We start from the raw sequence: 72,089 nt of genomic DNA on the forward strand, positions 1-72,089 counted from the left end.
ATCTGCACTAAAGCCTACGAGTTTAGATTCCATTTTAGTAATCAGTGCCTGAAATAAAAGCTGCATAAGGGAATGTTTCTGAAAGTGAAAGACCAATCTTTCTATATCAAGATGGCTACTAAATGCTATTCTGAAGAGATGTAACAAGATTTCCCCCACCCCTCAGCAAAATTAATGACTTGATAGCTTAAATTGTGATCAACTATAATAAATTTTATCTAGGCTTTCTATAGTACTTTTTCAGCCAAAGATCTCTAGCAGCTTTACAAAGGTGGGCAAGTACCATTGTTATGAGTCTCTGAACAATGTTGATAAAGTTGTTTCCTCTTTAAGTTCAGTGACCAAATTAAAAATCCTGGTTCAGAACATGCCTTCTCTTCAAACTAAGCAATCCTAACCTTTTCAGTATCTCCTCCTATGAAAATCTTTCTGGGCTTCTAATAATTTCGTCATCTCTCTCTGGAGCCATTTACTTTTGCTATTCCTTTTGTGAGATAGGGTGACCAGAACCGAACTCAGTATTTCAGGTGAAGCATGCCATTGACTTTTATAAAAACATATTTTCAGTATTGTTTTTACCCTGTTTTTTAAACATTGCAACATGTTTGCTTGACCCCTGATACCCATTGAACAGATGTTCTGGATGAGCAATCTACAATGATGCCCAGTTCTTTGCCAACTAATTAGTTAATTTAGAACCCCATAATGTAGAAGTAGTTCAGCTTACTCTTCCTAGAGTCTTATAAATTGAGCTGCCATTGCGCTGTGCTACTCACTGCCTAATTGCTAAGGTTTCTCTGAAATTCCTTATTGTCTTCTCTAGCCAGTTCAGGGCAATCTATGGTAAAGTCCCTTGCCTTAAGTGTTTTTCCTAACCTAAATTTAGATTCCAGGACTTCCATGTTACACTTGTGTGTCATTGGTACCACTGTCTACTCATGCATGTTAGTTAACCCAAGGTTAGTTTTTTTGTTCTTTAAATCAGAAAAATGCAACACTTAGATGTCTTCTGAAACCTACCATCTTAATGCAGGTAGGCAAATCAAAAGGTTCTTAGTTATCTGTGAATATAGAGACTATCTTGAATCTTAACTAATAGTTTATACATCAGGGATTCTCAAACAGGGGTCGCCGCTTGTGTGGGGAAAGCCCCTGGCGGGCCGGGCCAGTGTATTTACCTGCCCCGTCTGCAGGTCCGGCCGATCACGGCTCCCACTAGCCACAAATTGCTGCTCCGGGCCAATGGGAGCTGCTGGAAGCGGTGCAGGCTGCGGGACTTACTGGCCGCCACTTCCAGCAGCTCCCATTGGCCCAGAGCAGCGATCCGCAGCCAGTGGGAGCCGTGATTGGCCGGACCTGAGGGCAGGGCAGGTAAACACACCGGCCTGGCCCACCAAGGGCTTTCCCTACACAAGTGGCAACCCCTATTTGAGAAACCCTGTTATACATGGATATGACAGTGAAAGGAATGTATGATTTTATGAATGTTGCTGAAGGATAAGCTCAAAATATCCTGACTTCTACATTTATAACAGATCCATATTTCATTTTTTCAGTTTAAAATAATTAGTCTTATTATAGTTGTGTTTGGTTATGTCATCCTACTGCTCACTGTAAAAAAACTGCAATGTAGCACTTCTTGTGGATGTGATTAGGAACACATGACACTCAATAATAAATGATTTGATCATTTAGGGTTTAATCAGCAAGTGGCTGAATGTTGTCAGCCTTATCCAACAAAGTATATGCATGATATTAAACATATTAGTCCCATTGCTCACATGCTTAAAGTTCCACACATGCTTAAGTACTTTGCGGAATCATTTAAACAAATGCAGAAAAAATAAAAAGGAACAGCAGTCGCCACTACCACAGAAAATACAATAGAAAAAAGCTGTTATTAATTGAGATTAATCTTCAGGAATTTCAAGAGTTAATCTCTACTAATTCATTTGTAAGATAACTTCTTCACCTCCACATATATTTATATACTTTCCTGTTTTTCCATAAATCAACGATCTAAACTGATTTGATTTTTCTTGTCAATCTAAAGTGTCAAAATGCATTTTTAGATTATGTAGTCCTCCAGTGCAAGGGTTTTTCATTTTTTAAAAAATAAATGTCCTGGATTGTTTTTAAAAGAAGTATCAACTTACTTTAAAGTATTTTTTCCCCAAAGGGCTGACTAATGAACTATGAGTGATTTAGAGTTTACTTGATAAGAATTCAACCTTAAAGAATAAGAATAAGTTGTGCCTAAATAAGAACTGTATCTAATTAAATATACATAATTTCATTCTTTTATTTTCTTTGGCAAAGCTTTGCAAGCCTTAATATTACTTTAATCAGTATATTCAAAATGAAGCAATAAAAATTGAAATTAGCTTTGAAAAATGGAAATTAAGCAAACACTTGCAAAGAATTCTGTTCTTTTGTCAGGGTGCCAAAGTAGAATTAGAAGTCAACTTTATGAAATTTATTAGAGAATTAGTACAGTTACATGAAAGAGAAAATATGATTTTTTGCTGTTTTAATTATATGCCCAATTTGGTGCTATTACAGTAGTTTTTCTTGATTAAAATGTTTAATGGGTACATTACACAGAAATATCTGGCATATTGACAACTTGAAGAGTTGACTGAGCCAGCTACTGAGGCCACTAAAGAACACTGTCATGTTAATCCTGACTATTGGTTCTTCCTAGTTGTACTGAATGTGAGAGAGCTGGCCATATTTTTTTATATACATACACAAATCCCACTGAAGGCATGCGATCACAAATCATATAAGCACACAGTAAGAAGGATTTATTCTAGATAAGGACCTTCATGAAGACATTTTTTTGAAGAGTTATCTGTTGGCATGAACTATTTTTTAACTCATTTAGGCATATTAGATTTTAAAAACTGAGGTTTTGCATTGTTTTGACATAATGCCCTGATTTTTCAAAACAGTACATTGCAAAGAAAGACACAGTTGCCAAGATTGCATGTGAAATCATGATAAATTGACACATAAATTAGGCGGGCAATTGCAAGAACACTTTTGACCATGGGTTGTTCTGAAAAATGAAATGCCAAAGATTCCTTTTCAGCTTTTTGTACAAGTAGAACTTTGCCAGTGTGTTTTTGGCCAGAATTCACTCTCTCTCCCCAATTCCTCCCATCTTTCTAGCTATTGGGCAGAAGTCCATTTAGTTGTCACGCTCTGATCCAGAAGTAGATGGGTTTTACTGAAATATGTTCTGCTTCAGTGTCTGACTTACTTTTTAGGTCCTGCTGTTACCTACACAATATACCCATGTACATCAATGAAATACTGCATAATGTCAAAACATTACAGTTGGATATAGTACACTTCTTAGAATCATAGAATATTAGGGTTGAAGGAGACCTCAGGAGGTCATCTAGTCCAATTCCCAGCTCAAAGCAGGACCAACACCAACTAAATCATGCCAGCCAAGGCTTTGTTAAGCCAGGCCTTAAAAACCTCTAAGGATGGAGATTCCACCACCTCCCTAGGTAACCCATTCCAGTGCTTCACCACCCTCCTAGTGAAAAAATGTTTCCTAGTATCCAACATAGACCTCCTCCACTGCACCTTGAGACCATTGCTTCTTGTTCTGTCATCTGCCACCTCTGAGAACAGCCTAGCTCCATCCTCTTTAGAAACTGCCTACAGGTAGTTGAAGGCTGCTATCAAATCCCTCCCTCACTCTTATCTATAGCCCGGTTCCCTCAGCCTCCCCTCATAAGTCAAGTGCCCCAGCCCCCAATCATTTTCATTGCCCTCTGCTGGACTCTCTCCAATTTGTCCACATCCCTTCTGTAGCAGGTGATCAAAACTGGACATAATACTCTAGGTGTGGCCTCATCAGTGTCGATTAGAGGGGAATAATCACTTCCCTCGATCTACTGGCAATGCTCCTACTAATACAGATCAATATGCCGTTGGAACTTCTTGACAATAAGGGCACACTGCTGACTCTCATCCAGCTTCTCGTCCATCGTAATCCCCAGAGCTGCTGCTTAGCCAGTTGATCTCCAGCTGGTAGCAGTGCATGGGATTCTTCCTTCCTAAGTGCAGGACTCTCTACTTGTCCTTGTTGAACCTCATCAGATTTCTTTTGGCCCAATCCTCCAATTTTTCTCACTCTGGACCCTATCCCTACCCTCCAGCATATCTACCTCTCCCCACTTTTTAGTGTAATCTGTGAACTTGCTGAGGGTGCAATTAATCCCATCATCCAGATTAATAAAGATGTTGAACAAAACTGGCCCCAGGACTGACCCCTGGAGCCGGTCAGGTTGGTTAGGCATGACTTGCCCTTGGTGAATCCATGTTGACTGTTCCTGATCACCTTCCTCTCCTCCAAGTGCTTCAAAATGGATTATTTGAGTACCTGCTCTATGATTTTGCCTGGGATTGAAGTGAGGCTGACTGGTCTGTAGTTCCCCGGGTTCTCTTTCTTCCCTTTTTTAAATATGGACACTATATTTGCCTTTTTCCAATCATCCAGGACGTCCCCCAAACACCACGAGTTTTCAAAGATAATGGCCAGTGGCTCTGCAATCACATCAGCCAACTTCCTCAGCACCCTTGGATGCATTAGATCTGGACCCATGGACTTGTGCACATCCAGCTTTTCTAAATAGTCATTAACCTGTTCTTTCACTACTGAGGGCTGCTCACCTCCTCCCCATACTGTGTTGCCCAGTGCAGCAGTCTGGGATCTGACCTTGTCTGTGAAGACCGAGGCAAAAAAAGCATTGAGTACTTCAGCTTTTTCCACATCATCTGTCACTATGTTTCCTGCCCCATTCAGTAAAGGTCTCACACTTTCCCTGATCTTTTTCTTGTTGCTAACATACCTGTAGAAACCCTTCTTGTTACCCTTCACATCCCTTGCTAGCTGCAACTCCAATTGTGCCTTGGACTTCCTAATTACACCCCTAAATGCTCTAGCAATATTTTTATACTCCTCCCTAGACATCTGTCCAAATTTCCACTTCTTGTAAGCTTCCTTTTTGAGTTTAAGCTCACCGAAGGTTTCACTGTTAAGCCAAGCTGGTCGCCTGCCATATTTGCTATTCTTTCTGCACATTGGGATGGTTTGTTCCTGCACCCTCAATAAGGCTTCTTTAAAATGCAGCCAGCTCTCCTGGACTCCTTTCGCCCTCATATTAGCTTCCCAGGGGATCCTGCCCATCAGTTCCCCAAGGGAGTCAAAGTCTGCTTTTCTGAAGTCTAGGGTCCACATTTTGCTGCTCTCCTTTCTTCCTTTTGTCAGGATACTGAACTCAGCCATCTCATGGTCACTGCTGCTGAGGTTGCCACCCACTTCTACTTCCCCTTACACCATGATAAAAGATTATTAAAAATTGTTGTCAAGATAGTACAAGTTGTTTGTGTTTTAAAAAAGAGAGGGGATTTTATATAAACTGGAACAAACCAAACTGGATTCCACCTGCCTACAACAACATTAATTAGCTGAAGCATATAATTTTAAAAAATTACAATAGTTTGAATATACAAACACATTAGTTATTTCACTTAGATATATGTTTATTTAGAGGGTTATATTTAACATACCACTATCTCGCTATGCACAGGAAAAAAATCTTATAGGTTACTGGATTTTAACAGCGTCCCCCCTTTCCCCCCAGGTTCAAGGTTCCCCTTTCCCCAAATATTTCACTGGGTACTGTATAATGCCCAAATAAGATTTGAGACTCAAGCACTTCTCCAGTAATGTTTGCTCTAAGGGGAGCACATTAGACCATGCCCACAGGATTTGAAAGACCTTGGATAATCCTGTTCCGGATCTCCAGAACAACATGAATCAATGACAGGAGATGACTGCTCCGATGATAATGAACAAACAGGCACCAATGCTCAGAAACATGCCAAACATGGACTGCCTTGTCGAGCCAGCCTTAAACTACAGGGACCCTCTTTTGCATGTCTGTGTGTTCTGCTCAAGCTCAGTCTTGTCACTTAATCTTGGTTCCTCTCAGTCCCGGGTTTCCCTCTGGCTGCCCTCTCTTCATTTACTCACAGACTCTGTTTCTCTCCATTTCTCTCCGTCTCTGGCTTCACACACCTGTCTTTGTTCCTCAGCCTTCTGCCTCTTTTCCACCAATTGTCACTTCTCCTCCTTCTGAGGGGAGAAGCCACATCTTCTAATTTTCTCACAAGGAAGGACTACATTCTCTCCACACAAAAATGGCAGTGCTTTCATCCTGAAGACACCCTAAATCATATATCCATACAGGGTCAAATCCCTTTATCATATTTACATTTATACCACTATGACATGTTTCATAGTTAAGAAGTGGATAAGACAAGAAAAAGTATTGCCTAAGGCTGCTTTCAGCTGTTGGCAACCCCTTCTCCCCCATTTAGTTAAGCTGTATTATCACGAGTCCATCTCAGTTGCCCCATTGTCTGGCCAATCACTGTTTAGTCTAGCATTTGGTAGTTCTTGGCTATGACTCCAGCTGCATTCTCTCCCCTCTTAAGGAGGTAAAAAATGCTAGTGATGCCAGAGGCTAGCAAAAGATTGACATGCTGTAGCCTCTTGGGCTTCAGACTTCTTTGCTCTACAGGCTTCAGTAACCTCTCTGCTGGGGTTAGTAGGGGGAACTCAGGCCAACCTACTCTTCTAGGTTCTAATGCAGGCACCCTATATATAGTAGTTGGAACTAGTTTCTCCCCTCGCCCACTACTTTCCTGGACTGTTTCCTTTTGTAGGTCTAGCTACCAGAGCAGCTTCTCACCATACTGTTGCTGAATAACTCTATTAGTGGTTCCTCTGCCTTTCTGGCATCCACCCCTCCCTTCTCATCTAGCCTTTTTATCACCCCAGCTGAAGAGGCAGCTAGTCTCCCTGTTATAGCAACTGGGACAGCATGGGGTCTGTACACCCTGTGATATATAGAAACATCACCCATTCCAAAAGGCATCTAACATTATACAGTGAAGGGGTATTCAAAGTCCAATGTTGGGGCTTGTTGTGGGAGCATAGCTAGGGCCAGGTAGAGAAGGAAGGCCTCTCAAGGGAGGAACGGAGTGTTGGTGAGTCACATGTAGTCGAAAAAGCAGTGGAATGGCTTGCCAGGTTGGAATTTCTCAGCTATCTGGGGGACTGGTTCCCAAGCAGGGATCTTTTCCCTACCAGGGTCCCCTTCTGTGTCTTCTTGCTTGGGTTATGATAGAAAATACTAGTGTGCTAGTCCAGTGATGTTGATGCTAAAATTGTGTTTGTTACCCTCCCAAATGGAATCAGAGGAAATATGCCTAGGAAGTCTTGTTTCCCCTCTATCACTTTCTCATTCCATGATGAGCTAACTCAGCACATACAAAGTTTGTATTGTCATTTTTGCTTAGTGCTTTGCAAATGCCTTTCTAAATTGTTCTGTACTATCACCCCTGTGGCCATGGCTACAGATTTCTTCCAGAATAGCTATGTCAGGCAAGGGCATGAACAGGTGATCTCTGGTTGACATATCTGTGCCAGCAATGTTCCTTAGTCTAGACACAGTTAAACCTGCAAATCTGCTCTTTTACTGGTATGATTTGTTTCATTTGGGGGAGATGGTTTTATTATACCTATAGAAAGAGCAGCTTTGCAGTTGTTAGTATCTATTAGTAAACATTAACACTTATAGTCCTTTTCGTTCTGTATATTTGATTATTATAATCTATTATTTAGAATCTTTATTATATTAACGAGGAGTGTGTTGAATTCTAGGCCACTAAGTAACCCTAGTCAGGAATTCTAGGCATTAGACTTTTTAATAATCTTTGGAGTCTTCAGGTCTATAAAACTCCAGATATTCTTGGAAAACGTCCCCTTAATAAAATATATAAGCAAATATAAACCTGGGAAACTGATGAGGGATTACTGTTAGAGCAGTGTTTCCTGTAGAGAATCAGTGGGGGAAGAAAGACCCACTGAAAGATCTTATTTTGAAGAATTGTTAGTCTTTGCAGCTGTAAATAATTGTTTTCACACACAGATCAGGTAAACAGAATATATAAAAATAACATCAGAACATGTTTCTTTTGGCAAAGAGGTTTCCTTCTTTAAAAACCCTATATAATGATACAGGTGTTGGAACTTAGTTGGGGAATGAAAGTGCTGCATTCCACCCGATACAGTGAAGAAGAGGCACAAAGCCAGCTCTTTATCACATTAAGGGGGTAATGTATCTATTCCTTCTGTATAGTTCTGTACTAATCTCTGATAATCTTTGATTAAATAATTCCAATTGAGTCCGTTATATGACAATCTCAAATCATTAACTTCAGACATGCAACACACAATATAGTTGCCTCCATGCAACGAGTGTTTTGCCAGTATAGTAAGCATTTCTAGTGTAGCCATAGCCTTGGTTTGTCTTAGTGCTGCTCTTTTCCAGGTTTCTCTATTGATTAGCTTTGTTTCAATTATTTTCCCCATATGTACTGAATCTCATTTGGGTATTCCTTTCCTATATTTCTAATCTCTCTAGGTCCCTTTCTATTCATCTGTCTTCTCTGGTGTCCGTAACTTTCCTAGATGTTAACAAAGACTGGACTTTACCGCCCTGAACTAGATACCATGTATTACTATCACCATCCTTTGTGTGCTGTAGCCTTTAGCCAGTTTTCATTCCACATACGAGTTCTTACATCCAAGCTAATATTTGAATTATTTCTGCGAGTAAGAAACCATGTATCAAATAGCTTATAAAAATCCATATATATTACATCCACCACATTCCCTTCAGCAACTACTGTTATAATGCTAGTTGATAAAAAGGGATTTTTTCCCCCTATATATGTATTTATTCTACCACATTTGGATCTGAATGGATTTTTGCTGTGTTACGATCAGGAAAGTGACACAGGTGACTGACATCATAATGTGGAGCAGCAGTGAAGTAAAACTGAGCTGATGCAAAAGCCCCACCATTCAGATACTTTAGGCCTATTCCAGTGCTCTGACCCAAATAACCTGATCTGCAAATAGCAAATAACTTCTCCTGTGTTCTGAATCAAAAGGGGAAAATAAGCTATTTGGGTCAGAGCACACAAAAAGGCCTACCCAAGTGACTAGTCTCTTCCAGACACTAGGGTTTGCATATCTTGTGGCTCCATTTAATTTGCAATTTTCCCATGGCTCCAGCCCAATGTGGCAGATAGAGCTGAACATTAAAAACATTACCTGAAGATCCATTTTTAATATCCTCCATTAATTTAAAAATATAAAATATATAGTGTTCTGTAAATCTAGCACACTCTTCTTTTATGGGTTTAATGCATTGGGATAAAAGACAAAAATAAAATCAAGAGAGACAGCTTTCTGCTGCAATTTTCACCCCCTGGATTTCTTGAATGTGCATTTGATTTAGGTTAATGACATTGTCTGCTTTCCCTTCCAAAGTTATCAAAAACAAATGGACTTTTCACTAAGTCTACAAAGCTTCTATTTTCTCTGGTGTGTTATTCATCCCCCTAAATAGAGTATTTTTGAGGATATGCACAAGGGATGGTATTTAGAATAAAGATTGCATGGGCATACTGCTCCATTAGAATATACTCATTTATGAATTTCCTATTCATTAAGTTTCACACCCAGTGCCAAATATACAACTAGATTTGTGCTACAATGTACTATGCCACAGTGAGGGGAATCAAAGTCTGGCATTCAGAATGAATTAGGGGTGTATATTCTGGTTCCGCAGAAACTCATATACAACTGAATACAATAGTAAACTAAGTATATAAACAACCCTATTTGTATCAGTTTGTTTTAAATGGGAACTATTTACAGGACAAAAATGAGTGTCGATCTTCTCAAAGTATTTCAGTTCCTGAATGACAGAAATAAATTTGACCTTTATATAATATTTTAGTTCTATAAAGGACTGTTATTAGAAAAACAATGAAAAATAATTACTACTTCGATATGTAAGTACACGTCTAATCTGAACATGGCAAAGAGTGTGAATTTAAGCACCTTGTATAGCTTTTGGTTGTTTTTTTTTAAATTGCAATTCTGAGTTTGTAAAATTTATCCATGGTGCACCATGCAAGGACCTCCACAGTACTTTACTGCATTGGAGCTGCATGCAGGTTGTGTAGGACCCTCCTTGCACTCTTGAGGAAAGGTATTTAAATAACCTAACTTTGGTCTAGGTTAAGAGGAACAATCAGATTGGGCTTGGAGTGGGTCATTAGAAGAAGGGTCAAAGAATCTGTATATAAGCATATGTGGTGGAGGGGAGAAACAGCTTCAGGTTTGTGTAGGGGAGAAATGTGTTATTCCATGTTGATTTATGCACTAGAGCCATTCTTAATAAATCAGTTGCACCTCCTACATCCAACCACACTTTGCTGTCATTACTGTGGTCTTATGCAGATGAGGTGGTTTATATCCTATGAATGATTAGATCTTGATCCTCATCAACAAGAATGTCATTTTCAAGCACAGAATGTGAGCCCTTCAAAACACAGGAAACAATTTGTGCACCTATTGGTTCCAAATAATTCAATAGGGCAAGGGCAAACTAAGGCCCAAACCCTTCTCATTCAAAGGAGCTGTTGGTTCGAGAGGACTGGGCTTCACATGTATTACTGAGATAATATATGTGAGGACACAGTATTAAGGACCAACAGCTGTGACTGGATTTGAAGAATTTTGTTTGAGGCCAGATCTGTCTCCTTTACAACAAAAGGTCAGCAATTCAAGAACTCTTCCTGCAAGAAGATAACAGTAATCTCTTCCTACATTAAGCCGGTGTAGACTTTGGGCATCAGCTGAAAGGATCTGTATGGAATGCCTTTTTCCTAAATATTTCAAGCAGCTAACCTGTTGATCTGTGGCAGATGTTTTGTTAACACAAGATGTGCAATATTTGAATGGGATTTTTCCTCTGGATTTGCCATCTGTGGACCAAAAAACAAACAAACAAACAAAAACAGCCAAGAAGGGGGTCAGGAGGCAATTTTACCCCAGGTCAGATTGGGAAAAATGCTTGAGGCCACTTGCTGGTTTGAACTAGAGTATGGTGCATTCTCTGTAAATTTCAATTCACATACATGCTGATAATTTTGAACAGAAGGCAGTGAATGCTCAAAATTGCTTTGAAGCTATTTTATATTTAGTTTCTCCTGTGCATTTTTCCTATTGTTTAATCACTTACCCCACTTTCCTCCACACAGTTGCTTCCTTAGCTCTTCTTTCATATGTGAGAAAGAGGATCATAGTAATATAGGTTTAATGGTAACACCTTTGGGAATGTACAAGTGTTCTATCTATTAATTATTGTTTTAAAAATTCAGAGATTAAGGATTATTGTTTCTGCTTCTCTTAATTAGTGTATTTGTAAACAAGACTACTTGGCTTGTCCTCCTATTGTGTGTGTTATGTATGTATTTAATACTGTGATGTTCAGACAAATGTTAAGTGTTCTTTCTCCTCTATGTTAGGTATCTGTAATTCAGCAAATCAGTGTTCATACCCCTCCTCTCAAAAATATACACATTCCGCTAAATTTAAAATCAACAAAATATTTTCCCCTGGTTCATTCAATTTCAGAATTTTATCATCATTTGGTTTGAGACTTTTGCCTAAGTAAAAAGCAGCATAGGGACTTCAGGATTTGGCCTCACATCTGTTGCCATTTTTTCCAGTTTTTCTGTTCATGCAGAACATTTGCACAGATCTGATAATTATTGTCTTTCATGTAATGATTTGCTGAAATTACTTAATAGGCAAAATGGAAATGTACAAAAGTTAGATGAAGACTTAATTATCTAAGCAAATCTTCAAATTGTGGGAAGACATTAATTAGCATTCTGTTCCAATAACCATTTAAGAGCTAAAATATTTGTGAAGCGCTTGCTCACTCTTTGTAATTGCTACATATACAACTATTATTAATTAGTTCTCCTTGTAGAGCTAATGAAACCCCCAAATCAGTCACTTTTGTCTAGACTGAGACAGACTAACTAGAGAGAGAAGGAAATAATATCATCAGTTTTGTTGTAAAACTGCCAAACAACAAGAAATTAGTTCAAAGACAGACTTAGCATTTTTAGATGGGCCTGCAAAGTTTTTCTTCCTTCCCTGAAAGGAATTGATTTATCACGCTATGGTGACAGTCAATCTGAGGATATTGTGGAGGATTAGCTGATCAGATATTGTTTGGATTACAAAACAAGTTTACAAAAGAAGTTACAAGTTGGAAAAATTTTGACTAGCCCTAATATTTTTATGTATTTTCCAAATCTATTTTTCAATTAAAAAAATACTTTTTCAACTAAATTTCTGCAAAAAAGTGTCTGATTTCAATAGAAAAGTTCAATTTCCAAACTGAAAATCAAAATAATTCAGTTTTTGGCTGAAGTACTTTGATTCTAAAATTTCACCCTCACGGAAATTTAGTTCAGGCACCTCCTGTCCCCATTTCCTTCCATGGACCAGGCTCCCAAGTTGGATTATATCTCACTGTAGTATGGGTATTTGACTTCATGACTCTCCCTAAGATGAAAGACAGCAATGTATCGTGGGAGATATAGTCTAACAAAAATTTTAGATGGGAGGGTGAGTGACAACCCAGCAGCTCTACTGAATCTTCTGATTCACAGTTCAGATTAAATACTTATTGTGTGAATTTAGGTCTGCAATATGGCACAACATTTATAACCCTGACAAATGAAGTTCCCTGATCACAGAACAGATTCGGCACAGGCAGTGACAGATTGCCTGACTTCCCATCCATATATCTGCAGGGGCCATCACACAGTGAGGGGTAAGACTACATGTGCATACACTCTTGACCTTTCTGCCAAGACTGCTAACAAAGTTGTCAATTAGTAATTATTTTCAGATAAGCATTTGAGTTAGCAACACCCTTCACCGTTGCACCGAGGCATGTACTGTGGTGGTTTTTTGGGGGGATTTGGAAACCGGCCCATTGGAAGATTGATTGAGAATATCAAAGAGCTAGTTGATAGCAACAGCTCTATGAGGTTGAATTTAGCCCCTTTTGGAGTGACGAACAACAAGTGAACAAATCTGTTTATGTCTCATTAGAAATGTCTCCAGCTGTCCACTCCCCTAGATAATTAGACGTCTGACAAATGTATCAAATAAATGCAGTATATGAGACCAGCATTTTACAATATCTGAATTACTTTCTTCTGATGTTACAATTAAATGCTATTGGGCAATAAGATGAGGTCTATTTGAAGAGGTCTTCATTATATTAAAATATAAAGGCCTAATTCCACCCTCAGTAACACTAGTGTAAATCAGTTGTGACAGATTAAATTAATTTAGAACAGCACGAGAAAATTTAAGCACAAAATATTTATAAAGGGAGACCAATATACCAAGGCATGAATTATGCACAATATATCTAGATGTTTTATTTCAAGAAATAGCTCCTAAATCTTGACTGTTCTGCTTAGCCACTTCTGTAAATTATGTATTGCATATATTCCTTAAATGTTTATAATATATATGTTTCACTGCGGAGATTCATACTGCATGCTGTCTGATATTAAGGTGGTGCATTAGAGTCTATCAGAGGTGCAGAGATGCATTTGGGGATAAGTCAGAGATGCATATTACATTCCCTGTTGTTTTTCAAAAGATGCAAATATACAATTACTGGAGGCAAAAATCAAAATACATAATTAAAAAATATGGATTAACCACACTTCTATTAATTTAGTTGGTGCTTCTGAATATTATTCTTTAATGAATAAGCCTGAAATGAATGGAATTAAATGTGAACTATTGGGACATTAGGAAATTTACATACTGTTCAATGCACAACTGTATAGATTTCATTTTAAGCTAGAGAAGCTATTGTGTACTGCTGATTGGCCCACTGTGTCATTTATGAAGGTGATATTTTATTTTGATGTGTGGGAGTGTGTATATCCTACACAATTTGTCTTTGCATGGACATATTACTGGTTTACGAGATTGGCTATAGACATGTGAAAGAATGAAATTAGTGAATTAAACTAAAAGAAATCTTACAGCTGCAAAACACCACTCGGTGGGGGGGAGGGGGGGAGAGAGACTAGACTGGAAAATCATAGTTTTCCAGCATTTTTTCCAAAAAAAAATTCCACATTGTTTACAGCAGAAAGACAGACAGGCATAAATAGAAAAAGCATTGAAGGCAAGAACCATTCTGACATCAGAAGTGTGACACTCCCCTCCAATAACATGACCAGAGAGAAGCCCAATCAGATAGATCTGTGCCCTGGGACACTGGAAGGGATGGGAGGGAAGCATAGTGATCTTGAGACAACAAAAGCCTAGTCTTCCTGTTATTAGACCATGAAGGGACATATCTGGGACAGGAACTGGAAGAGCAACTGCACTCTGCCACCCATCCAGGCTCAATAGATACCCTAGCAGATATCCACTAGGAAGTTCAGATTGCTGCACACGGGCATAACTGCTAAAAGCCATTCAATGTGACTTTGGCTTCACAAATTCTCTATAGATCTAAAAAGATATCTAGAGACTTTTTTTTTTAAAATGTGAATGTCAATTCTTGTGGTGTCCTTTTTTCTGGGGATTTTGATCTTATGCTGTGCATTTATGTGTTTTATGAACACAGGACTCAGCTATGTCTTAAAAGAGGATGATATAAACATGCTAGTTTATCTGTCAGGCTAAGTTCACATAAAAGGTTCATTTAAAACTCAAATCATACTGCCTACTATCCAGAATAAAATGGAAATATCTACCGAGATCAGAAAAAGAAAATATTATTTGAATAATACAGTAGCATTAATTCAGATTTAAAAAATAACAATTTAGAAAGATCCTTCAAGTTCCTAGAGCGGCATAGTTTGTAATGAGTTTTGATGCTCTGTTTTCAATTAAAGAATCACAATCTGTTCATAGATTAGTTTAGCCTGGTTCTGTAGCTCATTTGCCACTTTTGTATTATTTCCCTCTGTTACAACTATTCTCAAGTTAAGCAAAAACTGTGTTAAAATAGTTCTTCATAAAAAGCTTTTATATATGAGAAACAAAGTTTATTAAACCAACTGCCTCATATCCCCCAAATGGTCATATTTTGAATTGTCCAGAAAGGCATTTGAAACTGTATATGTGCATATATATTTCAAAATTACCATTCAAAACATAATTTAGAAAAACTATTCCCACTAATTACAATATTGTTTGCAGTTTGTGATAGGTACTACATTAATTTTTATATAAATTGTTAACATTTCATATGTAGAATATAAAATGTAACTAATAGGCATTGAAGACAAGGAAGTGGGGTTGAGGGAGAGTAAAACTTAATACCTTTGGATATGTTCTTCTCTAGACTCATTTGTGTAACCTCAATTAATTCCCATACTAATTACATTTGTAAATGAAGAGACTAGTGCCATAGATCTCTAGTAAAATTGTTCATTGTAACTGAAAAAAACCCCTTCACATTGCTAAAGAATCTGTGAAAATAATAAAGGAATAGTCAAAGTAATAATGATTCTGTAGTTATGTATGAGGTAATCAAATATATATGTATATATATATATATATATATATATATATATATATATATATATATATATATATATATATATATATATATGTATATATAAAATTTAGCCAACTATGCAGAGAAAGATTATTACCAACCATTGGCATCTGGTGCCCAAAATAACTGGAGAGATGTAAATAGTTATATCTGTTTTCTTCCTCCAATTCATCTTGTTCAGTATTTTTTTCCTAAAATAGCATGCAGGAAAATATTCTCTTTGGTACTAGGCATGTTGGTGGGAAGAGGGAAGAAAAGGGAGTGACCTTAGAATTGAAAAAAAAAGTGGGACATTTTATAGCAAAGGGCAGGGCAGAAGCAAATATTATTCCTCTTTGTTGCTCCTTCATTGTTTTCTCCCAGGTCTAGCTTCTCCCCCTTCAGTTTGGCAATACCTACTATCTTCCTATTCTGTCTTACTCATCCTGACTCCATTCCACCTTCCCACGCATACACTTGATCATTTCACACACATCTACATTCACCAGCTGACTCCATTTCCCCTTACCCTGAAGTCTGTCAGTACAACTCATCCTTCTGCTGCACCAGAACATCCTCAAGTCTCTTCAGCTCTCTTCAACCCAACCCATTCCCCAGAAACAAACACACAGGGCACCTACCTCTCCTATCCAGAGAGAGAATACTTCTCTCTTTTAGCCTCCACACAACTCAGAATCCTCTTCCCTCTGATGCTCCCTGAACTATCCTTGGATTCGCTAACAGACACACTTACTTTCTCCCTATTCAAAGAAACTGAACTGGAAGCTCAGAATTCTTCCTTTTTTCTACCTAGAACCCACCAACACTAGGATGAAACACACCCCTCAGTCAGAAAACTCCTTTAAAAAAGTAGGCAATAAGTACTTGTCATCTGAACTATGCCCACAATAACTTGTTTACCTGCTCAGCACCTTCTCCCTCTGCTTCCTACAATCTGTGCACTGCAGGGCCAGAAGTCTCCCATGCAGTCAGATACTGTAGCCTTAAAGGCTGGAGCAGCTCCAGTCCCACCAAGATTAACCCAACTGCAAGTTACACCCTACAATATATCAGCCACTCTACAAAGGTGTGGTGTTATTGATGGGGATAGCCCCTAATGGATATTTGCCCTGGTGTCAGCCAGATGGCACACTGGAAAAGGTTATATATATTTGGTATCTAAGTAATCAGCCTATTCTACTAACACTTGTGAAAAAGAAATTGCACCCATGACAAAAAGAGAGATGGCTCTGCATTTGTGTGTTTTAAGAGTAAAAATGAGCATATCATTGTACTCCACTCTCACAGAGCAAAATCAAAAGTTACAGCCAAGATGGCAAACAAACAGGCACATACCAATGGGCTGTCCCGTTAAAGCATCATAAATGGGGAGAGGAGGGGGAAGTCAAACATAATAAGGGTTTGGGAGATAACTTGGAACTCTTATTTAACTATAGATCATCTAGAAGAAAGGAAAGCCAAGACTTCCAAATATATTCCAAAACCCAAGGAAGATTTATTTTTACATTGGACAAGACCATTTATTCACAGTGACTTATCTAGTAAGCATACAAAAATTAAAATTTCCAGACCAGACCACAGCTCCATCAAGTCAGGTATCCTGCCTCTGCCAATAGCTAGTACCTGCTATATAATCAGAATTTAGAATGATTTTGACCATCTCATTAATTACTTGTATTAATTACTTGTTTTAACAAGAGAAGACTAGAAACAGCTCTTTCCCTCACAAAGAGGTGGGACATTATGTCATAAATGAGAAGAAACACTCCTATAATGCTAGAAGTAGACTTCCATGTTGCCAACAAGACTGTTTTGACAAGAGACTTTTAGTGGTACACATGGTGACAGTGTATCTATCCAAACTATTACTAGCACAATTTAAGACAATGTTGTATAGATCCTTATCCTCAAATGTGTGTCACTGGAAAGGGAAATGAGAGTACCTGTTTTGCTACACAAAAAATGATACATGTTTGATCAGAGTAAACTGTGCCTCTATTCTCAAGAGGTTGTCAGCAGCCCAGATATTGCCCTGAGGATAAGCTATAACAACCTCAACACTGCTATGTACAATATGTAAAAAACCAATGGCTGGCCAGCTGCTCCATAGCTCAAATGTATAGCTCTGGATATTAATAATAATATGAGCCAGTCAGAACATATGATACAACACTCTTCCTAATGGGAATAATTTGAAAGTCTGACCCTAACGAGGTGAAGTACAAAGCATGTCTCACAGATGAATGTGTGTATAAAATTGGCTTATATTTACTCTAAAATTATCTCACAGACAACATTTAAAAGTCAACTGTAAATTGTTTATGCCATACACAGGTTTTAAAAATTGGGTATAGACTGAAAGTATGTATTTATGGATCCGTAGTGCACATAACACCCTAAATAATTTTCCATGCCTACTTTATGTGATATTTGCCCAAATAATAAGTACTAGCTCAGGAAAAATATTTAAACTCAATAATTCAAGCATTTCTCTCAGTGTTCATATTTACTGTTTCAAAATACATGGTGATATGAGTGTTATTGCATATAGCCAGCTGCACAGGCAAAAAGCTTACCCCTACACCTGCCATCTATCATGACTGATAAAAACTTGCCATATTCTCTCCCATATTTAATCAAAGATTATTAGAGATTAGTACAGAACTATGCAGAAGGAAGAGATACATTACCCCCCCTCAAAAAAATGTTTGGCTGAAAACTAAAGAGAAACAAGGTGGTTAAGGGAATAACTTGTACAGGACCAAGCTTTGTATCTTACATGCTTGTCTCTCTCATCAAAGGAAGTTGGACCTGTAAAAGCCACAGCCTACCCAAGAGCCCAATCATAACACTTTCTCCCACCATGTTTTCAAGGTGAAAGTCTAGATCAAGACAATATATGAGGCCTGAGATTCTTTTGTTGCTGACACCATTCCAAACTAGTGCCACTTCTTTCATATCAATGGAATCACTCTCAATTTGCATTACTGTAAGTGAGGGTATGTCTACACTACAAGAGTAGTTCGATTCAACTTAATTCGAATTTGTGGAATCGACCTTACGAAGTCGAATTTGTGTATCCACACTTACGGGACCAGCGTTGACTTTGGAAGCGGTGCACTGTGGGAAGCTATCCCACAGTTCCCGCAGTCCCTGCTGCCCATTGGAATGCTGGGTAGAGCCCCCAATGCCTGCTGGGGGAAAAAATGTGTTGAGGGTGGTTTTGGGTAACTGTCATCATTGAACCGTCAATCACGCCCTCCCTCCCTCCCTCCCCGCACTTTTCTGGTCAGTGACAGCGCGGACGCCACAGCACTGCGAGCATGGAGCCCGCTGCAGTTATGGCCGTTTTCACCTCCTCGCACCTTATCGTCCACCTCTTCCACAGTCAGCTGCTGAGAAATCGGGCTACTTTTCAATGGTGCTGCAAGCACTGGTGGACCATAGGGGACGTTTTACCAACATCAACGTTGGGTGGCCAGGCAAAGTTCTTGACACGCGTGTTTTCAGGAACTGTGGTCTGTTTAGACACCTGCAGGAAGGTAGTTTCTTCCCGGACCACAAAATAACTGTTGGGGATGTGCAGATGCCTATAGTGATCCTCGGGGACCCAGCCTACCCGCTAATGCCCTGGCTCATGAAGCCCTATACAGGCACCTTGGACAGCGACAAGGAACTCTTCAAGTACCAGCGAGCAGCGAGCAGCGTGACCTGTGACTGTTCGGTTTCTTTACAGAGAAGCTGAACCTGCCCCTGTTTCTTTACCCAGTTACTGTTGACTATCCTCTGCAGTTACATACCCTGTTCACCCCGTTTCCCCCACTTCCAACACACGTGTAAAAATAAAATACATGTTCCATTGTTACTTAAGAAAGGTTTCTTTATTAATGACTTTGCGTTAAAGGGTTGAAACTGGGACGCAGACTGTGCTGGGTAGGGTGTGCGGTGATGTAAAGACCGCCTCTGAACTCGAGGAATGACAGGCTCCTGCTCCTAGAGCGGTCCGCAGTGCCAGACTGGTTGTTTCAACGGAGCCTGCCATCCCTCCTTTTTGGGATTATGTGTGCGGGGGCTATGTGACCTTGTGGCGGAGGAGGACGGATACAGATTCCTCTGCTGCGTGACTCTGTGGTCCAGGACAAGGACCGCTGCATAAGATCTGTAACCGCCCTCCCCCGCTACAAAGTCACATCCCCCCCACCCACACAGAACCTGGAAACAACCTCCCATACCGACCAGGGTGCCTACTGACTGCACTGTGTGTGTGACCTGCTGCTGATCCTGCCCCCGTGTCTGTACCCTGGTAAAGGTGACTGTCCTGTCCAATTACCAACCCCCTTCCCCCCCTTCAAACACAGTCTCCTCTAAAAGAACATGACGGAAACAGTAATTAACAGAAGTATTTTTTATTATCAACTAGCCAGTTAGGGGATGAAACTGGGACGGGGGCTTGGGTGAGGCGGGAAGGAAAGGACTTCTCAAAATTTAGGGTATGAGAGCTTTTGGGTACTTGAGCACTCTGCTGAGGTGCAGTTACAGTTTTAATGCCCCCTGGCGCCCCTCCTTCTGGTTATTTTGGGTGAGGGGGGTATGGGACTTTGTGGCGGGGGAGGGCGGTTGCAGATACACTGCAGGGGGGCTCTGTCCTCCTGCCTGCGGTCCTGCAGAACATGCACAAGGTGCCGGAGCGTGTCCGTTTGCTCCCTCATTAGTCCAAGCAGCGTTTGAGTCGCCTGCTTGTCTTCCTCACGCCACCTATCCTCCCGTTCGCTGTGTGAGCGCTGGTACAGAGAGAGGGTCTCCCTCCACTGGCTCTGCTGGTCCGCCTCGTCTCGGGAGCAGCCCATAAGTTCAGCGAACCTCTCGTCCCGTGTCTTTTTCTTTCACCGCCTAATCTTTGCCAGCCTCTGTGAGGGGGATGCTGTGGCAGGTCTGGAGACAGTCGAAGCTGTGTGATGGGAAAAAGGGAGTGAATTCCTTGCAAAGATACATTTTTGCGAACAACGAACACAGTCTAGTCTGTGTCTGTGAACAAGAGCATGCACAGCACCTATCTCGTGCGCACTCCTGCTGCAGGCAATCCGGAAAGCATAAACTCTGCCCCTGTTCCACCCCATCGCAGTGTCCCCCGACCCTTGGAATTCCAGGTTGAGATCCCAGTGCCTGATGGTGCAAATTTCATTGTCGCGGGTGGTTCTGGGTACATGTAGTCACTCATTCCTTCCTCCGGGAAAGCAATGGCAGACAATCATTTTGAGCCCGTTTTCCCTGGATTACCCTGGCAGACGCCATAGCGTGGCAACCATGGAGCCTGTTTTGCCTTTTGTCACTGTCACCGTATGTGTACTAGATGCCGCGGACAGAGGCAATTCAGCAGCGCTACACAGCAGCATTCATTTGCTTTTGCATGACAGCAGAGATGGTTATCAGCCATACTGTACCATCTACCATGCCATTGTAAATTGGCAAGGTGATGATGGTTACCAGCCATATTGCATTATACCTTCTGCTGCTGTCATAGGTGCCCCTGGCCGAGATCAGCCAGGGGCACAAAAGACAAAACTGGGAATGACTCCCCGAGTCAATCCCTCCTTTATGGTATCTAAAAATAGAATAATTCCTGCATAGAATATGGGGCTAGTGTAGTAGAGATCCAGTGTTTCAGAGAACCAGAGAGCACAGCCAGATTATGCAGGAATGATGAGCTGCATGGCATTCACAGGGGGTGCTCCTGCAACAACCCCACCAGTTGCTTCCCTCCTCCCCCAGCCTTCCCGGGCTACCGTTGCAGTGTCTCCTGATTGTGTGCTGAAGTAATACAGAATGCAGGAATAAGAAACAGTGACTTGTTACTGAAATGAAATGAGGGGAAGGCAGCCTCCAGCTGCTATGATTGTCCAGACAGGACATTAAGCAGTGTGGGGGAGAGGAAAACAGCATCCTGCTGCTATGACAGTCCAGGCAGTACAGAATCTTTTCTTTACACATGAAGGGCGGGGGCTGATGGAGCTCAGCCCCCTGTTGCTATGATGAAGACGGTTAGCAGGCCATCTACTTATGGGCTGATGACGAGGACAGGTACCAGTCATATTGCACTACACCATCTACAGCAAGGCTGATGATGATGACGACGGATATCAGTCTTACTGCACCATCAGCCACCCATGAGGCGGGGGGGGGGGAGGGGAGAGGATGCTACAGTACAGTGCCGCAGCATCGCGTCTACCAGCAGCATTCAATACACATAGGGTGACATTTAAAAGAGTCAAGAGACGATTTTTTTTCCTTTTCCTTCTGGGGGTGGGGGAGGGGGGTACCTTGACGAGCTATGCCCTGAACCGCCGCGGACAATGTGTTTGACCGTACAGGTATTGGGAGATCAGCTAAGAATGCAAATGCTTTTTGGAGACTGCAGGAACTGTGGGATACCTTGCGTCCTCAGACCCCCCTCCCTCCATGAGCGTCCATTTGATTCTTTGGCTTTCCGTTACGCTTGTCATGTAGCAGCGTGCTGAGTCTCTTCTACGCCGTCTGTCGGGAGATTTTTTAAAAATACTTTGGACCAGGCGTAACATTACAGTAATTCCCCTAATTAGATGCAGGAGTCTCTGAGCGAGATCACCCTGAGGACGGTCACTGAAGGAGATAGAGAGCGTATGCTGCGTGAAAGCCGGCACAAACCAGGGGCCTATGCAGCCGTGCTTGGGGAGGCAATGCTCCCTGAGTACCTCATGAAAGCCTGGCGCGGAAAGGTGTGCTACCACGGAGCACCCAATAAGGCAGCTCTCCCCAGGAACCTCCTGCGGAGGCTTTTCGATTACCTCCAGGAGAGCTTCGTGGAGATCTCCCAGGAGGATTTCTGTTCTATCCCCATATATATAGACCTCCTTTTCACATAGTTCAGATTCCTGTTCCATTAATAATAAAAGTTTACATGTTTTAAGCACTTACCGACTGATCCTTCCCCTGATTCAGGGTCTGGGTTAACGGCCGGGAAGGGTTGGTAGGGGCTCTCTGTGAGGGTGATGAAGAGATCCTGGCTGTCGGGAAACCAGCGTTGTAAGTGCTGTCGCCTGCCTCGTCCTCCACAAACCCTTCCTCATCTTCCCCGTCCGCGAACATCGCCGAGGAACTGGCCGTCGACATTATCCCATCGTCAGAGTCCACGGTCACTGGTGGGGCAGTGGTGGCAGGTTCCGGAGCGTCCGTTTGCCGCTTTGGTCTTCTGGTAGCCTTGTCTCAGGTCCTTGATTTTCAGGCGGCACTGGGTTGCATCCCGGCTGGATCCTCTGTCTGTCATGGCTTTGGAGACCTTCTTGTAGGTCTTTGCATTCCGTTTTTTGGAGCGCAGCTCCTAAAGCACAGACTCCTCGCCCCACACACCGAGCAGATCCAAGACTTCCCGGTCAGTCTATGCTGGGGCCCTCTTTCTATTCAGAGATTGCCTGGACTCCTCTGCTGGAGAGCTCTGCATCGTTGCCGGTGCTGCTGAGCTCACCCTGATGTCCAACCAGGAAATGAGATTCAAACTGGCCAGACAGGAAAAGGAATTCAAATTTTCCCGGGGCTTTTCCTGTGTGGCTGATCAGAACATCCAAGCTCGGACTGCTGTCCAGAGCATCAACAGAGTGGTGCAGTGTGGGATAGCTCCCAGAGCTACTAAGGTCGATTTCCGTCCACACCTAGCCTAATTCGACATGGCCATGTCGAATTTAGCTCTACTCCCCTCGTCGGGGAGGAGTACAGAATTCGAACTAAAGAGCCCTCTATGTCAAATTAAATGGCTTCCTGGTGTGGACAGGTGCACAGTTAATTCGAATTAACGCTGCTAAATTCGAATTAAAGTCCTAGTGTGGACCAGGCCTGAGACGAGAATAAGAGCTGAATGTGGAACACGATGCTTTAAGGTAGGGGAGAGAATTTGATTTCTATGAAATGGCTTCGTATGGCAGATTGAAATGAGAGAGCACAATGCACAGCATCGGTGTAGTGCGAGAGACTTATCCAATTTTCACCTAGAAGGTGATACTGTTTCCATTATACTTGCTACCTGATATAAAGGGGGTAATTTATATACAACATGTTACTTTACTTGATATTGCCAACCTCAAGAGATCAAAAAATAATGTCAGAAGGGGCTTCTCCAGCCATATGTACATTGTGTACCATTGGCAGGGGTGCCAAGTTGAGGAGGCGACTGCTAGCCACTCTACTGCCGACTCAAATTTGGCCCCGCAACCGGTCCATCATGGCAGGTGGTCAGTGCGGCCAAAACTAAATGACTGGCATTGCAACCTGGTGTACAGGGGTGTCACAGAGCCATTTCATAATGTGGCCCTCATCATGATGGGGTCACAGCCCCACTCTGATTTGCCCCTGAGAGGCACCGTGACTTCCGTGTCACAGGTTACAATGCCACTCACTCAATTTTGTCTCCCCCACTTCATGACAGAAGGGCCACAGGACCAAACCTGAGTGGTCACTGTCGTGGCCAGAGCTGCTTCTCCTTGCTGCTCTCATGGGGCTGGCTTTTGTATGAGGGCTCTGCCTAGCCTCACTCTGCTCCCAGAAGCCTGTGTTCCCACTGGTGTGCCTGCACGACTTGCTCAGCAACAGCCTCAAGACTTGCTACAAGTATGGAGAAATGTGGCGAGTCAGTCAGGAGTGGGACAGTAAATAAGAGAGAGAGTTTTGGTGCGTACCATGTGAAAAATTTCTGTAGGTGCCCTGCTGAATCAGACCACTCAAAATCATGAGGTGTATTATTTAAAAAAAATAGGTCTCATGACTTTCCACTAGACTATATGGTGGGGTTGGAGTTTCTCTGGTCTGTTTTTGATTTTCAATTCCCTCCCCGATACCCTGTGTTACTATTATGTGAATGGGAGAGAATTGTCAGGTAAGATAATTTTGGCCCCTGCTGCAGGAGGTCTCACTCATCTCCACATCTGCCCATATCCAGCCCTGAAATTATTCCCAGCAGCCCTATCACTTCTTTCCATACCCTAGCTTCACACCACTGATACTCCGAGTTCTTCAACCCTCTTGCTGGTCTGCAGGACTGCAATGGTGTCCTCTCTCTATCCCTAAGCCAGGACATGCAGAGGGGTGCAGCAAAGGCACCATCCTCTCCATACTTCTTACAGAAAGGAGGGAGGAATCAGAGTTTCACTGAGCTACCTGATTTTTGCTCCCTCTTTCCCCACCACCCACCCTCCTGTAAGAATGGTTAGTAGAGAGGAAGACACTCTGCAGGCTTTCAGCGTGGATGAAATTTCAAAGGAGTCTAGGGCTTTGTGCATCATTGCCAAACCAATTGCAAGAGTTGGCAATACTGGTTTCCAGCTGATTCAACTGAGAATGGAATATTTAATGTTGTTAATTAGGGGAGGGAAACATCTGTACAGTTATGATTTAAGAGTATGATACTCCTGCATGGTATCTTTTTTTAAATAAACATACACATGCATCAAATAAATCATCTCTCTCCAGTGAATGGGGGTTAGAGATGTATAGGAAAATGGGGCTGAGTTAAGAATCTGAGGTAATCACTGCTAGCAAATATTAGCTTCTAGGTTACTAAATATGCCAATATATATTGCCACAGAAGGAAAATAGTATTGAATAAGTTATGTGACAACACCACAGAAGATTGAGATTTAATGTAATTTATGTTGGTGAGCTAGCTACAATTAATGATCATAAAAAAACATAGAATAGCCATCCCCTTTAAAAATTGATCCACAACTTTGGTCTTTGCAGAGACAAGGCTTAATTTATGTTTGAATAGTAAAGTGAAAATACAAATAACAGCTCAGAAATAAAAGCCATGATAAGCACTAACCCTTGGGGCTGCTTTGGAAAGCCTCAGGTACAAAGTGAGATCAGGGCATCAGGCTCTCAATCTCTTCTGAGCTCCCTTTTGAAGTGAGGAGCTAAATGCCTACATAAAAGTGAGACAGCCAGCATAAAAATGAGATGCAAAATGGAATTGGGGATGGATGGGCAGAAAGGATAAGGTCAACAGAATAGTCTACTAATAATACATGAACTTGCATCACAATGTTACCCAGGTAATCTGTCAAATGAAGAATTTAAGGAGTTGGTGAGAGAAAGGGAGACAGAATGAAAAGTAAACTCTAGATCCCTAGCAATATTTAAAAGAAAATGGAAAAACAGACCTGGAGATGTATCCTTTCTGGAGAGGGGAGTCTGAAGGAGAGTAGGATTTTGAGCTGTTCTATTTTGTTTCCAAGCACAGCATTGGAAGACGTTGCTCTGCCACCATTAACTGAAAAGAGATGGAAAACATAAAGTTAAATTGGTAAGAAATGGGGTATCAGGGAAATGTGAGAATAAAAAAGAAAAACTTACCAAGCTTTAACATTATTAAATAACTAATTAAAGACATTTTTATAGAACTCAGCTTTGGAGTAACTGCTAAGGTTGACCATCAATGTACAATACACTCTCCCCACCACTATTTACTTTAAAATAAAATAAATAAATGTAATGGTATTTGAATAGTCCCTTGAATATGCATATTTAAGAAAATAACAGAACATATTGCATTAAAATACTTTGAAAATAAAGAAAAAAGACAACATGTATTGGATTAATGTGGTAATTTTAGGATACTTTACAGACATACCATTGTAAAGAATAGGAATGTATATTATTGATCATTTATATAGTGATGTAGCTTTAGATAGCGATCTAGAAGAGATGAACTGTTTGTAGAATAGAAGCCCTTGACCCAAAATGTTTTCATTCTAATGGCCCAAGCAAGAACAACAGAGTATGATACAGGCAGCACAAGTACAGACCACAGGGTCACTATAGGCAGAATGCTTATGGTATTCGATACAATAAAACCAAGATAAGAAAACATTGATGTGCCATTCCACTCTGAGAAGGGACTGTAAAAATGCTATTGTTGAGTTTCATGTTGATTGTCCTTCAGTGATTTCCAGATCAAGTGTGCTCAGTTTACAAAACATAAAAATGCCTATTGGAGCTTTCAAAAGTGTTAATCACTGGCCTCACTCTGCTCCCACTGAAGTCAGTGCTAAAACTCCCATTGATTTCAGTGGGAACAAAATCATGCCATGTTGTTTCTGAAAAATCCCACCCATATTTTCTAATTAAACACTAAATCCTGCAAACTAAAATTAGGATTTTAAAGCAAAGCAGGGTTTTTTTTTGTTTTTTTGTTTTTTTTTAATCTGGTGTATTAGTAGAAACAATAAAGGTTCTGCAGGCCAAATTAGTTCCTTTGTTACATCTGTGCACCACCATTGTCTTCAACTGCTTACACCAGAGATATCTGCTTGCACAGGTGTAAACAACTGGAATTCAGTAAATTATTTGATCTAGAAGATGGAATGAAATGGAATGGAATGAAATCCACAGCTCACTATCTCTTAGCTAGGTAGAAGAGAACAACAGATGTTGCCATCTGGACACTCAGGCGACATTTAAGTTTGGAGTTACAGGCGTAATTCCTAGCTCATGCAGCCATTTGTGCTAGCTTTTATCTGGCTAGCACACTAAAAAATAGTAGTGTAGCTGTAGTAATATGGATGGTGGGCAGTAGGGCAGCATGAACTAGCAGTGAGAAGTACAGAACCATCTGAACCTCGTGGCTACGTATGTGGCACAGCTAGCCTGTGTTGCCATTTGTTGCTGCTCATACTACCCCAGCTACTCTACTATTTTTTAGCACACTAACTCAATGACAGCTAGTGTAAGTACATCTATGTGAGACAGGAATCACACCTGCAGCTTATAATATAGACGTAGCCTCAAGGGCAAGTCTCAGGCATGTATTCACTGGTCAAAACCCAGCAGCTCCTCTAAGGAAAGGAGTGGTAATGGGACATTTGTGGTGTGATCTAGCTATAAAGAGACATTTTTCTGTGAAGGCGAGGGAGCAGCAGGAACTGTTACAGGATAATCAGACAGGGAATGGATGTGAGGCTTTTAGACACTTAGGGGCCTAAATCCCTTTGTGGATCTAGCCCAAACTGCTACTTTAGGTGCTTAAATCCAAAATTTAGCTCTTTAAAACACCCATCCATCTGATGACTAACTTTGTAGGCTCCTGAAGTCCCCAGGCACCTAAGTTTCCACTGTTAAAGTCCCCTAGATACCTAAATTTATGCCACTGGCATGCACAAAGCTGACTAAGTCCTGATTCCTTGGTGCCTACCTCACACCCAGAATCATCCTCAAATTATTCCTTGCCCCACTAATCTTGCCTGAAATGCCCAATCTGCTAGGTTTGCTCATTGCCAGTAGCCATTGGCTAGTATAGGCAATTCTCTGCTCAGTGTTATGGCTTTTGTAAGTAAGTCATTCTTACGTGCCTAACTCTCCCCATTCAGGAGCCCAGGCACCTAACTGAAGGTTGTTGATTCCACCGGGTGGCAAGACACCTAAAGTTCAGGGACTGCAATGTCCCCTTTGTGGACCTAGCCCTTTGACTCACTTACAGAGACGCCCTCTGTTGACTGTTTCCTTCCCACTTTTTGTTGTTACTTGTGGAGGAGGTTGGCAGGAAGATACATTGGGGAATGATTGACAGATCAGTGACTGGGACATGTGGACAAAGGAAGGGTAGGAGAGTGGAAAGAGGCAAAGTAACTAAAATGATTTCTAACTAGGGAGCAGAAGTGATGAAGGAGCTGAAGGATGAGGGGTCAGGGTTCTGAAAATGAGCATATATTGATAATCTGTCCCTTAGTGCAGATAAGGATGACTATTTTTTTATTCTAGTTAACTGTTCCAAGAGTTAATTGCTTCCAAATGCAAATGAGAACATTCAAAACCTGAAGACTGTCACTCATTATTTCCACTACATGCATGCTAGTAGGCACTTAGCCTGCTTTCAACATAATCAAGCAATCTACAGCATGAAAGACAGGTTTGCAGACCGTATTTCTCTTTATAAAAGATAATACAAAATGAAGATGGCAGCAATTTCATAAAGGAAAAGCTGCAGAGGAAGGATTGGGCCGGAGAGGGAGAAATCATTACAAATCCAACAATTTCACAGGGATCGATAGAAAATCCACAATGAAACTGGTAGTCCTCAGATAATATTTTGTGCAAAATCCAGAGATTTAAGGGGGATCAAGAAATCCCATGCTGTGTCAAGGAAAATTGAGGGATTTATGTCCAAAACAGAAATACCTATCCACCCACGTTGTAATTCAGGAGTCATCTCCATGTCAGTGACATGTGAGACTCATAATGACTCTCAGTAAAGAGGATTTTATATTGAATTAGGACACCATCCTTTCAAAGAAAATGCTTCCTCCTAGAGAGGTTATAAAATGCTGAGAGTGCATCTTCTAATTGTGATTCAGTCCAATCTGAGCACCCTTTGATATCAGGCATAAGGAGAGAAATAGGGCCTTATAATTCTATAACTGTATACTTATACCTTCATAACTAAATTCCTTAATCCTAAACTAACATGTTTTCTGTATAAAACCTGACTGACTGTTACTCTTGTTGACACAGCTGTAGTCTTGAGATATGTGTTTTTAAGTTAAGGTATAATTTTTCCTTAAAAATATTGCTGTCTCCAGACAAGCTCATGTTTTTATAGCTGGACATGGATCATCTGGATAATTAAAGGCCAACTTTTCCAACTAATTAAATCACAAAAGCTACACAGAGAATCCCTTGACCTTTATCACTATGAAAAACTCAATCAAGATTAGCGCAGCAGTCCCTGTACCATGGAATGTAAGGATATTGTCTACTGCAATTAAAAAAAAAATCCTTAGCACTAAGTTTCAGAGCCTGGATCAGTTGACTTGGGCCCATGGGGCTCGGGCTGCAGGACTAAGAATAGCAGTGTAGACATTTGGGTTCAGGCTGGAGCCCAGGCTGAGATCCTGACAGGTAGGTAGGTAGGTCCGTCTCAGACCCTGGGCTCCAGCCCAAGTCTGAATGTCTACACTGCTATTTTATAGCCCCACAGCCCAAGCCCTGTGAGCTTGGGTCAGTTGAACCGCTGAGAGGTATTTTATTGCAGTGTAAACATACCCTAAGGGTTCAAGGAAATTGGAGGAATCTAAACTGTACTAGAGTTGCCTCATACCAATTGTCTCCATCTATTAAAAAGAAAAAGAGAGAGAAGGGCAATATCTGGTGACTGAACTCACCAGTCTCATGAGATGACTTCAAAATGAAAGGCCTAGAAACTGTGTGCTAATGACAATGAACAGGCAAAAAAGAGTATTCTTCTAGCAGCTATAGCAAATTTGGGGGATAGAATTGTACCTATCAAAGATCAGTAATAAAGAAATAAATCTGTGACCTTTCGGTTTGGAACCGTAAGGGTTTTGTCACTGCCTGTCCTACAACTCTGGATGTCTTAAATGCTATACTGCCGTGGCTTCCATACCGGAAACTAACACCTAGTATACAGGTCACACACCCTGTCATCCACTTCCCAGTTCCTTTTAGAAGGGTGACCCCAACATCCTCCCAGTCCCAAGTTTCCCCAAAACTGTCTGTTTTGTAGCGTCTAGCCCTCTAACTGAACACTTACATAAATTAGTATCCAGCAGCTTAAGGGAGCAGCAAAAATAATGGCTCTTTATAACTTGAACTGGAGTTAAACACTTTTAATCAAAGCACTAAATTGGTTTATAGTAAAAGTAAAACATCTATTCAAGCAAAAGGTCAGAGGCATAAGTGGTCCCAAATATAAGGAGAAGACAGAAAGGGTTAGAAGCAAAAAATAAGTAAAAAACCCACAAATCTGCCTAAGCAGGTTTCTCACCTATACTCAGTTCCCAGAGATTTTAATGCTCTTGGTTACAGGATAAAACATTGTTACACTAATAAAATAATACCAACAAGATCTTATAAGAGGGATGAGGCAAAATGTCAGGAGGGATAAGGCAAAATGTCAGGTTTATTGTAAATACAGAGAAAGAGCGAGAAATCAGGATATGCAATTCAATATTATTTCACTACCATTCCTTATTCATTCACACACTCACTCATACAAGTTCTGCAGAGTTGTTATAGTTACCAGCCTAGAGGTTGCTCATGGCAGAGTACTGGTCAGGTAGCCTGCACACGAGGGTGGAGCCTAGTCCCTGTCAGATGCGCATCCGATGTTCCTGGAGTGTGGTTGCAGAACCAGACTCAAAGTCCCTGCGTTTTTGGTTCTGTTATTATAGGATTTTGTCCTTATACAAGTCTACGGGAATAGCTTAATCATGCTGATGTTTGTTTGAAGTGATTATCAAACTTCAAACCTGACGAGTGTTATCTTGTTCTTCAGCCCTCCATCCGGGGGAGGGATGGGGAGGGGCACTTGGGTAGATTCTGGCTTGCCCTGTGGTTCATCTGGTTATCTCCGAGCTACGCATTCTTCCGGCCATGAGAGACCACAGTTATAACTCTTAGGCTGGCACAACAATAGCAGAAAACAAGCAGGATAATAAACGAAGGGGATAAGGGATTTCTGCAAGACCAATTTCAGAGCACAGTTGTTTTTACAACAACTCTTACCAGCTCCTCGAACAGACTCTTTGTGGATGTGTAACTTTTCACATACAGATACAGGGAGGATAGTTTTAATTAGCTTGTCCTTGGTGCTTGAGCTTCTATATTCTATATTGTTGGCTTGATTTGGTTTGGGGCCTAAAAGGGGATATGTCATGGTGGTTCTGGGTACATGTTGTCATGGGTGGTTCTGGGTACATGTTGTCATGCCCCCTCCGCTGTGAAAGCAACGGCAAAATATTCTCGTCTATACCTATGAAATTACAAAACTCTCTCTCTCTCTCTCTCTAAAACTATCAATATCTCAACATTGTGATTTCAAGAGCTTTGGCGCCCTTCACTCCCTCACTTTTCTCTCTCTCCTTGTATTTTCAAAAATGTCATTGAGCCCGCTTTAAGGGGCAGGAAGGCTTCCTGGGGGTGCTGTCTCCATCTCCCATTGAGATTATTAAGTAGACATCTTTGTCCACTTGTTATCCTGATGGCTATGTCTACCTTGCATGTAAATGTGATTTTCTTTGACCACCCCTTGCTTAATTTACATTGGAAACACATTCAAGCAGGTGGAACCACATTCCTTTGTCTGGAACAGGTGTGGGTTGGGTACTGCTTGCCAAATATATTTTGAGAGCATATTTGAAGCACATATCAAAAATGTTTACCACACATACATTGTGAAATATTAATAATCAGTGAGTTTTCCAATGGTACATTACAAGCTGCCTTTTGGGTATATATCATGACAACAGTGTGCCAGCTGGGACTGGGGGGCTCTTAGGGTCACAGAAACTCAAATGAATTGCTGTGTTAGTTACCAAAGGGGAAACTAGACAGGAAAGGAAAGCAGTAGATAAACTATGTTAGCCACTAGTCTATGCTCAACTTCCCTCTTATAAGAGCATTGACTGCTAAAGAATTTCTGTTTCTGTAATTATCTTGTTTCTATGGTTACTGCACATTTGTTTGAATTAGCTAGCCTAGAAAAAGTCTATACAATAGATTAATAACTGGATGAATTTAAATATTTGGTCATACTTCTCAGAGTATCAATTTAGCCCCCTAACTATGGATTTCAGGTGCCTAACTTTTAGGTATCCACATGGACAAGTTGTAATAAGCCATCTATATGCTTCCAACACCACACATGTGTCCCATCAGTGTGCACCTATTATTTATGCCAACACTAAGCCCTTACATTTCAGGCAGGCTTACACAAAAATGCATGTGCACCTATAATATGGTGTGCAAATGGCTTGTCACATGCACTAAAGTTGGGATTGTGCACACATTCAATCTGCCTTACTTGATAAATATATTTTCTATATTTCCATATAGTTTAAACTTGCAAAGGAGACGTCAATTTGGTAATTTCATACCAAAAATACTCTTACTATACATCATTGTGGTCAATAGCGCTTTGTGTTTGTTGCAAAATTACTTGTTCACATATGGGGCAGCTCTATGTTTTTTGCCGCCCCAAGCACGGCAGTCAGGGAGCCTTTGGCAGAGTTTCTGCAGGAGGCCCGCCGGTCATGCAGATTCGGCAGCGGTTCTGCGGGTGATCTACCGGTCTTGGGTCTTTGGCGTACCCACCGCCAAATTGCTGCTGAAGCCGCGGGACCAGTGGACCGCCCGCAGAAACACCGCCGAAAGCTCCCTGACTGCTGCCCTCATGACGACCAGCAGGCCACTCCCCCAGCCCAGCTTGCTGCCCCTGGCACACACTTGCTGTGCTGGTTCCTGGAGCCGCCCCTGGTTCACATATTAGGATAAAACTGCAGATACTATGTTATTTATAGGTAGAGAAGTGCTGGTCACAATACACACCCATTTGTCCACGAGTAACAGAGAAATGCATACATGTCATATGGGAATCCATGTTCAGTTTCTTCATGGGGTATTTTCTGATGCATATATATAGATACACATTTCCTGCATAAATTGGCATACTAAATCCTTAAATCTGCCTAAATCCTGGTAAAAAACAGATGACTAGCATACTAGCTGATCTTTTTAAAGTAGGCTTAAAATATATTTTATGTCTGCAACGCATTAAATACATTTTGTTTAGTTTTATCTATGTAGATTTTCTTGACTGGCAGTCCCCTTTTCTCATTTACCATTTTTTATGTCTAGTTCAGTTATAGTAAATTTGGCATATTATTTTTTGGTTTGGGGAATTAGAGATGAGACCAAACTAAAACACTAGGCCAGAAGCCCCTCAAACTTCATGGTAGTTCAAATCCAGCTCCAAACTTCACAGCTTGTTTGAATGATAGCAGCAAGCCGAGCTATTAAAATTGGGCAACAGTTCACCTGAATAGTTCATGTCAAAATCATTTTCATAATGCAGGTTTCAGACAAACTTTTTTCTTCCATTTATTCATAGCATTTCAGATTTTTTAATTTTTTTCTTTGTTCCAACATCCCCTTTCTCACCTTTTCCTCAACTGCCAATGAAAAGGGGAAGGGGGCATTGAAAGATACTTAAAACAAAAATGGAAGAAAAAAAGTGGAGAAATAATGGGCTTAGGTTGCATTAAAACACTGGAAAACTTTGGAAACACTTTTTTTCATGAAAAAAAGTTTTCATTGTTTTTAAAGGCCACTTTTGACAAAAAAACCCAATCTTTTGATTGAAAAATTTCAACCAGTGTTGGTAACAATATTCATAGACTGTATGATATACCCTAATTAAAATTCTGACCACTACTCATGGTAATAGTTTCCAAATTACCCTTAAAATGCAATGCAGGAAGTAAGTCAAGAATGGATTTCTGTACTGAGTGGCTCCAGCAAGTGGGCTATTGGAGGAATTTAATACAGAAATAAGTTTTAAACTATTTTAAGGTTATTTTATCCTTCTGTGAAATATACTTGATGCTACCTGGTACACTGGCAATATCCCCAAATGTGATTTACAAGTGCTGATACAATGCAATGAGTGATGTACAAACAATGAGAGAAACCTATGCTTTGAGAGTATACATAAGAGGCTGGATTTACAATATTACAGGAACAAGAAGGTCCTGGAAAACAGTGACCAGCATGACATAGGTGTGTATCAAGAGTTCAGATTCAAAGTCACCTCTTAGGGTGAAGGCAGGCACCTCAATTACCTTGTTCATGGTTCCCTGGGGCCTGAGTATAGCTGTCAAGCAGTACCTTTTATGAAGTCTTCTCTTTTCCAGCAGGGAATATAAATCAGTTCTAACCACAGAGGGGAGGGGGAATTCCACAGCCTGTGAGGGTCATGGCTTCCTCCCCAATGCAAATGAGGGCAAGCTGTCTTAAAGACCCCCACAGGAAGTCTCAGCTCCCACATGGCTGTGCGGTTAAAGGCCAAGACTTAGTCCTGGGAGCTTCAACAAAAGAAAAAAACCTAGCTCATCTTCCCTTCTCCAAGAGTACAGACTAGCAGTGCTTTTAAACTACTTCTCAGCATGTAACCCTGAGCTCCAGCTCTGTTTGTTTCAGAGTACTGCTCAACCTGGGGCTGCTCCCAGGTCTGACAAGCCACATAGATGTGGTGCATTGGGGCTGATTGTGACTACAGGAGCTCTTCAGCACATGCTTAATTGTACATATGGAGCAGTCCCTTTGAACCCAATAGAAATAATCATGTCCATAAAGTTAAATATTTGCATAAGTGCTTGCAGAGTCAATGTCTTATTGAGAAAATTGCAATGAGACATTGGAATAGCTAGTAACCAGATGGGACATCTTAGAAAGGGACATGTGGATGGAGAACTAGAGAGCTATTCTTTTAGAATTTATATTATTAATTATTATTATTTTATTATATAGGAATATTTTTCTGTTATATTCAACAGTATGATAGAAAAAAACCTAAAATAACTTTTCTTTTTTTCCTCTGTTAAATTCTATAAGACTTTTCTGTGAGGGTAAAAGGAGTTGATTAAATGCCCTAAAATAGACAGCCATTTATTAAGTAAGAGGCAGTGATTGTTTTAGGAAATACAAGTATGATAGGGCTGCAAATGAAAGGGCAACGTTGCATTTAAACTGGACTTTTATATAACCATGTCTTATCTGTAAAAATACATTGTTGGGTAATTGCTTGAGGGCCTATTAAAAATTTCTGAGAATCAAAGGAGCTGGATTTTGGGACAATATTAACAATGTAAGAAGAGTTACAATTAAATCTTAACCAACCGAAATGCTCAGTTATCTGAAATTTAAACATAAGCCACAAGATGCAGCTTCAGTGCATAAAAACACTGGGCTCTTAGGTGCTGGAATTAGGGGTGAGAGGGTGACAGCTTGAAGTGGTTTCCACAACATACAGGGCTTACAGTTTGGTTCAATGACTCTCAGCATCTCCACTGTACAAATTGTTCCAGCACCCCTGACTGGGCCAATTTCAGTTCCACTCTAAGGGTATGTCTACGCTACAAAATTAGGTCGATTTAATAGAAGTTAAGTATCAGAGGGGTAGCCGTGTTAGTCTGGTTCTGTAGAAGCAGCAAAGAATCCTGTGGTACCTTATAGACTAACAGACGTTTTGCAGCATGAGCTTTCGTGGGTGAATACCCACTTCTTTGGATGCAAGTAGTGGAAATTTCCAGGAGCAGGTATATATAAGCAAGCAAGAAGCAAGCTAGAGATAACGAGGTTAAATCAATCAGGGAGGATGAGGCCCTGTTCTAGCAGTTGAGGTGTGAAAACCAAGGGAGGAGAAACTGGTTCTGTAATTGGCAAGCCATTCACAGTCTTTGTTTAATCCTGAGCTGATGGTGTCAAATTTGCAGATGAACTGGAGCTCAGCAGTTTCTCTTTGAAGTCTGGTTCTAAAGTTTTTTTGCTGCAGGATGGCCACCTTAAGATCTGCTATTGTGTGGCCAGGGAGGTTGAAGTGTTCTCCTACAGGTTTTTGTATATTGCCATTCCTAATGTCTGATTTGTGTCCATTTATCCTTTTCCTTAGAGACTGTCCAGTTTGGCCGATGTACATAGCAGAGGGGCATTGCTGGCATATGATGGCATATATTACATTGGTGGACATGCAGGTGAATGAACTGGTGATGGTGTGGCTGATCTGGTTAGGTCCTGTGATGGTGTTGCTGGTGTAGATATGTGGGCAGAGTTGGCATCGAGGTTTGTTGCATGGATTGGTTCCTGAGCTAGAGTTACTATGGTGCAGTGTGCAGTTCAAAGAGAAACTGCTGAGCTCCAGTTCATCTGCAAATTTGACACCATCAGCTCAGGATTAAACAAAGCTTGCTTATATATACCTGCCCCTGGGAATTTCCACTACTTGCATCCAAAGAAGTGGGTATTCACCCACGAAAGCTCATGCTGCAAAACGTCTGTTAGTCTATAAGGTGCCACAGGATTCTTTGCTGCTTTAATAAAAGTTGATTTTTTAGAAATTGATTTGATACAGTCGATTGCGTGTCCCCACTAAGCACATTAAGTCAGCGATGTGCATCCACAGTACCGAGGCTAGCGGCGACTTTCGGAGCATTGCACTATGGTAGCTGTCCAGTTCCTGCAGTCTCTGCCACCCATTGGAATTCTGGGTTGAACTCCCAATGCCTGAAGGGGCAAAAACATTGTCATGGGTGGTTCTAGGTACATGTTGTCAAGCCCCCTCCGCTGTGAAAGCAATGGCAAAATATTCTCGCCTTTTTTCCTGGGTTACCCGTGCAGACGACATACCATGGCAAGCATGGAGCCTGTTCAGCTCACTGTCACTATATGTCTCCTGGGTGCTGCTGGCAGACTCGGTACTGCAGTGCTACACAGCAGCATCCCCTTGCGGATGGCAGATGATACAATACGACTGTTAGCTGTCGTCGTCGTCTTGTGGGTGCTTCTGGCCAGCCTCAGTGAGGTGGGTCAGGGGCGCCTGGACAAAAATGGGAATGACTCCAGGTCATTCTCTTTAAGTTTCATCTAATGGAGATTCAGGCCTGCCCGGAATATCATGCTAGCTGGAGGCTTCTGCCTCAGGCTGCTCTCCCAGTCGGCAGCACCATGTGGTCCCACCTACCCCAGCCTACTCCTTGCTCCCATGGCTCATGGAGTCTGGACAGTAAGGAACAGTTCAACTATCGGTTGAGCAAGCTCAGAATGGTGGTAGAATGTGCCTTTGGACGTTTAAAAGCTCGCTGGCACAGTTTACTGACTCGGTTAGACCTCAGTGAAACCAATATTCCCATCATTATTACTGCTTGCTGTGTGCACCACAATATCTGTAAGAGTAAGGGGGAGATGTTTTTGGCAGAGTGGGAGGTTGAGGCAAATCTCCTGACTGCTGATTATACGCAGCCAGACACCAGCAGTTAGAAGAGCATAGCAGGGCATGCTGTGCATCAGAGAAGCTTTGAAAACCAGTTTCATGACTGGCCAGGCTATGGTGTGAAAGTTATTTTTGTTTCTCCTTCATGAAAACCTGTTGTCTTGGTTCACTCTACTTCCCTGTAAGCCAACCGCTCTCCCCTCCCCCCTTTGATCTCCGCTTGCAGAGGCAATAAAGGCTTTGTTGTTTCAGATTCATGCGTTCTTTATTAATTCATCACACAAATGGGGGGATAACTGCAAAGGTAGCCCAGAAGAGTTGGGGGAGGAAGGAAGCACATGGGTATGGTAGTTGTAGGGGCACCCCCTAGAATGGCATGTCGCTCATCATAGAAGCAGCATATCTGGAGCTCTGACCCGGAGCAGCCGCTTGCCTTGATGGTTCTTTGGTAGGCTTCACGCAGCACTGCTGCGGGTCCCTGTTATAACCTCCATCCTTCACGCCCTTGGAGATTTTTAAAAAATATTCCTGCATTTTGTCTTTTGGAATGGAGTTCGGATAGCATGGATTCATCTTTCCATGCAGTACCTCCCATTCGGTCCATGCTGGAGCTCTTTTGTAATTCTGGAACTCCATGGCAGGGCCGCCTGGGCGGGGAGGGAGGAAGTGGGGCAATTTGCCCCAAACCCCCAGCCCTGCACGAGAGTTTTTTCGGGGCCCCTGGAGCGGGGTCCTTCACTCGCTCCGGGGGCCCCGGAAAACTGTTGTGGGGCCTGGGCCCCCAGCGCTTCTTCCGATCTGGGTCTTTGGCGGCAGTTCGGCCGGGGGGGGGGGTCCTTCTGCCCCGAGACCTGCCGCCGAAGTGCCGTGTCTTTGGCGGCAATTTGGCGGTGGGGGCCCCCCACCACGGGTCTTCGGGGCACTTTGGCAGCAGGTCCTGGAGTGGAAGGATCCCCCCCCACCGAATTACCGCCGAAGCGGGGGCCCCCCCACCGCCGAAGACCCCAAGCCCCCTGAATCCTCTGGTTTCAGAGTAGCAGCCGTGTTAGTCTGTATCCGCAAAAAAAACAGGAGTACTTGTGGCACCTTAGAGACTAAGGTGCCACAAGTACTCCTGGTTTTTTTGTGAATCCTCTGGGAGGCCCTGCTCCATGGTCACCTATGCTGATGAGCTTTGCATGGTCACCTGTGCTGATCAGCTCGCTACACTGGCCAAACAGGAAATTAAATTCAAGAGTTCGCGGGGCTTTTCCCATCTACCTGGCCAGTGTATCTGAGTTGAGAGTGCTGTCCAGAGTAGTGACAATGGAGCACTCTGGGATAGCTCCTGGAGGCCAATACATCAAATTGCATCCACACTATCCCAAATTCAACCCAGAAGGGTCAATTTCAGCACTAATCCCCTCGTCGGGGAGGAGTACAGAAATCGATTTTAAGAGTCCTTTACGTCGACAAAAATGGCTTCAGTGTGTGGAGAGGTTGCCGGAAAAGGTTCCTGTGGGAGAAGGGGTTCCTGTACCGAGAATGGGCTCCCCCAGGGAAAATGGAGTCAGGGGGGATCAGGAGGTAGGTGGTGGTACCCAGGAAGTATTGCCACCAGCTGCTATACCGGGCCCATGACATCCCCCTCTCAGGGCACCAGGGAACCTGGCATACCCAGCAGAGGCTGCTACGGAACTTTTACTGGCCTGGGGGGCTTTACTACTATCTGACAGTACTGCCAATCCTGTGACCCCTGCCAGAGGGTGAGGAAGGCCCGGGACAAGGGGAAAATGGCCGTAGGACCCTTGCCCATCATAAAGGAGCCTTTCCAGAGGGCGACCAAAGTCAAAAGGGGGGCTCAAAACCAAGAGAGCCTGAATCACAGCCCTCCAAACTGGAACGCTGGGAGAAGACCCCAGCCCAGCTTGAACCCCAGAGGTATTGGGGTGGGAAAAGGGCACGGACCGCATAAACCTTCTCACATGCGAACTACGAGTGCCATCGAGCACCCCCGACCTAAAGGGGGGCGTGAAACTGGAAGGGCCTGGTGTAATTCTCACCAAGGAATGGGAGGGATGTTGGGGCATCCCTGGGAACATGGGTAGTATCTAACTTCCCCAGGTCACTGGCCGAAGTGACCCCGCTCAGTTCAATCTTGAAGAGGGGAGAGATGTGACGAACTGTGACTGTTCTTACTGTGGTCTGCGAATGCTGAGTGGCAGGTGTTGGCCTGGGAGGACGATCTGTATTGGGGGATGGGAGACTGGCCTTGAGGGAAGATGCCTGAGCATGTAACGTGAGAACCCAGGAAGGGGTTAGAGGCTAGGTGACACCTTTGCCCAGGAAGCTGAACAAAGGCTGCGGGGAGGAGTCGCTGGGGAGTGAGATAGTTTCAGGAGAAGGCTGGGGAATAGAGGGAAGTACAGACAGGGCTCTGACCCCCCAAGGCGGCTGTGGTGCTCCTGGGACCCCAAGATGGAGCTAATTGGGGAGGATCCTGTTGTCTGTGCCTGCAAAACCTGTCTTGGACTGTGTTACTGTCGTCTAAATAAACCTTCTGCTTTACTGGCTGGCTGAGAGTCATGGTGAATCGCAGGAAGCTGGGAGTGCAGGGCCCTGACTCCCCCACACTCCGTGACAACTGGTGGCAGTGGTGGGATGTACTGCACCCCGTGGACGGCGCTTCCTGCAGTAAGTGACTGGGGAGCAGTAAAATGAAGGGGGAATTGACGAGGACCAGGCATGCTGAAGATTCAGAGACAGATGGTTTCACAAGGCGATTAACCTCTGGGAGTGTGTGACCAGAGAGAAGGACTTTTGCAGTAACAGGGTCTCCCAGGGGATCACAACGAGCTGTCCCAGGGGTGGAGGAGTCTGCAGCTCAACCCTGGCAGAGAGAGGGTGACCTGAAGAAGGGCTGGTGCACTCGGGGTCTCCCTGGAACCGGTGGAAAGCTGAGAGCACAGGCCGGTGAGTGTCCAGCAGGAAGATGTATGCTAAACGTCTTAAGAGTGACCTGGTGGAGCTATGCAGCATCTAATGCTCCTAAATTTTACCTAAACTCGTAGTGTAGCCCAGGGCTAAGATAGTGCCACATTAGGGCAGTACTTTGCTGAATCAGCATCTAAGCACATACCCAATTTTAAATATGTGAATAGTCAAATTGGCTTCAATAGACTACTCAAAAATTAAAAATTAGACAGATGCCTAGTTTGGGGGGTCAAAATGGGCATTGCACCTGCTTATGTTAGGGCTGAATTTGGTCCAAAGTCTTCAGTGATCAAAAATAGTTGCCTCAAGTAATCACAACCTGGATTATCTCAATTTTGGCATCCCTGGCCCTTTACTCAAGACTTTAAAGACCAAAGGCTGACTATATTTGAATTGAAAACCTGAGTAATTAATCTGAGATGCGTTTGAGAATTTCTAATATTTTTGCTATAATCATGTAACTGGGCCATGTTCATTGATGAGTTGCATGACAGGCTACTGAAAGCTTTGGAGGGACTGGAATAGAGAGAGACATTTTCAAAGCATGTTTGACTTATCCCTAGTGGCTTCACCCATTCAGTATTTCCCTAATTGGTTAACACAAACAACATTAAATACTTATAGGCCCTAAAACTAGATATTCTACACACCTCTATACATTTAATGTTCTAGTAATATATGAAGTTTAGAGATGTTGAGAATAAATATTGATTGATAAAATAAAACAGTAGATAAAAATTTGCAGAACTGAGCAATACAGTAATTTTAAAAAAAATTATAGACAGGTTGAATTTGATTTTCAGAAAAACAGAACCTTGATCACCTCAAATGAAAGCAAATAAATTGGAGTCCCTGTCACTGAAAGCCATATCAAATCTCAAAACCAGTTTAAAAAGAAATCCCTTGGCCTTTTTCAGAGAGAGCATTTGAAAGCATCTCCTAGTCTTCAGGATATTCATTTGATTTTTCTAAACATAGGCAAACTTCCTGAAGTTTACACTTGAATTCAGACCACCAGAGGTTTAAGTTATAAATTAACTTCTGATTTTGTACAATTCTTCAGGAGACAGTATGCTGGAGAGGGCATAGATTACTGTTTCCCCCTCATACATATATGCCAGAGGCTTTGTAAAATGTTTGATATGGTTCACATTGATCTGTAACATGGCCAGACAGACACAGTCACCAAACTAGTAATTTGTACTAGTAGCCAGAGGGGAGAAATATCAGATTTAATTTCTTACTTGTTCAGCAGTGTGTGCTGCTTCCACACAGAAATACTGCAAACTTCAGAGTAAATCTTGTCCCTGAGTCCACAGGTGCACACTGTCCTATAGGCAACAAAAATGGTATACTTCTATCTTGGGGTAAGGACTGCAGGAAGCCTGCACAAAAGGACTTCTTCATACATTGGATCTATTTTCTAGCATGTGTGCTGATGTTTGTTTCCTTGGTTTAGGGGATTCTTTGGGTGATGGCAAGCTGAGGCAGGAGAAAGTGGAGCATGAGCATGAGAGCAGACAGCTCTTCAAGCCCGAGATTGCAGCAGAAACTACACAACAATTCCACTGATATTATATGCCCTGCTAAGGAGCACCTTCCCTTGCTGGTTGCATAAGAATTCCCTTTCTACTATCTGCCCTTAGGGATCAATCCTGCTCCACTGAAGTCAATGTAATTTTCACTACTAATTTCAGTGGGAGCAGGATCAACCCTAACATAACAACTTTAATTTGCAGATCTCAGAGAATGTCACAAACAATACGTAAACCACACAGCATCCTGTGACACACTGTAGGCATGATTATACCCTTTTAGAGGTCAACAAGAACCCATCTCCCTTTTGAAAAACTGACAAAATTGGGATAATTGTTGTCCACCATTCTTGTGACCAAGAAAGTATGTTTCAGTCAGCCGCAGATCATCATCAACCATCTGAATTTTATATACAGGGGTCTGGTTCCCATGTGTGCTTTCAATGAACAGTTAACAGTAGCTGTGGGACCAGCTAATACCATTCCTCAGCTGGCTGTTTTCATTCCTCACATATGGTCATTATTCTCAGGAGGAGGAGGAAAATTTAGAAACATCAAATATAATTACTTTGATAATTAGAAGAAAGAGGAATATTGATCACAATAGGGAGTGGTCTTGCTTCTGAGGCAAGTTTGTCAAGCAATCACTAGTCCTCCCAAGATCAACCAGAGCAGGAAAGTAGTAAACTGGAAAACTTGTATTTATATTAAAGTGGCAGGCGTTACAGTGATTTCCCATAAGGGAACTGAGTATGCCTCCCCAGAACTGTATCCAAAAGTATGGAGTTTGTCCAACTAGGGGTCAGATATTTTGTTGAAGAATCTCAAAGGCTCCGTTAATTCCTTTCTACTTGCCCAGCTGGGTGGACATCCAAACTGTTTGTAGCCCACCAACTGCACTGATACCCACCATAGGAGATGACAGCAAAAAGTCCTATTCAGGTCCTGTAACTGTGCATTGGTCCTAGGCACAGCACTGCAAGGTGAGAAAATGTGCCTCTGTATCTCATGCAGCTTCTCTCTCTACTCTCTGATGTAGAGGCGGCAAGTGGGTGGGAGTGTGGCTTACAGTCAGGGTCCTTTAGAAAGTCTGAAGCTGTAGAGGGGGCATGGCCTTCACACTCACCCGAAGGTTAAGTTTATAATATTCACGGGTGCCAGCTGAGATCTGCAATGGAGTAACCTTGCCAGATAGTTTGGGGTGGTTTCTCCAACCAGATAATAGTTTTTATATAAAGTTTCAGCTGCCACATTTAACTATGTGTTCTGTATCTCATTGTTTTTGTGTCCACCTCACATACAACATATATTATCCTGTAGCATCATGGAGTGTACTGGCTGTACATAGGAAGCTGAACAAATGAGCTTGTTAAGAACACTGGTTTTATCTTTAGAAAAAAGACAATTGAGCAATATATTTACATTCTAATATCTTTTACAAGATTTGTATGTCATTTACTCTGCAATTAACATTCACAGGTCCCAGGTACTTTCGATCAGGAATCAAAAGAATTTCCTTATGCAATATTTATAAGTAATTGCTTTTCATGCTTCCTGCCCGTATGCACAGTAAATTCAAAGACCTCCTCTTTATGGTATTCAAAGACAGAGCCTAACCAGTTCTTAAATTCGGAAGGCAGCAATCTACTCTATTTAGGATCCACTCTTCTGAAAGTTCTAAAGGAAACCTTGTGATTGGTATTATTTTTCCATACTGCTATATCAAAATGCAAGTTTGAGACTCTGGCACCTGAAATAAATGGGTGGTAGAAAATGTTTATTTCAGGCAATGAAGCTTTTATAAAAGTCAAGATTTTATTTTCATTACTTTGCTGATAAATGAATATGTGGCTATGAAAGATTGCACAATAATGACGAGCTTATTGATAAAATAATTTGCCTATTTTATTATTTATTTTAGTAATTTCATGCCAGTAGTATGATTGATTGTCTTCTGTCTAAAGTGCAGTAAAAATGTGTCTGATTCAGGAAAACATCTTATTAAGGAAAGTACCTGAGCATGTGCTTAAAGATACAAATGCATAAGTGTCATTGAAACCCATTGGACTTAACTATATGCTCAAGTGTAAGCACTTACATGCTTTCCTGAACAAGGATGGTTTTAGGACATGCATTTATACCTTTCTTGAAGTGGAGATCAAGAGAAAAGTAGAAGCAGGCTGCAGAGGAGAGTGGAAGAACAAAATGTGTACTTTGGTGCCATATTACAATAGGCTAATGATTTTTATGACAATGAACTGAAGATGCAGCCTGATAACCAGTAGTATAACTAGACAAAATTTTGGCACAATCAAGGGATGTAACTGTTGCTACAGGGTTCCATACTTTACATTTAGTAATTGAAGAATGTACCAGATAAAACTTCTTTTCTGGAATTAAGTGAAGCAAATTGTCTATATTTTTTCCTGCATTTTTATAAATCAAAGGCACATTCATAAAATTCAGTGAGATGCTTATATCTTCTTCTGAGATTCAGATCCAATGGTAACAATGTCTAAGCAGATGGATAAGCTATCAAGAAAAAATGGAAAAAGAAAGGAGTAGAAAGAAAACAAAGGAGGGCAAATTCACAGACTTCCATCTAGGATTTCTCTTCTATGAATATTCCAGTTTACAATGTCCTTTTTTTGTATTTTCTTAAAATATTTAGTAAAGAATGTCAAATGGGACAAAACTTGTATGCCTTGTACACAGCAAATCTAACTATACCGAGTTTTAAACAGTTCTAAGCCTCCTGAGCTCATTCAAATAAGGAGGGTATGCTTTTTCATCTTGTTCAAATAACTGACAGAACAGCCAGGTGCAAAAGTTGAATTAGCAGCTAGTTATCTGTTGGACTCTTCACAAAAAACAAATATCCTAAAATACAAGATTCTGGAGTGTTCAATACTGAAGAGCCAGTGATTTTAAGTATTGTTTCACTTGTAGTGCTTGAGGCAATAGAAAGGTAAGAAAAACCAGGTGTTAGTTTCTTCTAGCTTAAAAAAAAAATCTGAAATGAACATCCTTGGCAGATATTAACAGGAAGACTAGTGATTACACTAATGTGGGGAAAACCATGTTTATTGACCAACCAAAAAATTGCCCCTGGTTAAACTGAATTTACAGAAAGGAAGGCCTACTTTTCATTCTGCTGACTCTGTCCCAACCAGTGGTCTAAAGTCTGTTCTGACTGATGCCAGCTTCATCAGTTTTGCAGGGACTGCTGTGCCAGCAGGAGATCAGATGGATCAGAGGCAGGGCCGGCTCCGGATTTTTTGCCGCCCCAAGCAGCACAAAGGGAAAAAAAAAAAAAGCTGTGATCGTGATCTGTGGCACTACCGCCGCCGCTTCATTCTTCGGCGGCAATTCGGTGGCTGGTCCTTCGCTCCGAGAGAGAGTGAGGGACCCATCGCCGAATTGCCGCAGAAGAGCCAGACGTGCCACTCCTCCCCATTGGCTGCCCCAAGCACCTGCTTGCTGGGCTGGTGCCTGGAGCCGGCCCTGATCAGAGGCTCAGATCCCCCACAGATCATGGGGATCCTCAAGTGGTATGGCTACCATATCATTGGTCCTCCTATGTCAGATAACTTCTTGGCTGCCCCTCTAGGATAGCTTCCCAGCTTCTTTACACTGCTGAGAGGAATTGTATTTTTAGCGAAGAATGAATGCCTCAGATTGATTCAAAGTATCGGAATTTGCAATTCTGATTATAGTATATGTCATGCAGTTGTTGTGGGGTAATACATTATTTCATTGTACTTGTAAAATTAGGTTTCTCAATAGATGAAAGTAAAACAAAAGCTGTAGTAGTAGTGGTGGTGTGTGTTTGTGTGTATATGGATAGTGCCCACAGTGAACTGGGTTCTTCACAGACAAGTAAGTTAGATAGCATTTGGAACAAATAATTCCCAAGAATGAAGGATCCACCATCTAGACAGAAATAAATTACTTTCATATGTGATATATATTTATAGGGGGAAGCTCTACTACTCTCAACTATTTAAGATCCTTCTATTTACAAATAGTGTCAACATCAAAAGCTCCATTTATCCAGATCTATCATTTTTTAGACAACAGGTTTTTAGCATTTATTAAATGAGCTAAAAAATAATTTACACAGGACACAGCTGCTAACTGAGCAATAAATGTAGTTATGTTTCTTTTTTGTATTTTCTTGTAGTTCCCTAGGCCACAAACCCACCATTGTGACAATGGTCTCTTCTGACATACTCTTCTGAGAGGCCCATACACTAACTCTGTTCTGAGACGCTGTATATAACAAAAACAAATAAAGCAGAACTGTTAAGATGCAAGTATTACTGTCAAATCAAAAACTAGCACAGAATTGTATCCCTAACCCTTGTTCTCCTCTCCCATTAAGTACCCCCTTCAGGCAGTGTCTTATCTTTTCCCAGGCCTTGGCTACACTTGAGCGTTACAGGGCTGGTGGTGGCTTTACAGCGCTGTAACTCACTCTCCGTCCACACTGGCAAGGCACATACAGCGCTGTATCTCCCTGGCTACAGTGCTGCATACACTCCACCTCCATACATTCCACTCCACGAGAGGAATAAAGAGAATAGCACTGGTGCTGCAGCGCTGGGGTGCCAGTGTAAACAGGGAATAATCTTACTATGCTGTAACTGCCGGAAGCTTCCCATAATGCTTTTAAGTAAAGATTACACTCTTTGTTTTGTTGTGATGCCTCTGTTTGTTTTGTTGTGAACTCCCAGGCTCCTGAAGCTGCTTATCAAAAAAACAAACACAGCTACTGTTTGCTGTGAATGAGCTCCCTTTGGAACGCCCACAACTAGTGTTTGCTTGAAGAGGGGGCTTGAGGAGAGAAGCAGCACGGTGTGCGGGAGGTGTGTGTGGGGGGGCTTTTCGGGGAGGCTGCTTATCTGGTGCTTTCAGTGAGCGAGAGAGGGGTGCGGGAGGGAGTCAGAACCTGCAGCTGCTGACAGAGTGTCGGCTCCAAAAATCCACTCTTTCTCTCCCCCACGCTCCCTGTCACACTCCACCCAACGCCCCCTTTTTCAAAAGCACGTTGCAGCCACTTGAACGCTGGGATAGCTGCCCATAATGCACTGCTCCCAATGCCGTTGCAGATGCTGCAAATATGGCCACGACAGTGAGCTGGTAGCTGTCAGTGTCGCCAGATTGCTGCGCTTTCCCTATTCAGCTATACGAAGACAGGTTTAACTCCCAGCACTGTACAGCTGCAAGTGTAGCCATACCCCCAGTTATATATGTTGGATTATGAACACTTTGTGAGAGGGCTTATGGATGATATCTTTATACAGTATTGTGGATATTTATAGCGCTGTATCCACACCAAAACCCAGCATTCCCCCATCATTATCAACACTTAGGAGAAAACTGGTTGAGTTTAGGAGCAATTGGGAGTGGATAGAATTGTCACCCTAATGAGGCCTTTGCTTGTTTCTGTCTGAGTTCCAGGAAAGAGTATGTGCCCTTATCCTCCTCTCCCCCCTTTATCATGTTATATTACCCCACCACCACCATCCATATTTAGAGGTTGGAGATGAAATAAAAGTTGTCCTTAATGCCATCCTCCTAACTGCCAGTTAGCTTGGGCAAATTATCTGCAACTCCTAGGTAGGTAACAGTCTGATGAGCATGGATATGTTATATTGTCACACCTCAAAGAACAGAAAAAAACTGAAGACGCTATTTTGGAATGGATAGGGCCATACCTACCAAGCCAGTACATATGATTAAGCTCTTTCTCCCTATTTAAGTGAGTAACCAAACTACAGGGGTGTACCCTTTTATCCCTTTGCTGTCTTTGATATTAATTAGAATTATGTGTGCATAAGTTGAGAAGAGAACTAAAAGAATACAAGTTTTTAAATGCACTTTCCTATTGTAAATTTCTCAGAAAATCATTTAGTGGATTTCAATTCACATGTAATTAGAATGTCTAAATTGTAGATGTTCATTGTTAAAGAAAAATAATAGATAGATCCAGAATCCTCCCAAATCCTATTTTACTCTTTTGTAACTTCCTACACGGATGCCAGCTGGATTCTCAAACAACAAGCAAAAGGAAGATTTTAAAGTTTAAAATCTGTAGGGGGAAAAGAGGGCTGTACAGTATTTCAACTCCTTTATCTGAATCAATGTTTTTAAATATTTTATAACTATTAAGAAATTACAACACCTTAATCAGTCAGCATGTTAGTACTTTGTGGTCACAATTCATATATTTTTCTTCTGTTTTTTTGTTTGTTTGTTTTTTACTCAGTTTATTCAAAATATTTTAAATTGAAGATTCAAAGACTTATTTTCAAGGAAGACACTTATCCCTATATATTGTGTTTGCAGAAAGGTTTTTAACTTTTTGAATAATAATTTTCAACTTGTAATCCTAGTCTCAAAGACCCATAGCAGAACCATGGAGGACTCCAAAAAGGTAACATCACACCTCCTGAAAAAAAAACAAAGTGCAATGATAAAACTCACTCTTAATTCACAAGGCAACTTATAATTGCGGGTGTTTTCCATATTTCAAAGCTTTTAAAACAGATCAGGAGAAAGTATAGCACTGAAGTATAGCTCTTTGTCTTCAGTAGAATTCTACATGGTGCAGTGCAGAATTTGGCATAAGACCATTAAAAAGTGTTTTACGTAAAAATGCCACCTCCCTGGTATAAAAGCCACAATACTAATTTTGACTCACATTCGGTTTTCTATAAGAGGAACATACTGTAATGATGATATTTCCTACACTGAATAGCTCTTTACAAACAGATTGTAACAAGTAATACAATACATAAAGCATTTAGTCAGCTAAGTACTTTGTCAGCATGCAACAATACAATACAGTGAACATTTATATCACATACTTACCTGCCTCTGGTGTACTTCAAAGCACAAAGCCAAAAACCACAAGTGCAATTGTATACTTCACGTGACTGCGTAATTTTAATTTAAAATAGTATTATATAATAAGCAATCATGACTTGACTTGCAATAGAATAGATGTTCTTAGAGGACAAAATGCTGGCTTCATTAACATCAATGGCAGGACTTGCAGTGACTTCACAGAGGCCAGGATTTCACCCAGAGAGTTTAGAATTTATGTTAAAACCACAATTCTGATTCTCTCTCTCATTTTAAAAGCCCCCTGAAATAATATACAACATGGGTGTTGCATGTACCACATGCTAGGTAACGTGAAAGGATTCCATGCCTGTAAAACAGAATTGGGCTTTTTTAATAAGATAACTATTTATAGAGATGCTGCAACTGCAGCAAGCTTTCCTATGCATGTGCATCCCATGTAACTTCTTGGTGTCTCCTCCAAATGTCTTCCTTCTTACAACCTGTGCTTTTCCCTCCAAGTTCCATACAGGTTGCTGCAATGGGTATTTAATACTTGTATATTCAGTAAGCATTATGCGCTCATCAGTCCTTCTCAGTTAAAAATCAGTAATAATGGAAAATACTTGAAAGTGGCAACATTTTAAAAACTGGTATTTAGGCATACACACACACACGCCTTATATTTAAGTACTGAGCACCCAAAGTCACTGGGCTCTGCTGCTGGGTTACTCAGCAATTTTGAAAATCAGACCATTAGTTAAATGCCTCAGTAGGGACTTTGGAACTTAACTTTAGACATCAGACAGATCCCTCAATTAACTTCAATGGAGCTATGACAGTTTATACCAGCTGAAGACCTGCTCTAGGGAAAATCTTGGTCCTAATGTCCAGCTTTCAAAATAATATATTAGAGGAGGTCAAGTATTTTTCATGTGGCGTGCTATACAAATATAAAAGATCTTTTAAAAAAGGATTTTTTTTTAATTTTCAGATTTTTTCAACACAAAAATTATGAATACTGATCCCCCCTCTACCAGCCCCCCCTCACACACACATTATATGAATAAGAGGAGATGGTGGGGGCAAAGAGGAAAGATAAAAACTGAAAATCCACACAAACATTTTTTGTTTTATTTTATTAACAATGATAAATTTGAAATTGTAATGAAAAATTGAGGTTTTGCCTCCAGAAGTATATTTACTATTTTGACTCGTTGTATAAACGCACTTCAGTAATTATTTAAAAACGCATTATTCTGGTTTTAGTTATTGTCAATTGTATTCCTTTCACCAGGATCCAAACTAGCTACACATGAATTTAAAATTGCTATAGAGAATTTAAATTGTTTCCTTTACATATTTTATTGTGCATGGTCCTTAGTCATGCAAGGTCCATTTACTGCTGTGGCAAATATGTATTTATAGGGGGAAGCTCTACTACTCTCAACTATTTAAGATGCTTCTATTTACAAATAGTGTCAACATCAAAAGCTTCACTTATCCAAATCTGTCATTTTTTTAGACAATAGGTTTTTAGTATTGTATTAAATGAGCTAGAAAATTTAATTTACACAGGACACAGCTGCTAACACAGCAATAAATGGCATAGTAAAGTTCTTTGGCATTTTCCTAACTTATTTCATTATTTGGTCAGGCAGCATCCTCAGTCAGTAATATACAGATATGTATGAGATAAATAGTTGTACCAGCAATAATATTACAAAAGCATGGTTTCATTATTTATTTAAAATTCTTTATTTGACTTTCTAAATCATGTTCATTTTCACTTCTCTATATACACCTGGGGAGTAGAAATCTTAATAATTACAAGTGAGTTATGGTGGAGAAAATCTATCATATATATTTTTGTTGGAGGTGTCCTCTTTGCTTCACATTACTATCAACACATTATGTATTGAATGGCACTTCCTAGGAAGAAAGAAGGTGACTGTCAATCACAAATATATAATGAAACAACTTTATCTAATACCTGTCTATTTTGTCTCCTTGTACTTCAAGAATTGAGCCAGTGCCTGAACATGAGTCTACTTTCCTTCAAGTTCCTAACCCTGAGAAGCAAAAGAATAAAGGAAACAAGAAAAAAAGACAGTAAATACAACTTTTCTTTTAGTTTTCAGCATCCTTTATCTATTCTCATTTCTCAGCCAGAATAGCACCCTTTCTGAGGGTCTATTTTTAAGGCTACAAGTACACATGCCTTCTCAGATGAAAGAGTTGTGATTGTGGAGGTGAGAGATTGAGCAATAGAGAGGAGGCAGAGGGGAGAAGGATTGTGGGAAGAGAGGCAAGAGCATTAAAGTATGGAAAGATTGAGAGAGTGGGTCCTTAGATTCTATTTTACTATATCTGTGAAGTATACTCAAACCACAATGCTGTTCTGGGGCCTCGGGGCCTGAGGTATCAAAATCGCTCAAGTTTCCGGCAAAATTATTCTAGTGAGTTTAAGCTTGAATATATTCTCTGTCATAATCACAGCAATACAGTATTAGTCTGGCAGCACCATTACACTTAAACTTCTGTCACCATTCCCAGTGTAGTTTTTGAGTGGTTTATAATTCAGCTATTTTAAATCACATTAGGATGAGATTTGACAGTGCTTCCCATCCTAGATGCATTTGTTCTTACAAAATTGCATTTAAATTATTTCATTCACTTTTGAAGTTAGAAAATAGCAAGAAATGAGTGCTTAGGAATTCTGGATGCTGCAGTGAGCCTCTCTCACTGAAACCTGCTTATTTTATAACCCTGAAATTTTGCAGACTGTTATAAAATAAACTTTAAGGGCTAGATTTACAATGGGAACTTAGGCTTTTCAATGCTGAGTGATGCAAGTGCTTAACTTTTGGGCACCTTACCACCTAGTGGAATTTGCAGCCCCATGCTTATACTGCTATTAAATACCTGGAGCTGGTCCATGTCAGCTAACTCAGGCTTATGGGGCCTGGGCTATGTGGCTGTAAAACTTCAGTGTACACGTTCGGCTTCAGCCTGGAACACAAGCCCTGGGCCTCTCCCCCCTCTAGAATTGGGTGTCTAAAAATGGGATTTAGAAAAGCCAGAAAACTAAGTAATCCAACAGGAAATACAAGGAGAGACATAGTCTTGGCCACCAAAGGGAGTTAGGCACCTAACTTTGGTTTGGAGAGATGCTCAGGATTCAGTTGTGCACCAAAGCCAGGTGAGCCCTTTCTCTCAAGAAGTGACGAAGAGGTTACTCCTACTAAATAGCCCAGTGGTTAAAGCAGTTACCCACAACATGAGATACCTAGTGAGTATCTCCCCTCAGCCTGAAGTCGAGCAGAGACTTGAACATAGATCTTCCATCTTCCAAACCACAGGGCTATAGGATATTCTAGGGTGCATCTCAGTCTCACCTGTTGAAGCTGTTATTTTTTGTAGGAAATACTTAAATTGTTACTGGAGCAGGGACTGGAAAATGGCTCTCTCAGGTAAGTGCTAACCACTAGGCTATAGAATCATTCATTATCTCTGACCCACCACCACTTGCAGTGTTTTATGTTGAGCCTGATACTGTAGGTGTGCAGCCTCCGAGCATTCCTAAGTTGGGCCCTGCAGGAGCACGAGGCAGGTGAAAGCCTAATTGCAAATCCAGCTGGGGCTTAGACATGAGTTAGGTGCTGAGCTACCGAGCAGTGTCAGGACTTAGGTGGCTAAGTGCATGCCTGCCAGCAGAAGTTAGACACCCCATGTATTTTACCTATATATGGAGATACCTACCTAAGGAAACCTAGATGCCTAGGGACTTTGGGCACATACAGTGTTTTGTAGAAGCTGAATGGTGGGTTTAGTGAATTCAGTAGTGCCTAAATGTTGGATTTAGGCACCTATATTGACAGTTAGGCTCCTAAGTTCCCTTGTTGTGAGTCACCTTGTTAACCCTGCCTCCAGTATGAGGGAGACTTGCTTGTAATTAATTGGGTATCAGCTCCCTGGTACTACCAGCCTATTAGCCACCCAAATAGTCTCCTCTGGCCTATGCCAGCCCTTACTTTATCTTGCAGGTTAACAATAGGTGCATTCCAGACCCTGAGCCCTTTTGAAGCATTTCCCTGTAGTGTCCAGCTCCTTATTGACTAAATGCCCACACTGATACCATGTCTGTTGGCCCCAAGGGAATGGTGAATACACCAACTTGAATGATTCAACTCAGGTTGAGCTCCCTGTATAATACCACAGCATTGAGGTATATTTATACTGAAAACAAATATAAGTTTTTTACCAAAGATTCAAGAGATAACAAGTAAGGATAATGGAAACAAAAGGTTACATACAAAACAAAATCATAACATACATTTTAGATACTAAACTTACTGATTAGGTTAACCTACCATCCAATGAAGTTTCTCTCACCCAAAGACTTTTTCTGAGTCTTCAGCCAAGGCTGATTATAATCCAGTTTTCATGAATGTAAACACACTGTCCAATTACTTACTAAGTTCAGGAGTGGGAGGTGTCTTGTTTGCCTTTTACCTATCAGAAGTGGTGTGCGGAGACTTCATTTATTCACTCTAATTTAAGGTTTCACTTGCCAGTAATACACTTTAATGTTTTTAGAAGGTCTCTTTCTATAAGTCTATATAACTAAACTATTGTTATATGTAAAGTAAATAAGGTTTTTAAAATGTTTAAGAAGCTTCATCTAAAATTAAATTAAAATGCATAGCCCCCCAGACCGGTGGCCAGGACCTGGGCAGTGTGAGTGCCACTGAAAATCAGCTCATGTGCCATTTTTGCCACGCATGCCATAGGTTGCCTACCCCTTGTATAACCCTTTGACTTTACATCTGTTGGGGAACCATTAAAAACAACTACATATCAAATTGAGATACACCTCAAAAACTTCCATAGAAAAAATTCTAATGTTTTTGGGGGTTTTCTTTTTTTTGCAATGTTTCACAAACAAAACTGGACTCTGAGGTTTAAAGAAGATAAGAAATGTTGACATTAACAAATCATAGGATGCACTCCAAACCCACCCCTTCTCATAGATTAAAGGGTAGAATGAGATAACACATACATAGTAACAAAAATGAAAGATTGTTGTTCCACTTGATTTATACAACAGAAGAAATTAAGAGTACCCCACCCCTTAAACATCCCAGAGTTCAGTACTTAGGGCACTCTCCTGAGAGGTGAGAGATGTGTATTGAAGTTTCTGCTCCAAATTTTGTGTGTGTGTGTGTGTGTGTGTGTGTGTGTGTGTGTGTGTGTGTGTGTGTGTGTGTGTGTGTGTGTGTGTGTGTGTGTGTGTGTGTGGTGGTAGGGGGTGGGGGGTTTGAAGATGATCTCCTACATCCTGAGTGAGTACTGTAACCATTTTGTTCCCATTGTCAATTGAGCACTCACAAAAATGGCATTCAAAATTCATATTATCGAATGTGTCTACCATATAATTGTTAAGCATGAATGTATTTTGTGGCTATTGAAGATATTTATTTTCACTGTTGGCATTAACAATTAGTCATGCTAAGTTTGGTTTATGACTTTGTTTCCTGAATTGCATTGTACACATAGAACTCTAAGTGTGCAAACAATACTTATTCAGAGCCACTAACACAAGAGTTTACTTTGGAAACAAAAACATTAAGACATTCATTTTTGAAAAAAATATACTCTGATGCAACTAACATTTGTGGGCAAGATTTTCTACTGATCTTGCCTTTGACAAGAGAACAGAAACTTCAGATTAAGTCTAGTAAAAACCAGGTTGGACAAATTTTAAGGAAGGATTTGTCAGAAGTAACAGCCAAGTGGCATGCCAATTAGAACTGAGAGAGGCTGGACAAACCCACCTGCAAGCAAGTTATTTAATTATTTATGTTTAAACAAACCTCCTTTTTTGCCTCCTTCAACAAACAAAAAAACCTCATTCAACTCTAGGAGTGCTTAATTAAAGGAAGAAAGAAATAAAAATTAAAAAAAAAATCTGCAAGATTTAGGTAGTAATAACCCATTTCATCTGAGGCGCTAAACACTACAAAAATTAATCAATTAAACTTCACACCACCCTGTTATGCCATTTTTACTGCTAGGTATACACAGACACAACTTAAAGGCCTTGCCAAAGACAGAAGAAGTCATTATTAGAATCAGGAGCAGAACTCGAGACTCCAGTTCTGAAAATGTAACACACTTCAAAATGTGAATTCTGTTCTTTGATGGTAGAAACATACTTGTAATGGAAAGCAGAGAGAGACTCAAGTATCTGCATGAAACAAGGCTCAAACTAAAATAGCTCAAACAATTTAACATTGCTGAGCAACTTGATTGAATAGCCTAATTTCAGTGAGCTGCATGTTTTAAGTTTTTCTGCTTCTTTCCAGTAGGCAGCATTCAACACAAAATAAAACAAACTGCAACTTATTTTCTGTAACCACATATTCCTAGTGCTTTGAAGCATTTTACATTTAAGCATCAGAGGGGTAGCCGTGTTAGTCTGGTTCTGTAAAAGCAGCAAAGAATCCTGTGGCACCTTATAGACTAACAGACGTTTTGTAGCATGAGCTTTCATGGGTGAATACCCACTTCTTCGGATGCAAGTAGTGGAAATTTCCAGGGGCAGGTATATATAAGCAAGCAAGAAGCAAGCTAGAGATAACGAGGTTAGATCAATCAGGGAGGATGAGGCCCTGTTCTAGCAGTTGAGGTGTGAAAACCAAGGGAGGAGAAACTGGTTCTGTAATTGGCAAGCCATTCACAGTCTTTGTTTAGTCCTGAGCTGATGGTGTCAAATTTGCAGATGAACTGGAGCTCAGCAGTTTCTCTTTGAAATCTGATTCTAAAGTTTTTTTTGCTGCAGGATAGCCACCTTAAGATCTGCTATTGTGTGGCCAGGGAGGTTGAACTGTTCTCCTACAGGTTTTTGTATATTGCCATTCCTAATGTCTGATTTGTGTCCATTTATCCTTTTTCTTAGAGACTGTCCAGTTTGGCCGATGTACATAGCAGAGGGGCATTGCTGGCATATGATGGCATATATTACATTGGTGGACGTGCAGGTGAATGAACCGGTGATGGTGTGGCTGATCTGGTTAGGTCCTGTGATGGTGTTGCTGGTGTAGATATGTGGGCAGAGTTGGCATCGAGGTTTGTTGCATGGATTGGTTCCTGAGCTAGAGTTACTATGGTGCGGTGTGCAGTTGCTGGTGAGAATATGCTTCAGGTTGGCAGGTTGTCTGTGGGCGAGGACTGGCCTGCCACCCAAGGCCTGTGAAAGTGAAGGATCATTGTCCAGGATGGGTTGTAGATCCCTGATGATGCGTTGGAGGGGTTTTAGCTGGGGACTGTATGTGATGGCCAGTGGAGTCCTGTTGGTTTCTTTCTTGGGTTTGTCTTGCAGTAGGAGGCTTCTGGGTACACGTCTGGCTCTGCTGATCTGTTTCCTTATTTCCTCGTCTGGGTACTGTAGTCTTGAGAATGCTTGGTGGAGATTTTCTAGGTGTTGGTCTCCGTCTGCGGGGTTAGAGCAGATACGGTTGTACCTCAGTGCTTGGCTGTAGACAATGGATCTTGTGGTGTGTCCAGGATGAAAGCTGGAGGCATGAAGGTAGGCATAGCGGTCGGTAGGTTTTCGGTATAGGGTGGTGTTAATGTGACCATCATTAGAACCAGACTTTAGAACCAGACTTCAAAGAGAAACTGCTGAGCTCCAGTTCATCTGCAAATTTGACACCATCAGCTCAGGACTAAACAAAGACTGAATGGCTTGCCAATTACAGAACCAGTTTCTCCTCCCTTGGTTTTCACACCTCAACTGCTAGAACAGGGCCTCATCCTCCCTGATTGATCTAACCTCATTATCTCTAGCTTGCTTCTTGCTTGCTTATATATACCTGCCCCTGGAAATTTCCACTACTTGCATCCGAAGAAGTGGGTATTCACCCACGAAAGCTCATGCTACAAAACGTCTGTTAGTCTATAAGGTGCCACAGGATTCTTTGCTGCTTTTACATTTAAGCAATAATCTTTTAGAACTCTTTAAAACATAAACTTATAGCATATGCCTGTAATGCAGAGCAGAGAGGCTCAGAGGTCTGTACAAAAGAGAGGTCAAACTAAGTTGTCTGCCCCATGCCACAGCAACTCCAGCTAGCAAGAAGAGGGAGTATCTAGAAATCAACACCGGAGAGCACAACATATGTATGTGTGGCAGTATGGGGTTATCCTAGATGTTCAACCGCTGTGCACTCCCTTTTGTGTATACCTTAAAAACACTGGAAATCTGCCTTCTCTGTATTAAAACAGAAGGTGTCAAGTAATCATAATCCTTGTCTTCAATGGGTTCTGGATTAGGGCCTATATACCAATGTAAAGCAAAGTTAAGGTTGAGAATGTTCTGAGGAATTTGGAAGTGGTCGATTTATGCTTGATGTACTGCCAGAATGCAAAAATTATCCTTCTCAAATTCTTCCATATTCATTTCATACCATAATATTTCAGACTAAAAAAGCTTTTACCTAATATTCTCTGATAAATCTTTACTTAATATGGTAGAGTATATCATTCCCTCTAACTCTTAATAATAAAGTGTCATTTTCTCTAACATTTTATCTTATACGGGGGAAAAGGAATTAAACTCAATCACTTTTCTAACTAGTCTGGCAAAAAACCTGAACATCTTATCTCAGTCATCTTCCCATCAAAAGTGAGTGTTAAGTGCTGACATGGTGCTATACTCATGATAATGAGATTCATGCAGTTTCTTTTCGCTATGTTATAGCTGTTCATTTTGATCTGATATTACATACCACTCATCCCTATCAGTAGCACAGGCGATATCAGCATTTGTAGAAGTAGCATCATCATCTGGATGAATAAATTCTTTGTTTATTTATATTGTTTTCCTTTCCCAGCAGGATGAAGGGAGAAAATACTATCTGAGGACCTCTACCCTTCTTGTTACATATATGCAGCTGCTAAAAGGTCATATGTCTCTATTAATAATGGGCTTGGAAAAGCATAGCAAAAAAGAAAATGAACCCCAGATATAGGCTGTAATAGCCAAACTAAGTATATTGAAGTGAGCTGAAAACAACCTAGACAGTTCTGAGATGAGACTTCTGATTGTCTGATAATTAATTTGCTTTACTGTCACCGCATGTCCCCATACATCTCATCCACCTGTCACCCCATACATCTCATCATATTGTAAACTTTTTAATATGCTCGGATTACTCCTAAACAGTACAAATAAAAATAATAAGCAGAAGAAAATGAAATGCAAAGCAGGAAGCTACAGCAGCTATTGCAACTCAGGTTTCCTCTTCAGGCTTTTCTGTTTATTTTGCATTTCTTTCACACATGCACATGTTTTGAAGAAAGCCTTGGAGGCTTTTTTACAATATCAGTACTGGGGAAAAATAAATGTTTCAAATATTAAAAAAAAAATGCCATCCTTATTCCTTTTTGAGTTGTCAGTGCGCCAGTGAAAATGGAGCATTTGTGCATGGCATTTTTCATGCAAATAAAAATGTCACAGTAAAGTGTGGATTTAAAAAAATAAATAAAGAAAGAAGCCCCTGTGGAAATATGTCACATTTGGTGTTTTGAGTTTAGTGGCTTGAGATTTGTCATGTGGTTTAAGTTGGCTCTGGTTCCTGGTCAAAGACTCAGGGTCATCAGAAGCCATTTTACTCTCCAAGATGTAGTCAAGTAACATCTATGAGCTAGTCAGAAAGAAGCATAATAGCCACTCTTATTTGCCAATAAAACTGAATGAATTCCCATGTTCTATAATAGTTACTAAGGAATTTGTTCTATTCAGCTTTTGAGAATCTATTATACTCCCATTGATTTTGATTATCTACACTTTTATGAGTTGAAGGCAGGCAGCACAGGCTCTGGGGAAGAGAAAGGTTGGTACTCCTCACTGGCTATTTTGCTTTGTTCAATACATTTCACCCTCAAATTATAAGTTAGGGATCAGGTATAATTTGTCTCTTTTATATTTTTATGGCCAGATTATTGGCCTTACTGTGACAGAGAAAAGAAGATTAAAACCTTCTCACTTACTTATGTGGGAATTCCCTGAGCATAAGGGACTCTCCCTCTCTCACCTGATGGATCCTGGCAGAGAGGATGGCCTGGGACAAATTGGCATGGATTGGACACCTCTTTGCTGCACCTATTCCTCATTAAAGAAATGGCCCATTGGCACCTGGTTATAACTTTGGACAACTTAAATGCAGCCTACTGGCTAAAACAGCTCACAAAAAGGTCCATAAAAAGTGGGCTTAAAGCTGACTTTACCCTTTCCCTTCAAGCCCTGTGGCAAAATTAGCCTGGCCAGACCATGAATCAGGAGCCATACACTTTCATCACTTACAATCATACACTATAATTAAAGTCCTCTGATCATCTATTCTGTTTTGCCTGTGGCACTATTACAGACCTATTATGAATGCCATCTGATTGGGGCCTGGCTCAGATAGGAATAAAGTGCATTTAAGCATCTTCCTTGCTTATTTCTTCCTCCAAGGAAGAACAGGGAAACTGACTGGATTTCAATCTGCCAAACTGAGGCTGAGACTCCTAAATTTAGGCCAAATCCATGCAGGGGATAGTCATGAACTAACTTTAAAAAATAATTCTGTTTGACATTAAACTTAAGCCCAGAGTTAGCTTACAGTTTTATATTCATAGATGCCACCCTGAGAAAGATTACTGATCAGAGTTCTTTTCCATTTGATCAAGGCATTAAAAGATATATTACACACACAACGAAAAGGTCACAATAAGACAGGGGTGGAAGTCATTATACCTGTGGAAAACACTAAGAGAAATTTCTCCAAGAGAGGCATTATTACTAAGAAACCACAAAGCCAGCTCTACCGTGTGGCTTCCTCATTTCTAGATACCCCCCAATTCTGCCTGTAGTTGCAAGAAATCAGCTACAGAGAAGGTTGTGTGTCAATTGTCAAATTCAACTGGGAGGAGCAAGCAACCAAATACAAACAAAAGTTCTTGAAGCTGGAGGTTAAGGTGTAGAATGTCTACTCAGAGGACAATGCAGTAGTTGAGGGTTTATCTGAGGAAGACAGGGGCGGCTCTACAAATTCGGCCGCCCCAAGCAATCATGCCCGGGAGGCGCCCCCGAGCCGCGGGAGCAGCGGACCTGCCGCGGGCATGACTGCGGAGGGTCCGCTGATCACGCGGCTCAGCTGGACCTCCCGCAGCTGCGGACGGTTCGCTGGTCCGGCGGCTCCGGTTGAGCTGCCGCAGTCATGCCTGCGGGAGGTCCAGTCGAGCCGCGGGACCAGCGAACCGTCCGCAGGCATGACTGCGGCAGGTCCACCGGCCCAGCCTGCCGCCCCCCTGGGAAAGGGCCGCCCCAGGAGGGTGCTTGCCCCGCTGGGCTCTAGAGCCGCCCCTGGAGGAAGATATAGTTGATCTTGATGTAGAAGGATGTTGCTACAGAGTCTGTGAGTCCTAATGAGACAGAAAAGGAGCATGGAGACTGATATGCAGAAGTGCTATCTGGAATCTATGGCTGATCCCTGGTTCCATCATGACCACATAGGAGGAACTCATCGTACTGTCACTTCCTCTGACTACTAACTATGGAACTGAAAGAGGACGAGATGATACTGAGAGGTTCACAAAAAGATGATGAGACCAACATGCTTCTATTCATGCTATTGACAGACAGTCAGAACCATCAGAATTAGTAAGTCATTTGGTTTCTAACTAGTGGTCACTCAAAGAGAGTTATTTTTTCCCCATCAGTGATGCCATGGAAATAAAAGTGGGAAATTCTATGATACTTTATATGATAAAAGAGATTTAGCCCAGATATCACTGTAAAATGACAAGTTCCTCAAGCCAAATTGAGAACTAGAGCTGGTCAGGACATTTTTAGTGAAAGCCAGATCAGTGTTGACCAGGTTTTCTCTGATACAGGATGTGGGAGATGCAGGTTCAAACCCAGCTCTGGCTGTTTCAGAGCAGAGGGTTCAGTCCAGATCACTCTGAATCAGGCAGCACAGAGGCTTGAACTTGGGTCTCTTATATCCTAGCCCACTGCTCCCCAAGCAGGCTATGAAATGAGAGCTGGTCCATTTGTCTGTAGCTCTCTCTTACTCCCCAAATTGTACCAGTTTCCATGAAATGTAATTTCACCCTGTATGTAGCTCTGTTAGGAACAGACATTCACCTGGGCAGAAGAAGCAGGCCAGGAGTAAGAAGCAGGCCAAAATCTCAGAATATTGAGAAAGGGCAAGAAACTGTTGATGACAAAACAGAGCAGCAATGAAGAAGTTTCACCAATATGAAACTGAATGCCCCTACTAGATGCACTATCTATTTTATATCCCAGATGACCTAGCAATTACAATCACACTTAGATAGTCCTGTTGCTGCAGTACCTAAGATGCTTTCAGTAGGGCTACACCCCTTCATACTTCCTAATATATGTCATTAAGACCCCAAAAAGGATAGTGGGCGTAGAAAACATCCTAAAAACAATTAAATTCATGCCAAGATGCTAGGTTAATGGGTGAAGTAGTCTTAAACCATACTCAAACTAAATTAGAGTATTTAAGATGAAAGGGTTTTCACAGCTCATTTTGTTTAGATAATCAGAGTGCATAAAAAGCAGTAGCATAGAAAAGCTGGCTAAAAGTCAAGATTTAAAAAGCACTAATATACAAATGAAATGCTAGTTGCAGTTTTTCATAATACAATAAAAATATCCTTATAAATCAGCATATGCCTAACAATAGTAACTTTGGAACCAGTTACTGCTGAGGGAGCACATCGCTAAAAGCAGAATGACAAAGGCTATTAGATATTCTAAACAAATTGATTACTACAACTCCATAAGAATATTTTATGATCATTTATGCAAAATTATAGAACTATCAGAAATCGAATGCATTTAATTGGTTTAACTCTTTCACTGCAGTACTTCTTCATAGCCTGGTGAAATACCATTTCTCTGTATCAACAACATGCAACCTGTGGACTACCTGGGATATGAATCAGGCAGGAAGTGCATTTTGCCAAAGTGATTAATAGTTATAAATTTTCAAGCCTACTATAATTCTGAGTTTACCTTACCATAAAAATTCTTCCCAAAGTGTGGTAGTGCTTATGGAAACAGGGAACATTGAAGAGGTGGCTGAAAGTTGTGACCTTGCTCTCCACCAAGGGCATCTGTTTGCTGATTATCAAGTTGGTGAATATCCTACTAGATGTATCATTCCTCTGGGAACCCAGAGGTCAGTGACAAGAAGTACCTTTCCTTTATTTTTTCCCCCCTGGATGGTCACCTAGTTATGGAGACAGAAGTCTCAATTGTTGCAACATATTTTACATGAGGATGTTCAAAGGAGGAGCAAAGATTCCTCTGAAAATCAGGTGGTAGAAGTTCCTAACAACCCACATCTTAGCTAAAACAAACCACCAAAAGCACCTTTTATTGATGCGCTGCATGTTCAGCGAGTTTAAGTTTGCTGAACTCCAGGCTGTGTGAATGCATGTTATCCTCGGATACACATCAGGTTAAGCAGTAGAAATATTTCTTCATGCTAACCTGAAGTCTTGAGCTCTCCTTGCATTAATGTTCTCTTACACTCAAGAAAACAAGATAAAAATGTGGCAGGGCTGAGCGTGAAATATGGGTGAGACTGAGGACACACATGTTTAAATGGTGCCCTTAGCACACAGATATGGTACTCAGTTTCCCGCTGGTGACTAACTCCTGCTCCAAATAAGGAGTAAATTGTTGACCTCTGCACTTGCTTTTTGGCTCATCGTATTTTACTTCACACTTATAGGTTCAAAATACCACATATGTAGGTTTCAAGATGAAACCCCATTGTGGCATTCTGCAGTGCCATTTTATGATGAAGGTAAAAGATTGGGTATCAGTGGGTGTGGGACTGTGGAATAGGGAAGTGATGGGAGGCTACCCCCATTGTTTGGGTCATTAAACTAGACTGGACACAGTATTAAAAATTACATGGCAGAGAACAGCCTTACACTGACAAGGGGCTGGGCTATATGACCTAATCAATTTATTTAGTCCTAATTCAACATATCTTGAACAGGGAAATTCTGTAACAGTTAAAGAATGTAGAATAAGGACATATTATTCTATGAAATTATGGGCAGTAGAAATTATTTACAGGTGCACCCACCTACTTCCTACGATTCACTGACTCTCAGCCAGCCAGTAAAATAGAAGGTTTATTAAACAACTGGAACACAGTCCAAAAGAGCTTGTAGGTACAGACAACAGGACCCCTCATTCTGGTCCATCTTGGGGGCGGGGGGGTTAGGGAGCCCAGACCCCGGTGCTGGGCCTCCCTCTGTTTCCCCAGCCAGTTCCAAACTTAGACACCCCCCCAGCAGTATCCCCCCAGCCACACACCCTGGCTCCTCCTCCAGCCTTTGTCCAGTTTCCGGGCAGAAGGTGTCACCTGGTCCTAACTCCGTCCTGGAGTCAGGTTACGTGCTCAAGTATCATCCGTTAAGTGAAGTCACTCCCTGACATCCCACCATCATCCAACTCCAATGCAGAGAGTAAACCAGAAAAACTCCCACACATTACCAGATCAATACTCCCTATTCCATCACACCTCTCCCTTCAAGACTGAACTGAGCAGGGTCACTCTAACCCGTGACCTGGGGAAGTTCAGGCCCCCGCTTCGGGACAATGCATGAACTATCCCGTTGGCACTCCCCTTCACATGGACCACCTCCATATCATAATCTTGAAGGATCAGGCTCCACCTCAGGAGTGTGGCATTGGCTCCTTTCATCTGGTGTAGCCAAGTCAGGGGGAGTGGTCAGTGTACACAGTGAAGTGTCGCCCAAACAGATATGTCTATAGTTTCTTAAGGGCCCATACCATAGCCAGGCATTCCTTCTCTATGGCTGTGTAGTTTTGCTCCCAAAGTAACTTCTTGCTCAAGTACACGATGGGATGTCTCTCTCCCTTTTCATCAGCCTGCATTAACTCCACACCCAGCCCCGGTGAACACCATAAAGGGCTTGTCAAAGTCTGAGGTTACCAGAAGTGGGCCACTGACCAGAGCCTCCTTCAGCACACAGAGCCCTCTGGCACTGCTCAGTCGAGACCACCTTGTTGACTTCCCCTTCTTGCATAGCTCAGTGATGGGGGTGGCTATAGAGCTAAAGTGTGGCACAAATCTTCAATAATACCCCACCATCCCAATAAAGGCTTGGACCTGCTTTTTGGTTTGGGGAGCGGGCCAGTCTCTGATCACCTCCACCTTGGCTGGGTTCTGGCTTTAGGCAGCCGCTCCCAACCCGGTGGCCCAGGTAAGATACTTCAGCCATCCCCACCTTGCACTTCTCAGCTTTTATGGTCAGCCCAGCCTCCTGAAGTCGGCTCAGCACTTGTTTAACCATGGTCCTCCCCGGTCTCGTTAAAGACAGATGTCATCAATGTACACCACGGCAAAACTCTCCATCCCCCTCAGTAGCTGATCCACCAGGTGCTGGAAGGTAGCAGGCACTCCCTTGAGGCCAAAAGGCAGGGTCAGGAACTCCTAGAACCCCAGAAGGGTGATAAAGGCAGATTTCAGCCTGGCATCTGCATCCAGTGGCACTTGCTAGTAGCCCTTTGTAAGATCCATGGTGGTAAGATAGCGAGCTCCTCCGAGCTTGTTTAGGAGCTCGTCAGGCCTGGGCATGGCGTAGGCATCAGACACAGTGATGGCATTAAGCTTCCGATAGTCCACACAGAACCGGATCGACACATCCTTTTTGGGAACCAGCACCACAGGCAAGGGCCAAGGGCTGGAAGATGGCTGGATCACTCCTTAAGCCAGCATGTCACTGACCTCTCTTTCCAGGTCCTGAGCAGTTTTCCCTGTGACTCAGAAGGGGAAGCATTTTATAGGTGGGAGAGATCCTGTCTTCAGCAGTGGACAGTCAGATTAGTGAGTTCAAGCTGGTTGGAAAACAACTGTCTGTATAAATGCAACACCCCTCTGATCTCAGCTTGCTGGGGAGGGGTTAGCTGATCAGAGATTGTTTTCAGAGATGAGCCAGCTCCTGTCTCGGATCTAAAGGGTCACCTCCCGGCTCCTTCCAATGTCGACACACAGCTAATGCCCCACGCCCCGTGTCATAATATAGCTTCATCATATTAACGTGGTACAGTTCCACCACATAGTTTATCTCATTTAGTTGCTTGACAACCATGAAAGGGCCTTCCCAGGTGGCTTGTAGTTTGTTTCTTCTCACGGGGATGAAAACCATCACCTGGACTCTGGTGGTATAGGTGCAGGCCTGTGCTGTGCGGTCATACCAGACCTTCTGTTTCCTCTGGACTCTGGCCAGATTCTCCTTGGCCAAGCCCATGAGCTCAGCAAGTCGTTCTCGGAAGGTCAAGACATACTCCACCACTGATTCTCCACTGGGAGTCGCCTTCCCCTCCCATTCATCTCTCATCAGGTCCAGGGGCCCCCTTATCCATCTTCCATATAATAGTTCAAAAGGTGAAAACCCAGTAGACTCCTGGTGCACTTCTCTGTACGTGAACAGCAGATGAGGTAAGTACTTTTCCCAATCCTGTGAGTGTTGGTTCATAAAGGTTTTCGGCATCATCTTTAGAGTTCCACTGAACCTCTCTACCAACCCAATGGACTGGGGGTGATATGCTGAGGTCCATATGTGCCAGACCCCACATTTCTCCCACAAGCACTGGAGCAAGGCTGACATGAAGACTTCCTTGAGGAACTCCTCTCAGCTGAAAATAGTCAGTAGTGCATCCGCCATGGTGTCTGCTACGAGAGAAGACAAGGCCATTGCCTTGGGGTAGCGGGTAGCGAAATCTACTACCACCAGAATGTATTTCTTCCCTGACTGGGTCGGCTTGCTGAGAGGCCCCACTATGTCCACAGCCACCTTCTGAAAAGGCTCCTCTATAATGGACAGAAGTCTCAAAGCCACTTTCCTCTTGTCCCAGGCCTTCCCCACCCTCTGACAGGGGTCATAGGATCGGCATTACTGTTGGACAGTAGTAAAGACTCCAGGCCAATAAAAGTTGTGTAGCAGCCTCTGCCTGGTGCACCCAATTCCCTGGTGTCCTGAGAGAGGGATATCATGGGCCAGGTACAGTAGCTTGCAGCAATACTTCTGGGGGACCACCAGCTGCCTCCGGATCTCCCACGACTCCACTTTCCCTGAGGGAGCCCATTGTCAGTACAGGAATCCCTTCTCTCACAGGAACCTCTCCTGGAAACCCCTCCCCATGGTCTGTGTCACAATGAGGCCAGACAGGTCCCTTAGCTTCCACACGGAGGGAACTATCTGCAACTCGGCCTGGAATTCAGCAGCTGGGGAAGGAATGTGGAGCTGCTCCCTCTCGCCGGCTGAGTCTGAATCCGCAGTCTCCCTGAGCCATGTCCCTGGGCACTCCCTCCCCACCACGGTAGGTTCCTGCACCTCCAGTGAGGTACCCTTCCTGATGACAGGGTGTAGTGCTCCTCGCTGGCTCTGGCTATGGGTCACAACTAAAGCATTCTGGGGGTTCCTTGGCCAATCCTCTAGGTCACTTCCCATCAACACCTCAGTGGGCAAATGATAGTGCACCCACATGTCCTTGAGGCCCTCCTTCCTCCCCCATTTCAGCTGTACCCTTGCCTTGGGCACCTTGAATGGGGTCCTGCCCAAATCCGTGAGGGTCAGGTAGCTGTTGGGCACCATGCCATCTGGGGGCAACACCTTGGGCCAGGCCAGCGTCACCTCAGCGCCCACGTCCCGGTATCCATTGACCTTCCTCCCATCCACCTCTAGGGGAACAAGGCACTCGCTCTGCAGGGACAGCCCCACACCCATCCTGTAACTGAGAACCTTGAGTCTGGAGCATCCAGACCCCCCAGAGGAGTTAGTCTGGGAAACTCCTCCCTCCTGACCAGTTGGTAAGCTGCCAGCACCCCCTGCCTGAGAAGCCTGCCCTCCTCCAGCTGTGTCCCTACCTAGTTAACTCTGTGCAGGTTCGGTCTGCTCAGTCTGTCCTTGAGCTTCGGGCATGGGGTTCATATGTGGCCTTTCTGACCACAGTAATAACAGTTCATGTTCCGTTGGTCCCCTCTAGACCAGTGGTTGGTCCTGATGCCAGTTGTTCCCCTTGGAAAGGGATTCTCCACATTCCCCCTTTGAGGGGTCCCAGGGTGACTCTCTCTCTGCATCATGATGGGCTTATTCTTTTAGGACTTCTCCTTTCCACCCCCTGATCAGCTGTCCACAAACTCATCAGCCAGCTGTCCTGCGCTCTACAGGTTCTCTGGCTTTTTGTCCACCAACCATATCCTCAGGTTGGATGGGAAATGTTCATACAGTTGCTTCAATACAATCAGTTTAACCATGTCCTCCTTAGTCTGGGCCCCATCTACCCACTTGTGGACATATCCCTTCATTCAGAAGATCAGTTCCAGATATGTGTCCTCGGGGGTTTACACTCAGTCCAGAACTTTTTCCGGTATGCCTTGGGAGTCATCCAAAACTTGCATAGCAGGGCCTTTTTTGAACAGTTCATAGTCCCCTGCCTCCACCCCTTCCATTCGGTTGTACATCCCCATGGCTTTGGGGTCCAGTAAGGGGGTGAGAAACTGGACCCTGTCTGCAGGGTCAACCCTGTGCAGTTCACAGGCCTTCTCAAAGGCAATCCGGAATTCATCTATGCCCTCCCCTTCCTTAAACTGGGATAGGATGTGCTTATCAAAGCTCCATGCAGTCCTGCATTCCCCCCCTCACACACTCACCGCAGCAGGGGGCTCTCTGAGCCTCTCTTGCCAACTCCATGCTGCCGCTGTTTCTCCCACTCCTCCAGTTCACGCTGCCTCAGCTCCAACTCTTTCAGTTTTATCTCCCTCTCCCATTCTAGCCGCCTCAGCTCCAGCAATGGGGCACTCTGCCATGAGGATCCCCTGCTGGCCACGAGAGTCATGGTGTCCCCGGTGTTTGCTGAGCTCCTTCCAGCTCCTCCCCTAGCCATGGGTAGGAGGAGCCTTAGAATGCCCTTGGCATCAGTCTGACCCCATCCCAGCCACAACGGACACTGGTGCCCACGCTGCATTTGCCACACTGCTTCCCTGAGGGACAGGGATAGGCTCCTCTTAGTGATCCTCCTCCTCCAGCTGGGCAATCAGCTTTTCTTTGGTGAGCTTTCCAGTGCACTTCCCCCTCTGCTTGCACAGCTCTACCAGGTCCCTCTTAAGGAGATGGTTATACATCTTCCCACTGTTCCCAAGTTGCTGTGGACTCACAGGCCTGTGTGCTTTCAGCTCCCCATGGTTTCCAGAAAGAACCCCTACTGTGCCAGCCCTTCTACAGGTCATCACCTCTCTCCCCGGTCAAGTCACAGACTCCTTCACACCTGGAACCACTCACCAGGGGGGACCCCATTACTGCAACAGTCCTTCTTGCTGGTCACACACTCCCAGGGGTTAAGCTTAGCTCCTCTGTCCCCCGAAACCACTCCTCGCTGAGCCTTCAGCACATCTGGTCCTCATTAATCCCTCTTCATTTTACTGCTCCCCAGTCACTTACTGCAGGAAGCGCCAACCATGGGGTGCAGTACATCCCACCTTTACCACCAGTTGTCACGGAGTGTGGGGGAGTCAGGGCCCTGCACCCCCACCCCCACTTCCTGTGATTCACTGCGACTCTCAGCCAACCAGTAAAACAGAAGGTTTATTAGATGCCTGGAACACAGTACAAAACAGAGCTTGTAGGTACAGACAACAGGACTGCTCAGTCATTTCCCCATCCAGCTCCAAACTGAGATCCCCACCCAGCAGTCTCCCCCCGCAAGCCACACACCCTGGCTCCTCATAGACTTTAAGTTCAGAGGGACCATTATGATCTTCTAGTCTGACCTCCTGCACAACACAGGCCACAGAATCTCACCCACCCACTCCTGTAACAAACCCCTAACCTATGTCTGAGCTATTGAAGTCCTCAATTTGTGGTTTAAAGAATTAAAGGCAGAGAACCCTTCAGCAAGTGACCCGTGCTCCATGCTGCAGAGGAAGGTGAAAACCCACCAGGGCCTCTGCCAATCTGCCCTGGAGGAAAATTCCTTCCCGACCCCAAATATGGTGATCAGCTAAACCCTGAGCATGTGGGCAAGACACCCAAGAAAGAATTCTCTGTAGTAATGCAGATCCCACACCATCTAACATCCCATCACAGGCCATTGGACATATTTACCGCTAATAGTCAAAGATCAGTTAATTGCCAAAATTAGGCTATCCCATCATATCATCCCTTCCATAAACTTATCAAGCTTAGTCTTGAAGCAGATATGTCTTTTGCCTCCACTGCTCCCCTTGGAAGTCTATTCCAGAACTTCACTCCTCTGATGGTTAGAAACCTTCATCTAATTTCAAGTCTAAACTTCCTGATGGCCAGTTTATATCCATTTGTTCTTGTGTCCACATTGGTACTGAGCTTAAATAATTCCTCTCCCTCCCTGGTATTTATCTCTCTGATATATTTATAGAGAGCAGTCACATCTCCCCTCAGCCTTCTTTTGGTTGTAGTAAGATGAGGCCCCGAAACATAAACCTTTGAATCAGAGGCCCAGTACGAGGCCTAAAGCCTGAGCTAAAGTAATGGTCAAGACTTTGCTAACATAAAGCAAAGTTAAGTAGTGAGCCAGAGGCACGCCCTGCTCACAGAAGCTGGCAAGGAAAGGGCTGATGCTGCAAAAAGATACATACCTAAAAGGTACTGGACACTAGATATCAGTACATTCCAATACTTGCACATTCCACACACACAACAAGGAACAAGCTAAAGATGGGGCAAAAGGGTAATATGATGGATAGAGTTGTTCTGTTTGAACCAACATGTACAAGGTGAGAGGCGGCACCTTACTACGTAGAGGGGTTGTACCTTGTTACATAGAGGGGTTGCACCTCAATACATCAGGAATGATGTGTAACTTGTTTGTACCTGTGTATAAGAATATGTCCCTGGGGCGGTGTCTTTGTCCAGCCTAGGAGGCAGTGGAAAGTCCCGCCAGTGACTGAGCTGTGTCCATTGTCGGGGGGCACATATTCATAGTATGTCCTGTAGAGTCTGCTGGAAACTATTACTGTGCTTCGTTTGACGATAAACCTGGCCAGGTGCCTTCATACCTTATCGGAGTCTGTGGTCATTGGGGGTTCTCTCGAGGTCTGCTGTGTCAGCGATCTGTGCAGGGCTGGTGCAGCACACAGAGAGAACACACGCACACCACTGACTGTTATCAACATTGGATAGATCAGAGCACCAAACCGGTAGCGTCTGACAAAATTGGTTAGGGTAAACAAGCCAACCTCTTTGAGTCTCCTTTCATAAGAAAGGTTTTCCATTCCTCGGATCATCCTAGTAGCCCTTCTCTGTACCTGTTCCAGTTTGAATTCATCCTTCTTAAACATGGGATACCAGAACTGCACACAATATTCCAGATGGGGTCTGGAATGCCTTATATAACGGTACTAACACCTCCTTATCTTTACTGGAAATACCTCGCCTGATCCCAAGGCCGCCTTAGCTATTTTCACAGCCATATTACATTGGCAGCTCATAGTCATCCTGTGATCAACCAATACTCTGAGGTCCTTCTCCTCCTCTGTTACTTCCAAGTGATGCGTCCCCAGTTTATAACAAAAATTCTTGTTAGTAATCCCTAAATGCATGACCTTGCACTTTTCACTATTAAAGTTCATCCTATTACTATTACTCCAGTTTACAAGGTCATCCAGTTCTTCCTGTAGGATATCTTAGTCCTTCTCTGTATTGGCAATACCTCCCAACTTCGTGTCATCCGCAAACTTTATTAGCACATTCCAACTTTTTGTGCCAAGGTCAGTAATAAAAAGATTAAATAAAATTGGTCCCAAAACCGATCCCTGAGGAACTCCACTAGTAACCTCCTTCCAGCCTGACAGTGCACCTTTCAGTATGATCCGTTGTAGTCTCCCCTTTAACCAGTTCCTTATCCACCTTTCAATTTTCATATTGATCCCCATCTTTTCCAATTTAGCTAATAATTCCCCATGTGGAACCGTATCAAATGCCTTACTGAAATTGAGATAAATTAGATCTACTGTGTTTCCTTTGTCTAAAAAAATCTGTTACCTTCTCAAAGAAGATCAGGTTGGTTTGGTACAATCTACCTTTTGTAAAACCATGTTGTATTTTGTCCCAATTACCATTGACCTCAATGTCCTTAACTACTTTCTCCTTCAATTTTTTTCCCAAGACCTTGTATACTACAGATGTCAAACTAACAGGTCTGTAGTTATCCAGATCACTTCTCCCTCCCTTCTTTAAAATAGGAACTATGTTAGCAATTCTCCAGTCATACGACACAACCCCTGACTTTACAGATTCATTAAAAATTCTTGCTAGTAGGCTTGCAATTTCATGTGCCAGTTCCTTTAATATTTTTGGGTGAAGATTATCTGGGCCTCCCGATTTAGTCCCATTAAGCTGTTCGAGTTTTGCTTCTACCTCGGATGTGGTAATATCCACCTTCATATCCTCATTCCCATTTGTAATCCTACCATTATCCCTAAGCTCCTCATTAGTCTAATTAAAGACTAAGGCAAAGTATTTGTTTAGATATTGGGCCATGCCTAGATTATCCTTAACCTCCACTCCATCCTCAGTGTTTAGCAGTCCTACTTCTTCTTTCTTTGTTTTCTTCTTATTTATATGGCTATAGAACCTTTTACTGTTGGTTTGAATTCCCGTTGCAAGGTCCAGATCTACATGGCTTTTGGCCTTTGTCATTTAATACCTACATATTCTGCCCTCAATAAGGTAACTTTCCTTGCTGATCCCTCCCATCTTCCACTCCTTGTAGGCTTTCTGCTTTTTCTTAATCACCTCTCTGAGCTGGTTGCTCATCCAGCTTGGTCTACAACTCCTGCCTATGAGTTTTTCCCCCAAAACATAATGGGGTTTTAAAAAAAAAAAGTCCCTCCATAGAGACAAGTGATGGCTGGAGACTTGACTGGGAACTCATGGAGTAGACCACAGAGTGTAGTTAATCTCATCCAACCACCAGGCTGTAGTCATTTTCATTCTGTCTCTGGCTCGATGACAATTCAAGTATTTTGTACAATGCAAAACAGCTTTAACAGGAGAGATGAGAGAGACCCATAGAATAATACACTATAGCCCAGGGGTTAAGGCACTCAGGATTGTAGAGAAATAACCTGTCTTCTAAACCCTGTTTCAGCTGTACTGTGATGGAGTGGGTCAAGGTTTACTGTCTGCATTGGTGTTGGATGGTGGTGGGATATCAGAGAGTGACTTCACTTGAGGGATGATACTTGAGCA

The 72,089-nt window shown here is 42.3% G+C and overlaps 1 long non-coding RNA gene across 1 annotated transcript; it reads left to right on the plus strand.

Annotated features, from left to right (window-relative positions):
• Window positions 1–24,007: 24,007 nt before the first annotated feature.
• Window positions 24,008–58,068, plus strand: LOC120406701. The gene is made up of 5 exons (XR_005599498.1): window positions 24,008–24,269; window positions 25,837–25,899; window positions 48,281–48,321; window positions 50,754–50,843; window positions 57,629–58,068. It is a non-coding gene; the product is annotated as an uncharacterized LOC120406701 (long non-coding RNA).
• Window positions 58,069–72,089: the final 14,021 nt, after the last annotated feature.

The sequence above is a fragment of the Mauremys reevesii genome, linkage group 5 (assembly GCF_016161935.1).
Source record: "Mauremys reevesii isolate NIE-2019 linkage group 5, ASM1616193v1, whole genome shotgun sequence".
Taxonomy (NCBI): domain Eukaryota; kingdom Metazoa; phylum Chordata; order Testudines; family Geoemydidae; genus Mauremys; species Mauremys reevesii.